The 72,089-nt window shown below is 41.3% G+C and overlaps 2 protein-coding genes and 1 long non-coding RNA gene across 8 annotated transcripts; 2 read left to right on the forward strand and 1 right to left on the reverse strand.

Annotated features, from left to right (window-relative positions):
• Positions 1-4,882: 4,882 nt before the first annotated feature.
• On the forward strand, positions 4,883-23,392 carry NT5C1B (5'-nucleotidase, cytosolic IB). 5 transcript variants are annotated; one of them, XM_019654021.1, is made up of 10 exons: positions 4,907-4,939; positions 7,123-7,212; positions 7,547-7,780; positions 8,326-8,463; positions 9,962-10,426; positions 10,720-10,887; positions 11,993-12,122; positions 14,481-14,603; positions 14,988-15,172; positions 23,060-23,392. In XM_019654021.1, the coding sequence occupies exons 1-10, from the start codon at positions 4,907-4,909 to the stop codon at positions 23,390-23,392; spliced, it is 1,899 nt and encodes a 632-aa protein (XP_019509566.1). The 5 variants fall into 5 exon arrangements, with proteins under 5 accessions (XP_019509861.1, XP_019509566.1, XP_019509643.1 ...); XM_019654098.1 differs by having other exon boundaries at positions 7,547-7,729; positions 8,326-8,475; XM_019654169.1 differs by having other exon boundaries at positions 7,547-7,729.
• Positions 23,286-49,683, reverse strand: LOC109389180 (uncharacterized). 2 transcript variants are annotated; one of them, XR_002125363.1, is made up of 4 exons: positions 49,443-49,683; positions 46,672-46,779; positions 44,477-44,588; positions 42,576-42,615 (listed from the first exon to the last, which is right to left on the reverse strand). It is a non-coding gene; the product is annotated as an uncharacterized LOC109389180 (long non-coding RNA). The 2 variants fall into 2 exon arrangements; XR_002125359.1 differs by lacking the exons at positions 42,576-42,615; positions 44,477-44,588 and adding an exon at positions 23,286-23,360.
• On the forward strand, positions 26,281-31,094 carry RDH14 (retinol dehydrogenase 14). The gene is made up of 2 exons (XM_019654431.1): positions 26,281-26,772; positions 30,055-31,094. Exons 1-2 carry the CDS (start codon positions 26,380-26,382, stop codon positions 30,670-30,672), a joined length of 1,011 nt encoding a protein of 336 aa, XP_019509976.1. The 5' UTR covers positions 26,281-26,379; the 3' UTR covers positions 30,673-31,094.
• Positions 49,684-72,089: the final 22,406 nt, after the last annotated feature.

Here is a 72,089-nt window from a genome sequence, read left to right on the forward strand (position 1 = left end):
AAATGGGTGAATATGGTATGTGAATTATATCTCAATAAAGAAGTTTTCTAAAAAGGGCAGCAAGAAGGGGTTTGTAAGAAGTTGAGTTATCTAGGGCTAGGGCAGCAGGTGAGGAATGGGGGATGGGGGTGAGGCTAAGTCATGGAAAGCCTTTCATAGCAGGCTAATATGTTTGAGATTTCATCCTTCAAAAATAGTGGTTCCCCACAAAGTGTTTTAAATAGGGAGTGAAAGATCCTATTGGTGCTTTTGAAAGATGTTTTTAGAGGCTATTTAAGGATGAATTTGAGAAGAAGAATGCAGTACTGTAGCCTCAACTGTTAGTGAGGAGAATTGCTTAGCTCACAGGAAAGATGAAGACTTTACCTAAAGCTAATAGAATGGAAGAAAGCCTAGTGTTTGAAAAATACTGCTAAGAGAAAAGAGGTGCGACATCGTAAGAACTTGAGAAAAGAGAGGGAGGAGTCAAAAAAGCCTGGGGTTTCTTGCTTAGGAGCCCAGCTTCATAAGGATGATGTTACCTGGCCCTTCACAGTGTCTGCAGAACTGAACTCAAGGCAATGGGGCTGAGGTGGGTGGGGTGGCTAGGGAATTAGGCACCTTTACAATTATACTTGGAGCCCTCTAGCCAAACACAAATAATGCTGACATGTGGCTTCTAACACCCAGAGATTCTCCTTAAACCTGCCAGGGATTGTGGTCTGGGTAGTGAGATTTGTAAAGCTCCTAGGTCATGTGCGGCTGCTTGCCAACTGCTTGTTACCCAGCCAACCGGATTTGGTCCTGCTGAACAGAGGGGAGGCTCCGTCATGCGCACTTGGGGTCTGATGGGCCCGCCCAACCGCATGTTTGAAGGTTCTAGTCATGTCGGAAAGAAAGATTTTGTACTAAGGAACTTTTACTTAGCTAAAGAAAGAAGATACTCAGGAAAATAGTATCTATAAAAGCAAAAACAAAAAAAGATACCCCAAATATTAGAAAAAAACTTATGCAAATTGTAGTGTACCCACTCTAAAACATCAGGGAGTCACTAAATTTTTAATTACTCAAACCAGGTAATAATATGGAAAACACTTGTGCTTAATATTGTATAGGAAAAATCAGGATGCTGAATTACATATACTATATAATTCTAACAATATATTACAAAGGAGGGAATGTTAAACATTAGGCAAGTGGATGCAAAAATTTTTGAACAATCCAATTTTAATTATGACTATCTTAGAATAGTGAGTTCACAGATGGCTTCTTTTTTCTAACTCTCCAATTTTCACTAAATTTTATTACCTTTGAACCTATCTGTCTACATATATTAATACTTCAAAATAGTAAAAAAACTGTTCACATTTTGACATTAGTGACGTTCATATCTTTAAACTCAGAGAAGAAAAGCTATGAGGGCAATAGAGCTGCTTTCCACAGCATTTATTTCTACAGTTGAGGGAGGGGCAGGGTGGCCATGATTAAGACAAAAGATTCTTTGGAGTGTTCCCTAGTTGTAATACCCAATCTATGTCCTGCATTATGAAAATCTCCCAACCAAAGAGGAGTCTGCTAATGTCCTGAGAAATTTTGAATAATATCACAACTCCCCAAGAAAATAAGAAATAGCAGGAGGATAGCCGGTGGGATCCATGTCCCACAAATCACGCACAGCAATATCCTTTTAGCATTGCCTAGGGAATGGGTATATTCCTGTCTGTAACCATGGTGACAGTCAAATAAGATTTGCCAAAAATAAATGGACAACGCCCACTTAGACTTGTCCATGTTTGCAGTGTTCCAAAATGTCTCTTAAGTCCTTTTATGGAGCGCCTTTTAAAAAAAAATTATCCACAACTAGAACTGAGAATGATAATTTCATTCTCAGAACCAATTTGGGGAGATCTGGAAAGGCTGTATGACAATGTCATAATATCAAAGCATCTCGGCTTTATTACCAAGGTTGAGCTCATGGAAAGAGGAACCTAAGCCAAACAAAAGATATGCTGCTGCCATGGTTAATTTTGTATCAACTGGATGGGGCCAAGGGATGCCCAAATATCTGGTAAAGCTTTATTTCTCTGTGTGTCTGTGAGGGTGTTTCTGGAAAAAAATAGCATTTGAATATGTAGACTGAGTAAAGAATATCACCCTAATCAATGTGGGTGGGCACTATCCAATCTGTTGTGAGTCTAAATAGAACAAAAACATTGCAGGGAGGGCAAATTCTCTCTCTACTTGAACTGCAACATCCATCTTCTCCTGCCCTTGAACATCAGAGCTCCTAGGGCTGGAGTCTTTAGACCCCAGGACTTAAACCAGCAACCCCTCAAGTTCTCAGGCTTTTGCCCAGACTGGGACTTACACCATTGTCTCCCCTGTTTTTCGGGCCTTCAGACTCAGACTGAATTGCATCATTAACTTGCCTGGTTCTCCAGCTTACAGGTGGCATATTGTAAAACTTCTTGGTGTCCATAAACACATGAACCAATTCCCATAATAAAGCACCTCTTATACATCTATATCATCTGTATCTATATCTCTATATCTAGATACAGATGATATAGTTGATAGATAAAGATATAGATATAGATAGATACAGATATAGATATAGATATATAGGTACATAGGTATATGTCCTACTGGTTCTGCTTCTCTGGAGATCCCTGACTAATACAGCCACCTACATGTATGTGTAGTTTTACATGCTCAATAACAAAGTTGAGAATTAGAAGATAATAAAGAAAAACAAATTAGAAAATCTGAAAAAAAACGTACACATAATTCTTTAATTTCATCCTCAGCACTCAGAGCAAAACAAGTAGTTACGTATTTATGTCTCAATACATAAAATAATTCAAAATATTCATTAGGATAATATTCTATCCTGGGCTGTGTTTGATGAGAAAAGACCAATAATCAAATAACTTACTGAATATATAAAGGCTGAATTACATGGAAGAGTCATGGAAAGGACCAGAACCAAAAGTTGAGCTTGGGTGTTGGCTAGAAGAACTGGTCAGAAACCAAAGATTCTTTGAAGCCCTCATCCCTGCAAAATCTTCCTCCTCTGTTTTGTAGAACCCAAGCGTCAGAGCTCTCCAGCTTTGGTTCCTAACTGCTGCTCTAATGTCTGGTCCTTCTCTGCCTGCCTTCCTTGCTCTCTGCACCACTTAAAACTATGGGGGGCCAGCCGAGTGGCGCGATGGTTAAGAACTCGCTTGGGATGCCAGAGGGCCCTGGTTCGGATCCCACATAGGAGGGCCAGTGACACTGCTCTCTACAGCTAAGATGCTGAACAACAGCTCAACCTGGAACTGGGCTGCCGTGAGTCGCTGGCGACGGCGTAGGCTGTAGTCCCTGTGGCAGTGGGTTGCCATGGGCTACCATGTGTAGCCAGCAGCCAGCGTGAGCGGCCAGCAGCCGCAGTGAGCGGCCGTCCAGAAGCCGGTGACTGATCTGCCTCGCCAGGGAAGAGCGCAATGATGGTGCCAACTTGGGCCAGTGAAGCAACATCCTCCACAACTAGACTGAAGAACAAAAAACGACAGCAACTTGTCTGACCCCCTTCCCCCAATTCCCCAGCACTGTTCCCATCCCCCCAATTCACCAATAAAAAATCTTTAAAAAAAAAAAAAAAACTATGGGAAGATTCACAAAACTGGCATTTGACTGGTTTAGGAGGTGTATCTGAACAGTAAGTATTTTCAAAATTCTGTTCTTACATTTTAGATTGTAGTGGGGGTTAAATTAGTTAAAGATTTTTCCATTTGAACTCTGTAGTATAACTGTAGCAAAATTATGAACAAAAGTAATAGCTAACATTTATTAATTAGTTATGATTGCCAATCATTGTCTTAAGCACTTCATATTATTGCAACTATCACAATTATCATTTGATGTTGATACAATTATTGTCTCTTTACAGATGAGGAAGTTGAGATTTAGGAAAATTATACCACCTGCCCAGTATCACAGTGAGGTACGGTGGGTAAACATAATGCCTTACCTACAGCCTGCGCATTTTACTATCTAGAAGACCCCTTGGAGGACTTTGATAGAAGCTGCCAGAAACGTCTCCTGATAGTCAAACTAAGTTATGAACTCCCATGAAGAGAGGCCAGAAATCTATCTCAGTTCATGAAGTTTGACCAACTCAGGTTGGTGTAGCACGTGTCTCTTACCTAAACCCTGGGTGAAGATAACCTCAGAACTGTAAAATGCAGAGCATTATTGGAACCTGTGAACCAGAGTTGGGAGCTGGATTTTATTCACATAGTCTGTGTACACAAGAGGAACAGATGTGTGTTTAAATTTTTAAGGATGGGGTAAACAGCAGGAAAGACAATGCAAGTATCATTCTATCATACTGTGCCTAGAAATAAGGAAAAAGCTTTGACCTTGTGAAATGGAAATGGCCTTGCTGTGAAAGAAATGCCAAACAGTAAAATCTAAACTCCATATCTAGAGCAAAATCTCAGATGTCTCCAGAGGAAGTTCTCCAAAATCAGTCAGTATGAACAATAATAAATGATCAGGTCCACAAACAAGTTTTCCATTAATTTTGGCAAGAAAATCAGCAGCCAAAAATGAGACTGATATGGTAAGTGACATAGCAATGCTAAAAGAAACTTTAAACAAAAAATAATATTGCTACATATTAAACATTTGAACATTGTTTAGACATCAGTTCCTAAAAACCCAGACAATAATTATGAGTAGATGTACTCAAATATGAATAAATAATACTGCTATTTTTATAGTCATGTATTCACAGAGTCATTTTGTTACTATGGAATCTCAGATGATGTCATGAATTTGACATTCTACATGCCAGTGTAGACTCAGCAACAGAAACAACAAGAAATGGAGCTGGGGAGATGAAACCCTGCATAACAGCAAAAGAATTTCAATAATTAAAGAAATGAGTCAAACATCTCTGAAACATAAAAAGAAGGTGAGTGAATTAAACATCTTAGAATCTTGCCTACGAGCCAGGGAAAGTAGATATCAGTCCATCACTTACCTCTGGAATGTCTCTGAAATAATCCAATAATTTCAGATGATGACTACATGTAGAGAAAATGGAAAGAGAAGTAAAGGAAAAGAAGAGGGCAGAGAAAAAGGAGATTAAAGCATATATTACAACTCAATCTAATAAGTCAGCATTTATTGAGCATATGCTCATATATTCATGATAAGAGGTGAAAACACAGTTGCTATCATTAAAGAATGGAGAGCCTAGTAGTAAAGAGAATACACAAAGTGCAGTCAGTGATCAGTTAAAGTATGTACAAAAGACACAGGAGACACAGGGGGATGATTAACTCGGGGAAGATCTCCCCGGTCACTCTGGGCTGGGCTTGAAGAATATTAGGGGGAAGAGGAGATTACAAGTAAACGGGGTGGTAGATAGACAAACACAAGTCATTTGGCATAAGAAGGTAGAGATAAAGGGTAGAGCAGAGATATGCAAGTTAGAAGACAGGATACATCAAGGAGGCTCCTGGTTTGTCTAACCAAGTGAAGGAAGAGTGTATTCAGAAATGAAGAATAATTAAATGTATGTTTTATAAATATCACCCTAAATAAATGGGATGGATGGATGTAGAAGTTGAGAGGATTTGAGGCCATGAAATTGAGCCAAAAGCTAAATTCTAAGAATGTGGGCCCATGATGATCGGAGACCTGGTACAAGGCAATGATAACAGAGATGCGAAAGAGGGATTGGATTTAAAATACCTTTGGGAGTTACGACAGGATTTCATGGTGGTAGTATAAGGGTGTTAGGGGGTGGATGGGAAAATTGTAGGGTTAGCTCTAGGACCGCACAGCTATGCCATTCTCTGTTGTCACAGGCTCAATCATCGAACTACCATTGGACAGATTTTTCCTGGGTATAAGGTGCAGAGTACAGAGAGATGAACAGACTGCCCCTGAGTACCTTGGTCTAAGCTAGAAGTTGAGCTCCTTAAACAAATAAATAGCATTAATCTTGATCACATTATGGCTACCAAATTAGCATGAAATGATATAAATAGTGATCCAATATAACAGTATTTCTCACAATTGAAAACAAAAACAAATATCTGAATAAGTGTCCATGAAGTGAGTTCTTGTGCTCTCCTACGCAGCCTCTCTATTAGTTTGTTAATAAGAAATAGTGCCATTTGCGACAACATGGATGGATCTTGAGATTGTTATGCTAAGTGAAGTAAATCAGACAGAAAAAGTAAAAAACCATATGATTTCACCAAAACATAGGTTATAAAACTGAAGGCAACAAAGGAACACAACAAAGACATAAAAACTAATAGACACAGACAACAGTTTAGTGGTTACCAGAGGGTAAGGGGGGAGGGGGATGGTAGATGAGGGTAAAAGGGATAAAATATATGGTGATGGAAGGAGAACTGACTCTGGGTGGTGAACACACAATGTGATATATAGGTGATGTGTTACAGAATTGTACACTTGAGACCTGTGTAACTTTACTAACCATTGTCACCCCAATAAATTTTAATTAAGAAAAAAAAAGAAAGAAACCTCTTTTCACTCTAAGTTCTGTGAGTAATTAGATCATATGAACAGAAGGCATGCCTGTCAATAGATCCATCCAGGATCTGTACAGAATTAAGTTCCTTAATTTTAAAACTTAGATTATCATTGGTGAGGCTTAGATCCACAGAAAATTGGACTTATGATTTATTAAGAAAACAAGAAAAGTTTCAATTTTGCATGGTAAAATAAAAGTTCCATAAGTAGCAGTCCTCAGAGTAACAGAGGAAAAAAAATGTATTCTGTGTAAGCAACCTCATACTTAAACCTCATACAACACTGACCCCTGGAAAATTCTCCCATAGCATTTCCCAGGTTATCATTTTATAAAGGATAAATGCCTCATGCCTCGAATCTATAAACCAACAAATTTCTACATTAACAATTATTTGTATAGTTCTCTGATGTGTCATTTTTACTCATGCTTATTAGAACAGGGCAGAAAACATGCCTCAGCTTTATATAGCTTTTGATATTGGCAAAGAGACAAATGCTAATGTTGATTTATCTTTTCAAATCCAAACCCCAGGTTTCAAATGCCTGAGATGAAAATTAATAAACTGTCTTTGTTTCCATATTAAGAATGAGTCTGGAACAAAACACTCAAGAGACAGTCTAGAAGCAGAGAAAAAAAGGGAGTCTGAGAGATCAGGAGTTCGTCTGACCACTAAGGTGAGCTGACCTCTAGAGTTGGTGAGAGAATTAAAAAGCGAAAAGCATCCTAGAAGGTAGGAGGGGGCAGAGCGGCCTGCAAGAGAAGACTGCGCTGTCGAGATTTGTATGAAGGTATACCTAATATCCCTCATGGAGAGGTTAAGACAGGGCTAGAGGGAGCTGGTCCCTGCCCTCCGTCCGGTACACACCCCCACGTTCATATAGGATATATGGTGGAAAAACCCTGCTGTCTCCTCTGCTCAGCCTGTGGGAGGATGCTGGTTTTTGTTCAGATCAGGGAGGGCAGGGGAGTCTGGCCATCGCATTGACCATTTTCTGCACCATCTTTCAGATGAGGCGTGCAGTCAAACCGAATCACTGGCTGAGATGTTGCCCTATGCGTGGTCACCTGCCGTGTAGAAACTGCCTTAGTGCAGCTGAGGGAACAGTCCTTCTTGGCCCCTGCCGCATAATACATATTTATATGCACATGTGCCTGTTGTGGGAGCAGGGCCGGCAGATCAGCATGATCAGGGTGAGCAGAGATCAAACGACCCATTTTGGAGGGGAGCTACAGTCAATCTGGGTGAGGGGAAGGGTGTGGGGAAAGGAAACTTCCACTCGCCTCTCCATGGTCACCTTCACCGTGGTTCCCCCTGAAGGGAATGCTAGAGGATTCTAGTCCTACTGACACAGCTCCTGCTGCCCTTGTGTAGGTACCAGCTGCCCTCATCTTTGAAGTCTGCTCAAAAATGGTGGCTATTTCCTTTTAGCATCTGTTAATGGGCTTATCCTTAGGGAAGAAGAGGAAAGGGAGAAATAATGGTCAACTCAGTACTAAGTACCATATAGGAGGAGGCACAGGTGAGAAACTATGAGACGTCAGATCTGTTCTTGGTTTTGAATGCTCTTCCAGATGGATCCTCATTTTGTTGCTCCTCACAGAAGTTAGGGTTGGGCCAGAGCTAGATGAGTACACAAGAGCCAAGGTTGAATTAAGGATCATAGAGGCCAGGGATCTTCTCATTGGGCGCTGCTGTGTTTAGTGTGACGTGGCTGTTCTGTAGGCACATGCATGGGAGGACTGGGTGGTGCGGTATTACATTCCTGGGTCTCTTCTCTCCTCAAAAGGAATCACAAGAATTATCATTGCCGAAGACAGATTCTCGTGGGTACCTCGTGCGAAGTGAGTGGTCCCGAACTTCACGGAGCCCATCCACCAGAGCCCCATCAGTAGAAGAGAACAGAAGCAAGACTGCCAGTCTTAAGGTAAAGATGGACGTGAAAGAATGGAGTACATGATTGCATCATCATTATCATCCTCATATCATCAGTATTATGATGGTCAATAAACATTCACCATCATCATCATCAGTATTATGATGATTACATCATCATTATCATCATTGCCATCATCATAATACTGCATTATGCCGATGATGATGATGATAATGATGATGTAATCATAATACTGATGATGATGATGGTTAATGTTTATTGATGCTTTCTAAATGCCAGGACCTGCTCTATGTACTTTATATGTTTTAGCTAATTTAGCACCCCCCCCAAAAAAATAATGCTGTAAGCTCTATTTTATAGGTGAGAAAACTGAAACACAGAATAACTTGCCTAAGAGTTCACATGAATAACCCTAATAGAGCTAGTTTAAAACCCAGGGTCTCTAGGTCTATAAGCTGTACACTTAATGATTAAATGATATGGTTTCTCATTCCTTCCTTCATTCAACAACTATGTACCCAAGACCAAGGAGACGGGGTAGAACGGTCAACAAAGACAATAATTTGTTGAAGGGCATTACATTGTGTGGCTAAGCCTGGGTGCCTAACTTAGCCTGGCCACATAAGACAAAAAAGTTAGTTTCAAGATTAAATTTTTGGATGCAGAGAGATGACACAGACCCAGCCACTGGGGAAACATGTATTCCTACCAGTCCATCTATCTCCGCGAGGACTGGTTCAGTCATCTAACCGAGAAAATGCCTTTTGAAACAGGTGGAACAATCGTAAAATCTGCAATACTGTGTGAATGCGTCATAATTGATTGCACACCTTAGTAAGAGTCCTTCCTCATGACCGTTCCTTCCTGTTCCAGAAGATGCTTCCCTCCAATGGAGCTCCACAGATGCACAGACCTCCAAAGGCAACGGGGAGATACTAAATTCTCCCACCTACCAAACTTCTAGTCATCAGTACATTAATAACAGGGTCAATGTGGGGACAGGCCACCCCAAGTGGCTTTGTAGAGTCTTCTGGTGGGAACATCTGGTCAAGTTGCTCATCAGGTTAACCGGAGGTCACAGATGGAGGCAGTGGCCAGTAAGGTCCCTTACGGAAGCCCTCTGCCTACCCAGAGGCCTCTGTCTGGGCAGGTATACATGCCGGAGGCAAGTGACAGAACTTTGCAAACCATGTGTCATCTGCCTAAGGGCAAGAAGAGGGCCTGTACACTATCTACTCAACAAAATAAATAAAATAAAAAAGGAAGAAAGTGTGAGGTGCCACTGGGGGAGCTAAGGGGAAATGAAAGCAGATTGTGCCCATTTAACAGAAATATCTAATATCTGGAGCCTTGGGATGTCTAAGCCTCTTTAAGCCCCCACCTAAAGGGGCCGAGACGAACCAGGATCCACTTAAGGGCTAGGAATGGAGCGGAGACAAGGGGACAGCTCCTTGACTCCAGCTGGGCAGAGACCGGGACAGGGACCTCAGGCCAGCATGGAACGAAGACGCCCCTTTTCTTGCTCCAGGTCCCCACCAGCTCCACAACCTCCCGGACTTCATCCACCTCCCCCAGCCAGCAAGAGTCTCAGCAAGAACTGTCCACGCAGGCCTCTGTGCCCATTCCGACCGCGCCGCACACGCCACCAGCGCCTACAGACTCCTGTCCTCCCACGCCCCCGGAGCCCCAGCCGCAGTCCACGCTCCGGCGCAGCAGCAAGATGCATGAGAACACTGACAACTGGGCCCATGGCATAGGGCGGGACCCGCGGGACCCCCGGGATACTCAGCAGCGGGAATACCCCCGCACGCCCCCCAATGAATGGAAGCCCTATGCCCAGCGCAAGGCGCACTACTCCTCCCAGCTGGACCGCGACTGTATATCCGACCTTCCCCGGCAGCAGCGGGAGGAAGAGGACGATGACGAAGAAGCCTACTGGTCATCCGTGAGGACACTGTATGAGAAGAACCCAAACTGCTCTCGACCCCGGCCGGTGAGCAGGGCCCACCGCCCCTGGGACCGCGGGTGCCCTTCTGCACAGGGGGCCAAGCCTCTCCCAGCCTCCCTCCTCTGTCTGTACTGCTGGGACGTCCATCTCAGCCCCCTGCTGCTCCTCCCTAAACCTCCCTGCTGCAGCCTCGGGACCTAAGTCTTGGCTATCTCCAGCATCCCAGGGCTCCAAGCAAGGGCCCAGCTGTTTTCTTCCCACCGTGCCCTGGGATGAGGCCCGTTTCTGAGCCCTCTGGGTCTTTGCGACTGTACCCCCATTCGCACCCCTCTCTGCAGGTCAAACCCAAGCATGCCATCACCGTCGCTGTGTCATCCCAGGCTCTCTTCAACATGACGGATGGCAGGAAAGTCTACGAGGAAGAGGGTCTGGAAAAGTACATGGAGTATCAGATCAGCAACGAGAATGTCATCCTGACTCCAGGGCCTGCTTTCCGCTTTGTCAAGGTACTCTGCAGAGTGTCTGCCAGGACCCTAGATGGTCAGGAGAGGGATTCAGGCCGACCCTCGGGATCTCCGCCATGTTCTCTTCTACTCTCTAGCCCATGTCTGTCATTCTTGCCCTTCTAACGTTGACCCCGGGTCAGTTTGTATTTTCACAGAGGCTTCCCGGCTGTTGAGGAAGGGACTCCATCCCTGGATTTGGGAGGTTGGGCTTCCCTAAGCAGAGTCCTCATCCTGAGACCTGTGATAGAAAACTCGGTTCCCTCCCTAGGAAGAGCAGTGGCCAGAAGCAATAATGAGTTTACAGTTCCAAGCACTAGTGGAAATAAAATGCCTCATTAAAATGAAATGAAATCACCTTTGCTGCTCTTGCCGCAGGCACAGCATATACAGAAAATCAAGATGCTCTTGGCACTTAAGGGCATGATATTAATAGAGAAAGTAGGGTTCTCTGAACGTATACACATGTGTATAGTACTTACAACTGTGATCCTCTTCGTAACTTAAACAAACATTACACGATAACATCATAACCAGGCAGAAACAAATGACACCTCCACCAGTTGTATAGAAAGTACTTATGGGCTACGGTAGAGGCAGGGAGGAAGCCATGCACCTATTCTACGGACTCCTGTTTCAAAATAGACAACGTGTTCCCTTCGGCAGCACATACACTAAAATTGGAACAATAGAGACCATTAGCATGGCCCCTGTGCAAGGTTAACATGCAAATTCATCTAAATTTTTCACAATAAGAAATCATCATCAGATGATCAAAAAAGGCAGGTTTTACAATATCCTCCCCCCACCAAAAAAAAAATGACAAAGCAGAAAAGGGCTATTAGCCTGATCCTTCTCTCTACCTACCCAACAAGAGCTATTTCTAGTGAACCAAATGTTGTAGCAATTTTCAACAAACGCCTCCTATCTATTCAGTAAACATTATCTGAAGTTCTGTGTAGGCGAGGCAGAAAATACAGAAATCAGTGGCCGAGCCCTGCCTTCACGGAGCCCCGTCTTCAAAGCTTGAACAGATCACTGTGCTGCAGGTCCCCAACGCCCACCTCGCCTGGCCCTCTTTACCCACATTCGTGTTTGTGACCGGCAGGCTCTGCAGCATGTCAATGCTCGACTCCGAGATCTGTATCCTGACGAACAGGACTTATTTGATATTGTACTGATGACTAATAACCATGCCCAAGTGGGAGTGCGGCTTATAAACAGCGTCAATCACTATGGTAAGTAAAATAAATACCATGTGCAAGTACAGTCGCGGCTCGGGAGGAGAGAAGCCATGTTATTTTGCTAACTGCGGCCTAACGAACGCAGTGTCTTTGATACTGACACCCCCTTCTGCGTGAGGAATGTTTATTTGCCTATGTCAGAACAAGAGAGGCCATGTTCATTTTTAACTTCAGCACAGAGTTGGGCCCAAAGCTCTGGCCTTAACTTGTCAAGTGTGAATTTCAAAGTCTTAATCCCAGGTCCTGTAATATATTTCTGTTTTATGTTTTACACTTCTGAACTTGACTTCAAGGAGCCGTCAACCCGGAGGCTTTCTCGGTGAGATCAAGCTTCTTGCTCACCACAGATACATGTGAAAGGTTTAAAGGTTTTCACCTTTCCTTTCCACTCTGAAAATCTGATTCTCCCTGGCTGCTTTCCCCACACATCCAATCCACACTCAGGCCTGCAAAGTTGTCTTTATCCCTTTACATGGAAAGTTGGATGGACTCGAGTCCCTTCATCACATTCCCCTCACTGTGTCATGGAATTACCTGACTGCTTATTTGGGGACTTTTAGCCAATTTACTAAGTGACAGATCCAGTCATGTGGGTATGCCAAGCCAAAATAAGGTTTAAATTTGGCATATTTAAAGTCTAGGTTTAAATTGGGCATACTCATAAATAATAAAGATATATTAACAAGTTATGAGTTTTATATTATGGTAGCCTAACTATAAGGCTGGTGTCTTACTGAGACATAGTTTAAAAAATGCTTGTCTTTCTATAATGTGGCCTTCAAAGTGTTATGACATGAAAAGAGAGAACGTACATAAAAGGTTTAGCATAGACGACTGGCACAGAATGATCACTCAACAAACTGCAGCCATTATTTTTACAACACATGCTCTTATTTGATTTAATAAGTGATTTAGGTCTATCTACCCCCCCACCCTGAGCCCATGGAGGGTAGTAGCATGAAAAAAAATATGTTATTTATCAATTAATTCTGCTAATAACTGACTGAGCACAATCTTCTCATGCAGCCTATTCATGGGATAACAACCTTTTACTTGGAAGAGTTAGTTACTCCCATTCTCTGGGAGCTGAAGGCAATTTGTACATCTCTCTGCTATCATCTTTGTTAGGCCCAATGTTGGCGTAAGTGAAAAAGTGAGAGTAATTTGTCATTACCACAGCAACCACATCCACCTCACTGCTGAGGGGCCCTATCTACTCTCTTGGTCCACAGAGATGTTAAACAACTGACTAGACTCAAAATTCTGCTTTCTATCATGTACAGCTACCCAGCTTATCACATATCTAAAAACACTTGAAATGGGTACACGAGATTTTATTTGCATAGTGTTACATTTAACTATGAAGTGTTAACAAGGGTGAACAGTGTTTGCATTTATTAATAGTCCTGCACTGAGGCTGAGACCTTTCTACATAAGTCTCTATTAGAGTTTCAGATTATTCCCTAAAAAAAATAAAATAAAATAAAAAGGGAATCCTAGGTAAAAAGGTATAATCCTGTTAAAAGCTCTTGATACATATTGTCAAATTACTTTCCAGATGGCTTGTAGCAATTTATACTTCATCCACAGTGTATTTAGGTACCTACTTTACAAACCTCTCACCAATACCTAGTGTTTTTGTTTTCACTGGTGCTGATTTGAAAGGCATTTGATGGTATAGTAGTAGTGTTTAGTCTGCTAATAATTCCATTTAAAACTTCAAGGCAGGGGCCGGCTGACTGGCTCAGTTGGTTAAGAGCTCGCTCAAGAGTTTGAGCTCTGAGCAACAGCAGTTCAAGTCCTGGCCCGAGCTGAGCAGCCGCTGAGCTACCAACAGGTGGCAGGATGGCTCAGCTAAAAAAAAAAAAGACAAAATTTCAAGGCAGGAGAGGCACTTTCCTGTTGTTCTTTTTAAAAAGGAGTTTATTCCTAGCACTACCTGTTATTACTATTGCATTTTTACTGAAGAAATACAGAAATGGTACTTGAAATAGAGCCACACTAACTGGCCCCTTCAACGTGTGAGGAGGCTATAGTTGAAAGACAAGAGTCAGTGTGAACCTGTGGGCTGAGGCAAGTCTTTAAGCCTCAGTTTCCTTTTCTGTAATGAGGAGGATAGTGCTTGCCATCCAGTTGTGAGATTGAATCAGCATGACCTATGTGGGTGGACATTCTAAACTATCACACACCAAACACATCCACTATTACCTAAAATAGCTGAGATATTTGTCAATATTGGCACTAAGAAGGTAATTCTAAAACCTCAGTAGGCACTCAATTATTCCTAAGGTAGTTCATCTGCATTTGTCTTTAGTCTCTAGACATAACAAAGTCTTCCCTGTCCGACCACAGGCCTACTAATTGATCGCTTCTGTATGACTGGTGGGAAAAGCCCCATTGGCTACTTGAAGACCTATCTTACCAACTTGTATCTTTCTGCGGATTCTGAAAAAGTCCATGAAGCAATTCAACAAGGTATCAGCTTGGTGTTATCCCTCTAGTTAATAAAGAGCTTTGCACTAGCAGTTACTTACAATGGGCTTCCCATGTGACTGTGTGGCTTATGCTCTTGTTGGGTTTTCTGCTAAGGTGTTTCCGCCTTAGCAGCACTCAAGTTTGGCCTTTACAGCTTTGACCTTTCTAGAGGTGGACATCCATACATTACACATTTCCATCCCTTATAAAAGTGGAGCCAGTGCATAAACAACTGTTTTGAAATGTGTGGTTGTGAAGAGGATTTGAGTCATCAGGGAATAATAGCTAGAGAGAAAGTGCAAGGTCTGGGAGGGATTTTTAATATTTTTTTAATGATAGAAACTAAAACCTGTGGCCCTGAGATGAGTTTTAATCAATCCCCAGGGATCGCCTCTGCAACGATGTTTGATGGAGGCAAAGACATGGCTTACTGTGACACACAGCTCCGTGTGGCTTTTGATGGGGATGCCGCCATCTTCTCAGAAGAGATTGAACATCCTACCAAGGACCATGGGGTGGACAAATTCTTTCAACATGAAACACAGCATGAGAATAAATTTCCTGCTCAGGTAGGTTCAAGGAACTCTCATGAATTTTGATCTACTTATTTTCCAACATACAGATATAAATATTTGTTCACTGTGATGGCTTTTAAATTATTTTAGGCAGACTACTCCTCACTTCTCACTTGCAGTTTTCTGCCTTTCTTTCTTTCATGACTCATTTGAAGCATCTGCGGCTGACTTTATTATTTTTTTTGGAATTATTTTTATGTTCAATTTAGGGCTCTATAAAATAAGAAAACATAACATTCAAGCATTTATAACAGAATCCTGGGGACACTGCCCAAATCTAGGAGCTATGTAACAGGATGTCACCTCACTTTTGACTTTTTCCCCTTTTCTGCTTTTAGCCATTTGAAGCAATAAAACAGAGCATGGCATCCAGGAGGGTAAAGAAAAATTTATAGTAGGTTATGCAAATTGACCTAAAACAATCTGTTTAATTTTTGAAAAGCTATTGGTTGGTAATCTTCAATAGCTAGAGGAAGAAAAAAAGCTGCAAGTTTTCACCACAACTTTGCTACAGGGTAGCATATTAAGAACAATTTCAGATTGAATGTATGAGGTATGATAAAAAAATATGGTGACTGTTTAAATTTTAAAAAATTATTACAGTAAAATACACATTGCCATGAACCCCCCCTCATTGAAAAATTCATTCAATACAAGAAAAAAAATTTTTTTTTCAATATGGGATACATTTGACTTTATTTTTTAATGTTAACATTCTTTTACCTAGCCTTTTGGAAATGTTTCTATGATCTCAAGATAATGAGTTCACCTCTTGCAAATTATGAGTAACAAAGGTATAACGGCTTACCCACAAGCCATTTCTACATAATAGGCTCTCAAAATAGTAAGGCCATTTCCAATGGGTCAGTAAACATCTGTTGAACTTCTCTGTCCATAACCTCAAGCTCAACAAAGGCATCACTTAATTGAGAAAATCTGCAGAACTGAGAGATTGAATACAATCAAATAATGAGCCTCAAAACAGTGCAAACTATGAAAACCTAATCAAACTGAAACTGAATATTTAAGTTTTTTTGAAATCAATCCATGAACTGAAGTGTTAGACTCAGGGTCAGAAATTTATAAAACCTACAACTTCTGAACCAAAGGAAATATGAAACATCAAAATATTCACCAAACTGAGTCTTCACTGATTATTCAATTTTAATCTATGAATTTTACAAAGGAATTTAATTGGCCTTTTTTGTCTCAGCTCTTCTTGAACTTAAGATAGACTTAAATGTTATTTTTATTACATTTATAAAAGTATTAAGAGACTAACTGAAAGCTGGAAAGTTTTACTAACTCACCTCACATTACAGCAAGTGATATTTAAACTCTGTGTGTGTGTGTGTGTGTGTGTGTGTGTGTTAGTCAGAGTTGTTGAGGTATAATTTATGCATACATACAGTAAAATTCATAACTTTTAGTGGATGGTTCTAAGAGCTTTGACAAATGGTTACAGTTGTCAAAACACAACCAAACTCAAAATACTTAATATTCCAAATTCCCTTGGGCCTCTTTGTCGTCACCCCTAGCCTCCTATCTCCAGGATCTGTCAACCACTATTCTGATTTCTACCCCTACAGTTTTGCCTCTTGCAGATGCCATATAAATGGAACCACACAGGATGCAATCTTTTTCATCTGACTTTTTAATTTGGCATAATGCATTTCAGATTTGTCCCTACCATTCCACGGATCAGTAGATGGTTCCTTTTTACTGCTGAGTAGTATTCTGTTCTGTGGATCTTTTGGAGGTCATTTTCAGTTTGGGGCATTTATAATGAAACCATTTTAAGCATTTACATACAGGATTCTGTGTAAACATAAAATCTCATTTTTCATGGGTAAATACCTAGGAGTAGGATTGCTAGGTCACATGATAAGTATATGTTAAACTTTGTAGAAAACTGCCAAATAAGTTTCCAAAGTTACCACACCACTTTGCATTCCCAGTAGCTCTGCCTGAGAGATTTTGTGGCTCTGCATCTTTGCCAGTATTTGGTACTGTCAGCTGTTTTTCCTTGCTTGTGTTAAGCTATTCTTGTCATTATATAATGGTATCTCATTGTATTTTTAATTTGCATGTCCCTATCTCCTATCAGGTGCTAACTTGCCATCGTATGTATTCATTGACAAAAATATCTGTTCAAATCTTGTGCTCATTTGTATTGGCTTGTTTGATTTTTTTCTTTATTACTGAGGTTTGAGAGTTTACACATTCTGTATACAAGTTCTTTATCGGTTATGTGTGTTTTGCAAATATTTTCTCTCAGTCTGTGCTTGCCTTTTCATTCTCTGAACATCTTTCAGTGTCTTTCGTGAACAGAAGCTTATCATTTTGACGAAGCTCAATTTACCAAATTGTTCTTTTATGAATTATGTTTTTAATGTCATAGCTAAGAAATCTTTGCCTAGCCCAATGTCACAAAAATTTCCTCCTATGTTTTCTTATAGAAGTTTTATAATTTTAGGGGGTTTTTTTGGGGGGGGAATGGCTTATTGTGGGTTAATTTTTGTATTTGTGCAAAATATTTGTTAAGGTTAATTTTTGCCTTATAGGCATCCTACTTATCCCAACACAATTTGTGAAAAGGGCTGGCTTTCTGTTCCTTTAACATAGGTATCTATCTTTTACCAATATCACACTGTCTTAATTTTCATAGCTTGATAGTAAGCCTTGAGATCAGGTGGTGCAAGCTCTCCAAATCTGTTATTCTTCAATTATCTTTTGAATGTTCTGACTCCTTTGCATTTTCATGTAGATTTAAGAATTGGCTAGTCCATTCCTAGGGAAAAATAAATCCTGCTGTGATTGTGTTGAATTTATACCTTAGTCTTGGAAGAGTAGATATCGTGACAATATCAAGTCTTGCAGCCCACTGGCATGGCATATCTCTTCATTTATTTAGGTGATCTTTAATTTCTTTCATCAGTTTTTTTTTATAGGTTTCATATAGCTATCACCCATATTTTGTTAGATTTATAACTGAGTACTTCATTACTTTTGGTGCTATGATAAATGATACTTTTCAATTTTTAATTTCCAATTTGATTGTTGAAAATATAAAGAAACACAATTGGTTTTGGCATATTATCTTTGCATCCTGCAACTTTCTTAAAGTTAATCATGACTAACTGGTTAGTCATAGTAACACTTTTGTAGATTTGAGGTTTTCTTTGAACACAATGTTGACTGGGAATAAAAACACTTTTATTTCTGTTTCCATTCTGTATGTCTTATTTATCTGTCTTGTCGTATTGCCCTTGCTAGGTATTCACAATCTACGACTATAAGTCATCCCAATCCTTCCTATTAACATTATGTCACATCATATCCAGTGTAAGACCTTACAACAGTGCTATTATAAAACATTTTACTTTCACCTATACTAGAAACTCACAAATCTTTGGGTAATCAATTATCTTTATAATGAATAAGAATAAGACAAAAATATGTCTTTTGTATTCATCTTCATTTTCAACATGTCCAGGAATCTTGGTTTCTTTGTGTAGATCTAGGTTTCTCCCAGGTAGCATATCCTTTTGCCAGGAGATCGTCTTTTAACATTCCATGTAATAAAACTCATATGCTGTTACCAAAAGTTTTTAGTGTTTCTTTATCTGAAAAAGTCTTTAGTTGACTTCATTTTTGAAAAATATTTTATTTTGACTTAATACAACTTTCTGCATTGACCATGTTTTTTTTTCTCTCAGCACTTTAAAGATACCCATCCATTGTCTTCTCGCTTGCATAGATTCTGACAACAAATTGTTTTGAGATTCTTATCTTTGGTCCTGTATATGTAATGTGTCTAATTTTCTCTGGATGCCTTCAAGGTTTTCTATATTTGTGTTTCAGAAGTTTGAATGTGGTGTGAGGTGTGTGTGTGTGTGTGTGTGTGTGTGTGTGTGTGTATACAATTCCCTCTCTCATTCTTATGAGATCTAAATTATCAATTAGTCTTCTTCTGTTAATTACTTTCTCTTGAGACTTGTTTATTGTTTGTTTTGTTTTATTGTAGTTTCATAAATCTTTGATTAATTTCCAATCATAGTGTTTATATACTAGAGGCTTTGGTAAATAGTATATATTTTGGTAAATACTAAAAAAAATTAAAAATTGGTAAAATTTTTTGCCTGGTTATAGGCATGCCCCCTCCTCTGCTAAGAATTAGTGTGATGGGTTGAATGAAACAAATCAGGAGTTTGACTAGCTATGCATTTTGTCGTTGCTATTGTTACCTTCATTTCTCCCCAGGCGTCAAATTCCTCAGGTAGGGTGGGGAAGCGTTTTTTCACAATATTCCTGTTCCATGTTCAGCTTTAGATCTTCCCTTTGTGCATGTGCCTCAGAGATGGTCTCCATGTTGCTACTCCACTCCCAATGGTTGCTTGTTTGTCTCTTCCAGCTAGCTTGATGATGACAGGTTGAGGGGCATTCTCTGTTGTCCTAGTTCAGCCTAAATCTAGTGCAGAACCTGTATCTCCCTACATCTTAGGGGTGAAGTTTTATCATTCATCTTGCCTTTCCCCCAGTGACAGAAACTACCTAATGGCCTGGGTCCATAAGAGTCTCCTGTGCCTCTCCCAGGAGTGGAGGGTTTTCCTTTCCCCTCCCCCCATAGTAGAGCATCTTTACCTGTGCTCTGGGTGGGGAACAGTGTTTGACTTCCTTCTTCCAGCAGTCTTTTGTTCCTTAGGAGATATGGGACAATGTGGAGTTTTAGTCTTCTCACAGCGGCAGGTGGTCCTCTCTTCCAAGCCTGCGCTACCAAGGGCTGCATTCTTTCATCTCCCACCCTACCTGCAATCTTTCTCATAAGCAACTAGCCAAGTCCATGGAAAAAAGCCCACAAGGGAGTATTTCTTGTATCTGCAGCTTCCAGGATTTCCATGCTCTCTCATTAGCCTACACTTTGCCTTTATTAATTTTTAAAAAGTGCCTGAATTTTTCATACTTGCTTGTACAGTGTCTTGTATGTCTTCCTTCAGTGCTCTGCCAAAGATGTGCCAGTTCTGGAATTCCATCTGTCCTTGAAGATACCTTAGGTGTCTCCTTAGATTTTTTTCCCTTAGATTTCATGTTAGTTGGTTGCCCTATTACCTCAGCTCTCTAATAGACTCAAGAAAAGTTATGACTTTTTAGATTATCTGGGTTTTTCTTGTTGTTGGGAGTTACAGTCTTTTCAGCTTTCTACATCTTAGGTAGATTCCAAATGTTTTAAATCCCACGTTCCTCAAAAAGATATTTTTGAGTAGCTCTCCTTCATAGTTCTGTATTTTCATTGATAAATTATATGCTTATACTACTGTACAAATATATAAACTATAAAACACATCCAAAAATAGAGGAAAGAATGATACCTGGTTTTAATATGGTGACATAAACAGACCAGTCCCTATTTCTTCCCTTTGGGAGGTACTCAAAAACTGTGTTCCTCTGTGTTTCAAAACCAAACTGTGAGCAAGGTGGCTTCTATCAATGGTCCCCACACCCTGTTTGCTGTTGTATCTCAAAAAAAAAAGTTACAGTTTTTTACTTATGTATTTGTGTTTCACCTTTATGAAGTGAATTTTTACTTGTTGTTTTCTGATATATGCAGCCTCAGAGAAAGCAAAATAAGTAAATGATCACATCAATAGTCATGCTTGCAGAAAAGTTTGTTTCTATGACAGCAGAGAAGAGAGCTTTTGAATTGTGAAAACAAGTCAGTGTTCAAATACTATGCCTCACCTTCCCAGAAGTCACCTAACAGTTCTGATGAAAACCAATCTACTTCAGTAATGAGTAATAAAAAGGGGACCAGCACAGAACATAAGCAAAGATTCCATGAGAAAAAGGCAGACAAAGAAGAGCAAAATCAAGTACAGATGAAAAACTCTCACTACAAATATATGCCAAAGTACACGTGAAAGTTATGACTAAGCATTTGCCATGACTTAAAAACGTAATAAAGTAGGGTCATGAAGTGGAAATGCAAGAATCAGGGAAGAGATGATAAATTGTTAAATGATAGAACTCTGGAAATTAGTACAATTGAAAAGTAAGATTTTGGAGAGAAAAATGACAGAAATAGATCACAGGTAAAGAAAATCCAACATATGCATAACTGGAATCCTTGAAGAAAAACACTGAATTTATGTTCTGGGGAGAGGAGAAGAGGGTTGTGTGTGGTCAACATAAAGATGCATGTGTGTATAAAAATATAAATCAAGAAAAAATCCTGAGTCACCAGAAGATTTTCATACATACACTAAACAATTAAAAGACGAAAGGCCACAGTATGTAATAGGGAAATAGAGCAGAATGATTATGAGACATGCCGTAGTAAAATTATTTGAGGTCAAAGATGAAGAAATATTTCTTTGGGCAACCTGCACATACAAGTTGCACGGGGGAGGTCTAGCTGTACTCAGCCTTCTTCTCTACAAGAGCACTCAATAGTAAAACACAGTGGACCACTACTTATCACACGGAGAGAAAATACAAATCACAGATTCTATATCCAGCCAAAAGCTGATTCAGGTTGAAAGGAAACAGGTCAACAGTTGAGAACCTACTATATTCTAGGAATTATTATTTCTATAAGATTTTCTTGAGGAAACTAGTACAGTTGGACACATTTTGGCCAATACGTAGATGACTAGAAACAAAGAGGCATAAATGGGCCTACGATACATATATTTAACCATAGAACCAAAACTAAAACAATTGTAGGGATTAGGGAGCAGAAATATGACATGCTCTAACAATGTAGAAATTAGGTAACTAATGAAAACTGGAAAAATGTGAAGGAAAAGGCCTAAGGAAGATTGAGTATGCTGATATGTTCATTTACAATAGCTAATCAAAGGATAAAATGTAAAGCTGATAAATAGAAATATGAGAATCTTTACTAATGCAAATGTAAACCCCGAAAAAGATGAAACAAGTATAACTGGATGGCTAAAGAAGAAATAGAGAGCAAGAGAGAGGTAAAAGAGTACCCTAATTTCATCATTTCTCATTGTAAAAAATAATAGATCCAGGATTTTGAAAAACAGAGTACTGATGGTAGTATAAAAAGTTATAGTTATAAAGGTAACCAACAGAAGGAAATAATACAAACCTTCCTAAATGTTAGAAGAAACACACACATACACATGCATAAAGAGAAAAGACACTTGGTGAACAATCCTTTAAAAGCTTTAAACATGAAAAATACAATAAAAATCATAAGACAGGACCATTATCATGTGTATTTGTAATACCAATAAATATAAATGTCCTAAAACTCAACTTTTGTTTTAAAAATTAAGACTTTCAGATTGGATCACATAGCAAATCCTATTCTATGCTTTATACCAGAGCTACAGCAAAAACTAAGTGTTCGGGAAGGTTGAAAATAAAAGTAAGTGTGACGATAAACCAAATATTTGTAAATACAAGACAAAGCTAGATCCAAACCAACCGGGCATTAAACAAGATGAAGGAATATACTTCCTAATGTTAAAATGTGCAATTCACAAAAAGCAAATTAAAAGAGTGCTTTTGGTAATTAACTGAACTTTATTTGGAGTATCCCACTTTGCCACTGATGGCTTATATTCTTGCTATGGTTTAACTTTTTAATAGAAATTTCTTTCAATTGTAAACTATCTGTGTTTGGACAATAAATTATATGATCATCCTACGTTTATTCCAGGAATGCAAGGATGGTTCCATATAAGGAAATATATTTACATAAATGCAAGGGGTTTCAGCATTGTGTCATAGGCTTTATAATACTGCATACGGTATTGTATCTGTTTATAAGCTCTTATAAACCTCTGCTTTTTCAGCCTTCATTTGCATTGACCCACTGGATCACAGCTATGACATATGTTCCTTTGACAGGGTCCCTTGAAAGGCTTCCTGGAAGAATTAGGCAGACTGCAAAAGAAGTTTTATGCCAAAGATGAACGGCTTTGTTGCCCCATCAGGACCTACCTGGTCACAGCCAGGAGTGCATCCAGTTCAGGTGCCAAAGTGCTGAAAACTCTTCGCCGCTGGGGTCTAGAGATAGACGAAGCTCTTTTCCTTGCTGGAGCCCCCAAAGGTCCCATCTTAGTGAAAATACGACCCCACATCTTCTTTGATGACCGTATGTTCCACAGTGAAGGGGCACAGAAATTTGGCGCCACCGCAGCTCACGCACCTTATGGCATTAATCAAAAAATGAACAATTAGAGATCGGGAGGAGAAAGCAAGCAGTGAGTCTGGTATTACAGATGCCACTTCCTGTGGATCTCTAGGGTAATTAGGAAGATATTTCAGATGATTAGACCTCAGAACTTAGTTCATTGGAAAGATTTTCTCTTAATTTTTCAAAAACATTTCGAACCCTCAAGTTACCTTCAAGCTACTCTGAGCCGTCAATGCTGTTGAATACAATTGCACCTACCTTTGTGTGTAAGTCATACTGATGACTCTGCAGCATAAGTTTAGAACGTGAATGCTTAAAGGGCTATGTCAGAAGCCTATTTAGCCTGACAAAGCATTGCTCTTTTTTGGATGTTGGTAAATAGAATAAATTGTTACCCATCATCATTATAGAACAGTGGTCTTCAAAGGTGGAAAGAGTAAAGGACATTCTTGAAAATTAGAGGCTTTTTAGTTTATTGACTCTATGATCAGCCTTTAAATCAATGCAAAATGAAAATGTGACTCCACCTGCATGTGTATACCAATTTTGATACTAGTCATTCAGGAATAAATCAGCTGATTATTCATACAGGGCATTTTCCATCTAAGATGAGCTCCAAACAGAACCTCCTAGGAAAGATACTTTGATACTTATTTGGTGGGTTCATTGTCTCTGGACCACAGGGCTTCATACTTGAAGTCTCCGGTTTTAGGCCGGGCAGGTAGGCCCAATGTTTGCATGTCAAAATAAGCCTTGGTCACTGCTTCAAAATGGGACACGAAATGTAGCATCCTGACCTTTCATTGTTGTCATTCTGTTGTGTGATTTTGTTTCCTTTTCAAAAAACTGTGGTTCTGAACCATAATCTACACGTTAAGGTACAGTGAGCTGGTTATTTTCACGTTACCTCATTTTCTCATCAAACCAAACATTTGTGACATAACATTGTAACCTTCCTTTTTAATCAATAAAGAACCTAAGATGCAAAAAAAAAAAAAAAAAGATGAAGTAGCTTGTCTAAGAATAGCACCTAATAAATAGTAGGACTAAGGTTCAAATTCAGGTCTTATTTACTTCAAAAGCTATGTCTATTTTTTGTTCTGTGTTATACAGCCTTCCAAAATGAGTTGCTCTTATTGATTCCATGGGTATAGGAACCACCCTGAACACATCAGTCATTCCATTAAGCTCTATGCTTAAGGTACACAGCAGTTACATAGCAGGTCTGAGGCTCCCTGTCCTGTCTTCTCCATGCACCCTGTTGGTCCTCCATCTTTACCCCACCTACATATGCAAATTCTACCCTGGCTCTAGTTGAAAAAGGCTGTTGCTGAAATACATCTTGTGACCTGCTTCCCAGTTTGATATAAGCCCGTCCAAAGTATATCAGTCGTGACACTCATTGAGTATCTAGTGTTTTTTATGCACTCCCCGATGTGAAGACCACAAGAGTCTCAGACATAATCCCACTCTTGAGGAAATGTAAAACCTTAACGATCCCAAAGAGGAAGTCAAATGTGCAAACTCAAATAGCCAACTCTGGAGGGCTGTTTGTCCTCAGTGCCAAGTGAGGGTCACCCATGAGGTTGCAGGAGATATCTGTATGGGCTGGAAGTGGTCAGGAAATGAAAGGACCTCAGCTGGTCTTTGAAGGACAGAAAATGGATAAAACTGAAGAGAAGAAACAGAGGTGTCCTGGGCTCAGTGAGTTTGAAAGGCAGCTTCAAATGACAGAAGTGAGGAGTAAAGCCCCACCTTATAGGGAGTATATTTCAAGCGATACACATTTTGTGTGTCTTCTCTTGTTCTGAAGATTCTAGAATGGGGTTGGGGCAGTGAAATTTTCTGCACCAGGCCATAGGCACCCAATTTCCCCGTGGCTCTCACAGGGCACAGGGCCTGGCACTTGTTGGATGGGAGAGTAGATGAATGGCCACTTAAGAGTAGTTTGGTCTAAAGCCATGAATTCTGCAGCTTGAAGATGGATGGATCCTTGTGGCAATAACCCCTGACATTTCTGAAGTATTTTTCAGTGAATAAAACACTTTCCCTTGATTTTTACACTTAATATTCTCATGGAGGGTGTGGGAAAGAACTTGTGATGTGGCCTGCTCCAGAAGTCTATGTTTACAGTAAGTGCAAGCTTTTCCTACCGAATCTGTGCCAGTATCAAATAAGACCATTTAAGGATTCCTTTTCTATAGGGATCAATACCATAATGGTCTTCGGTTCTCAAACTGTGGTCCCCAGATCAGCAGCATCAGAAACACCTGGGTACTTGTTAGAAATGCTAATTCTCAGAGCCCATCTTGGACCAATGAAATTCGAAACTCTGGTACCAGAGCCCTGCAACTTGTTTTTTATTGTTTCTGCAAGCACTTCAGGTGGTTCTGATGCGACGCTAACGTTTGACAATCACCGGCCCATTCTACCCCCAACTAATTCATGTTGCTAAATTCTTAGCCTTATCTGTGGGAAAAAAGAAAAAGTCCTTCCTCAGACTTGGGCAGCTTCAAATTACAGAAGTGTGGAATAAATGGTCCCTGTGGACAGGGACAGTTCTCCAGAGGGTGAAAGTAAAGTGAATTGAGGGTTCACAAGTCCCAGGAGCTTAACGGAAATCACACTAAGCCATCCATCCCTGAAGTGTGGGATTTGTAAGCCAGCCTATAAAGTGATTTGTAAATTCGAAGTATTCATTAGCCATTCACCCGGAGAAGCACCACCACTCTGGGATTTCCATGGGCAGGAGCCCCAGAAACCAGAGAACGGGGCACTGTGCTCATCCTCCGCTCTCACGATGGGAACTGGCTCCAAGGAGTCACCACGGCCTACACCGTGGAACTCTCATAACCGAGCAGATGCCCTCGGAAGGGAAACTACAAGTCCCAGCATGCCACACGCCGCTCCGCGAGGGGTCGACAGGCCGCGCCCCAGAGTTCCTCGCGTGCAGGTGGCAGCCTCCGCCCGCAGCGCGCGGCGACTCCGGAAGTCCCGTGCAGGGCCCGGTGGGCCCTGAGCCTGGGCGGCTATGGCAGTGGCTACCGTGGCGGCACTACTGGCCGCACTGGGTGGGACCCTGTGGCTGGCGGCCCGGCGGTTCGTGGGGGCCGGCGTCCAGCGGCTGCACGGAGGCGGGAACGCCGGCCTCATGCACGGGAAGACCGTACTGATCACGGGGGCCAACAGCGGCCTGGGCCGCGCCACGGCCGCCGAGCTGCTGCGCATGGGGGCGCGGGTGATCATGGGCTGCCGGGACCGCGCGCGCGCCGAGGAGGCGGCGGGTCAGCTCCGCCGCGACCTCCGCCAGGCCGGGGGCCCCGAGCCGGGCCCTGACGCCTGCGGGGCGGGCGAGCTCGTCATCAAGGAGCTGGACCTCGCCTCGCTGCGCTCGGTGCGCGCCTTCTGTCAGGAGATGCTCCAGGTGTGGGCTCGGGGAGCCGGCTGGAGACCGGGGGCGAGCGCGGGGCCTCGGGGGGCGGGGCGAGGCGGGGCGGGTCCGCCCAGGGTCGAGGGGGTGTGACCTTGGAATGACGGACACCCAGAGTAGAAACAATTGCATAATTTTGAGGCGGCGTGGGATTCGCAGACGGAAAAAAATGAGTAGGGCAGCCTTACGGCTTACAAGCATGTCGAGAAAAAAATAGGCCCCAGAGGAGAATCAGCCAGAGTCAGGACATTGTGACCTTGTGTTTAGTTACGTGCGGACGGCCCGGGAGGTGGGTCGGCCAGCCCTCTGGGCTGCCTTTCCTGTGTTCCCTGTAAGGGAGTGGGCACCAAGCCTGAGAGCCAGTGGGGCGAGTGGCCGGCCGAGGACCCTGGAGCGAGTTCAGGTCTGCGCCACCAGCAGAATCGGCACCATCCTTAACCACACGCAGGCCGGATTTCCAAATGGACTGGAGCTTGGAGTCCCGGGGGTCCTGTGCTCTACACAGGGACAGAAATAACCATTTATTGGCGATTTCCTGTATGCCAGGAGCTGTTGCAAGCATTTCAGATACTTAAAAAAAAAAATTAATGAAATTAAAGAGCCCTTGGCTGTTCCAGTCATGGAAGCCTCACGGTAACCCTGTGCGGTCGGCCTTGTTATCCCCACTTGACAGCGTGAGGGAACCGAGGCATCAGCGGGCGAAGGCCTTTGCCCGGGGTGTCTCCGGAGCCCTGGCTTTTAACTCCTGTTCCTCACTCCTGGGCCTGCCAGTGAGATGGAGGATTGCCTTGGTTCAATTATGGATATTCCCCAGAAGTGGATGTCCTCTGTTGAAACTGACATGGAGGAGTTTCCTACCTAGGTGACTTGCAAGAGGGCATTCAGAAAAGTAGAGGTTTACAGTTAGCTGGCACAGGAAAGGTGCTCACATGAAACACTGGAGAAAGTTGGGTGATTCCAAAACGTACTCATTTGTTCAGAATGTCCTTAGGCCAATAGAAATACCTTACCAGGTCATTTATATTCAGTAATTATGTTCAAACAACCTAACAAGTATTGATGTCATAACAACTTAGTAGCTGTTTGAAAAACAATAGTAGCATAATGAAAGAAAAGAAAGATGTATTGATTTCATTCTTCAGTAACCGCAATCACCAACGGGAAACGGGTACCGCTTGTTCACTGCATCAGCTGCTCCGGCTTTGGAATCAGACTGGACAGCGACCCCCTCATTTCTTGTTCTACATCGAGTTTTAACCTTGCCCATTCATCTTATTGCAGCAACTGCTAAAAACAGCTTTGCAAAGATGTGACATCATCAAAAAGAAGTTAATACAATATAATGTTGAAGCCATGAACCCCCTGGAAATAGTTTTTGAGATGTTGAGCAGAGTAGCACTTTGTTTCCCTTGATTTAATACTCCATAGCACCCTGGGAGTTCCTTGTGACTCTAAGTTCCTTGTGGCACTTTTTGGGAGCTGTTGCAGATCTAGAGAGGTTTTTCTGTTGTTTTTTTTTTTGGGGGGGGGGGGGGGGGGTTTCTTTCTATGGCTACTTCATTTTCAGGTAAAGCAGATTAAAATTAAGAACTGATGTATAAGAGAGGTTGGAAGCAGTGAAATTGGATATTCCTATTCTTCATTAAAATGTAAATGTGGCTGGATCTACTTCTCATCCCTGATACCAACCTATGGTATTTTACTACTTTGGCCACTGGGGATAGAACAAGTAAAAAAGTTAAGGAGATAAAGAGATAAGTCAGTTGTCCTTGCTTCTAAGTATTAAGTTCCTTGCTGGCTCTGAAGTTCAGTGACTATAACCAGAATTTATTTAAAAAATGGACATGTAAATTTCCCACAGGTTGGTATTCGTGGTATTTATGTCATTTATCTCCTAGAATTTAAAAAATAGTAGATGATAAAGTCTTAAAATAACACAAGCCCAGCAAAGAATGATGGCTCAGAAATGATTAATACAGGAAACTCTTCCAAAGGATTAGTGAAAAAGAACACTCCTTTCTTTCCCCCACGGGTGAACTTTTGCCTTCTTTTTGAAGCAGACTCTTCGAAAAGCTAAAGGTGCTTAGACAGACAGAATGAGAAATAGTTAATCCTCCGACGGGTAGGCTTTGATAACAGTTGTGAAATTTAACCCATTTTTCTTCTCACTTACGCTTGGCAGAAGGGCCAGTGAAATTTGAAATTTGACCTCAAATTAATTTAATCGTGGGTCATCACTCTGTCTTTACACCTGGAGCATGTTGTACATTTATTTTCTCTGCCCATCATAAGAGACAGAGAGGAGCCAGGAAAGACGAGGGAAACCCAACTTATATGGTTTAAGGAATGAGAAGACTTCCCTTTGAAACAGTCTAAATTTTAGGCCTTTAACCTGGAAAGCTGCAGCAGGATCTGGTCAAACAGAAGAATTTTGACAATACAGATCTCCTATGGTGGGGGCTCCTCAAATGAGGGAGGTAGGTTTCATGTAGTGAAAAAAAACCACTGAATTCTAGAGCCATAATAGAGGTTAAAGGTGTTTGTTGGGCCTGCCTCCTCTGTTAATCTTTGCTGTTGCTGTGAGCCTTAGGATTCATGATTCATTATGTTGTTTCTGATATTGTAGTATTACCTGCATGATTTTTTTTTTAGTATTACTTTGATTTACTCATGATGTTCTCTCCTCTTAAGTTGCATCACTGACCCACTCAGTTGCTTGTCCCAGTTTTAAGGAAACGACTTGAAATTGCTCCATCTCCATGGTACCATTTACCCTTAGAAAACTACTAAATGAAGCAATCCTACGCTGCTCCGGGCGTTGACACCTGTAGCTCTGGGAATATACAGTGCTGACCTGTCTTCTGCTGCATGTCCTCTCTCTAGCTCACAATGACTCTCTGGTTTGAAAAGGCCAATTAGAAAAGCAAGCTGGCTTATTATTTAAGAGCCCAGACATTGGTGTGAGATGTCACCTTCAGATTTTTGTTTGCCACTTGGGAGCCCTGTGATACTGGACAAATCACCTAACTTGGGTGCTTCTCTTTCTGTATAGAATTGTTGAGAGTAGATGACGTGTGAAAAGCACAAGGCCATCTAAGCATACAAGCGTTTTTTGTTTTTGTTTTTGTTTGTTTTTTTCTTTCTCTCTCAATTGTTGAAAACTCATAGAGGGATTTTATAGAATTTTAGTAGTTTGCTGACTTCTAAAAGTTTTTATTTTGGGTACATTTAAGGTCTGTGGTCATAATTCTGCCGTTCTCTTTTTGATATTTAAAGGAAGAGCCCAGGCTGGACGTCCTGATCAATAACGCAGGGATCTTCCAGTGCCCTTATACAAAGACAGAAGATGGCTTTGAGATGCAGTTTGGAGTGAACCATCTGGGGCACTTCCTACTCACCAATCTTCTCCTTGGACTCCTCAAAAGTTCAGCGCCCAGCAGAGTTGTGGTAGTGTCTTCCAAACTTTATAAATACGGAGACATCAACTTCGAAGATTTGAACAGTGAGCAAAGCTACAATAAAAGCTTTTGTTACAGTCGGAGCAAACTGGCTAACATTCTTTTTACCAGAGAACTAGCCCGCCGCTTAGAAGGCACAAATGTTACTGTCAATGTTTTACACCCTGGCATTGTGCGGACTAATCTAGGGAGACACATACACATTCCACTGTTAGTCAAACCACTTTTCAATTTGCTGTCGTGGGCTTTCTTCAAAAGCCCAGTGGAAGGTGCCCAGACGTCGGTCTATTTGGCCTCTTCACCGGAGGTCGAAGGTGTGTCAGGAAAGTACTTCGGGGATTGCAAAGAGGAAGAGCTACTGCCGAAAGCCATGGATGAGTCTGTTGCAAGGAAGCTCTGGGATATCAGTGAAGTAATGGTTGGCATATTAAAATAGACACAAGTTGTGTAAGAGCTATTTATAAAACTGGTCATCAGTTACATCTGTGATCAGGAATGGGGTGTGGCCTGAGCACTTGTTACTTGAAAACAATTTTGGTTTCACATAGTACTGCTAGAAAGTACATAAGGATATGTGAAGTTATGAAAAAGTTATGTTTTGAAAAACTAAATTTCAGAAAAGATGTTATAAATAATAAACATAAGTATAATGAACAACACAATTATATATTTTTTAAAATTGTAATTGAAAAAGCATGGATTACAAACGTTACTTAAAAGAGACACCTTGAGAAGCTTTAAAAATATCTTTGAGTTTCATGGCCAAACTGTTAAATATTTCTATTATAATGCTGGTATGGAAATAATATGCCTGGTGTGTGTACACAGTTCTTACTTGAAATAAATTGATGAAAATTCTTAATTGTCTGTTTCTTTAGAAGTTTCACTGTAATTAGCTCTTTATCATCTCATTAGTCTCTACTGATCTTGGTATGCCAAGTGTCTTTCCTTCCCACATACCTTGTTTGCTGCTTTAAGAAGTAATGTTTCTAAAGCCCAAATTTGTGTCAGGTTGTCAGGTCCCTGCTTAAAAACCTGTGGTGGTTTCCAATTACCCATACCGTGGGTCTCCAGTCTTCTTTTTTTTTTTTTTTAAAGTTGCAGAATTCTTTCTTTAAAATAAGCCTCCCTCAAATGTAGAAGCTGGGTTGGTGAAACAGGTCACAAATGCTACAAGGATGGAGCCCTCCCGCACCCCCCCCCACCACCGGAAGGGACTTGGTAGAACATATTTATAAACCATTAGACTCTCCGTGAACTGCCAAAGGCTTACCTTGTGTTCTTATACTCAGTTCTGTCCAGTAGAACTTTCTACAATGAAGGAAGTAATTCTCTGCACTGCCTACCATGGTAGATTTGACATAATGTTACTGAGTACTAAAAATGTGACTGAGAACTGAATTTCTAATCTTAAATAGGCCCATGTCGCTAGCGACTAATGTCAGCACATCTCTATTATACAATAGTTACTCTATTGTATAACCCAGTCCTCAGTATAGACCAGTTATCTACTCCCTTTCCTCTTGGCCTTTCCTTTTATTGTCCCTTCAATCTGGAACACCCTCCTCCTTTTCACTGGGAACACTACTTACCCTTCAACATTTCAACAATCCCCTGAACCGTATCCCATCTCCCGTTCCTGGAGGCAGAACCAATTCTTCTACTTTGTTGCCATTGATCTTGGCAGCTTTACTAGGAATTGAGTGCACTGATGATTTTTTCACAAGTCCAGCTAGACAATTGGAATTTTCCAAGGGAAGGTTTTATTATTATACTCTCATTAGTTTTTCTTCCTCAAGCATCAAGTATGCCTGACATACAGGAAACACTGAACGATGATGTTCTAATGAATACTAAGGAATGGGTGGTGTGCATAAAAATAAAGTCTAGATAGGAATGTGGGAGGCATCTGTATGATAGCATCAAAAATGATTATTTGTTCTAACTATCAATTTTGGAAAAAAGGAATTATGACAGTAAAGGACAGACTGAACTATACTGAATTTAATGACCGTTTTGGTCAGAGGTAATCTTTGATAGGTTATTATTCTTCAGGCTTTTGATATCTGGTTACCAGTATCAGTTCTTTTTGAGAATGGCGGGATCTTGGCAGAGCACACAGAGGTCTGTTTTCTGTTAGAGCATTGGGTTGTGAATATGAGGAACACTTCATGTTTGTACGTATCATCACAGGTGTGTCTTTGCAGGTGTAGTGGGTATAGCTGCATCGAGTTCTTTGAAACATATTTTTTTTTAATCCTACAAAGAGACCTGCTGAACTTAGAAATATGGGCAGGAAATACACCAGAATGCAACTTGGAAAAATGGAAGCTAATAAATCTGTCCTACACCTCAACTTCATTAAAAAGGAGCCCTTTTTATTTTTTTCATTTAATACCATCTTTTCTGGCTGCATTTTGATACCTGATGCTTTTCAGGGGATTTGGACCTTTTGTAAGAGTTGAGCCTTTCAGAGTTCTTGTTTGTGGCACCATAATAAAATAGGATATATTAATTTATCATGATGGAAAACTAGAAACTCATCTGGAAACACCAACTATTAAGGTAAAATGAGCGGCCATTTGGAAGATGTCCTTACCACCCGGTGTTTGATGAAATTGAGAACTAATAGCTCTAGTATGACTTGTTAGATTTTGAAGATTATTTAAACCTTTTGCTGCTCTCTTCTTTCTCCTTTCTACTAACTTCTAACCATTTCACTGTTACTTTGATACTTCCTCTGACCCCTAGAGAATATTGTTAGAAGTGTGTGACGTGCCAGCTAATGGAATAATTGAATTGGAAACCCATTTCCATGTTGGCTATTGGCTCCATCTTTTGACCTACTGACTTCTATTTCAATCAGCTGATTCTGAAAAGGGGTGAGGTTGCTGGGATTTCTGCCTCCATTTTACTCAGCGTAACTATTTTATATAGTGATATTCTAAGTAGTATTTAATTGGAAAAGCAATTTCACTGCTGAAACACACAACCATGTCGGGTTTAACAGCTCCACTACTTAATTCCATCTGTGATGTTGGCAAGTTACTTAACCTCTCTGAGCTTCTGTTTTTCCCGTCTCTATCATTGAAATCATGCCAACTTGAAAGGATTGCCTAGTGAATACATGGCAGAATACGTAAAGCGTTTAGCAAAGTGCCTGACACATATGAGCCATGGTCAATTTCCCCTTCCCTAATGCACCTAATCATCACTATTAAGAGTAATTATTAATAGTAATATTTATAGTAGTACATATGATGGAAACAAAACTAAAGCAAGGGTCAGCAAGCTTTTTATAAAAGGCCAGGTTGTACATATTTTAGGTTATTAGGCCATATACAGTCTGTTACTTTTTTTTTTAACAATCTTTTAAAAAATGTGAAAACCATTCTTAGCTCGCGGGGCCATACTGTTGTACTTACGCCACAGCCCAAGGTATTCACTTATTTGTCTTTAAGACGCTGTGTATGGTAGCACTTCTTGTGCATGCTGTAACTCCCACTTCTTAATAAGGCTCCTGCTGTTTCTCCTTATGAATAAGCTTGTATGACTATTTGCTTGCAGACCCAGGAAGTCTAGAGAGTATATTTTTTGTTTCCAGCTATAGATTTTTGGTGTGAGGAATAGCAGTTATCTGCCTTCAACTCCCTCCCCTCACAAACTTGCTGGATCTGGCTAGAGATCTGAGAGAACCTATATTTGAATATTTAATTGATTCCAAATGTCCTAAGAACACTGAAGAGGGAACATGTTACTAATCACCCTTCAGGAACTTGGCCCCCACAGACAGCTTCAGATGTTTCACAAACCTTCTCTAGACAATGGGGAGTTAAATTAGTTTCAGGTTAACACGGAGGAAGGTGGTTTATTCCTCGAGGAAAGTTAGATGGAGTGCTCAGTTTTATGCAGACCATAAGAAACAGCTTTTGCTGAGTTAGATATCTGATCAAAATATAGTAGAAGCACTCTTAACCAACCACCATGTAACCGACTTGCTGTAATAACTGGTTCTCTATTTCTTTTGTCTTTTTCTTTTCTTTTTTCTTCTAAAACATCCTGACTGATGCCATAGCATACAGATGCTCTAGGCTAACAGTCCCCCTCTAGCCCACCCCTGGGACTTCAGCTCCCACCTGTTCTATTATACACTTAAGAAGAGTGGGTCATGTACCATCCATTTGTCATTTTGCAAATATTTATCGAATGCCTATTACATGTCAGGCATTATCCTAGGCTCTGGGGATGCAGGAAGTGACAGAGAAAACCCAACCAAACTTCTGTGTCTGTGTTAGCTGTGCTTGTTATAATTTATAATAGAAGTTATTAATCGTAATACAAACCAATGACTTATGAGTACAGAGAAAAAGAGAATTTCTATGAAAAGTAAGCTCAGTGCTTCGTAAAAACTAAATAAGGCAAATTACTACAAACTGTTGAACAACTTTCAAAACAACTGTCAAATATTAAAAATAGATATAAAAATCTAAAAGGTTCTATATTTAGTGCTTTGCAAGTGACTTTAAACTTTGACTCCCTTTTAAAGACACAAAAGCTGGAAATCATAGACTGTCCCATTTGAGTGTAATGTACAAATGTGGAATTCCAAATGAACTCACACTCAGAAAAACAAGTGACAAGCCCTTAACTTTACATCAGAAGACAGGCAAATGAATGAACGTGTTATATGTTTTAAATCCAAATAGTAATTTTGAGGTGCATGTGATACATCTTTATGATTTCCTTCTTTAATCAACTTTTTCACGTAACCAACTGATTCCAAATAAGAGGGCCTCCATTTTAAAAAACAGAGTTATCACTAACATACTAAAAAAGTTTCATCTTGGAGGAATTGGTAATAACTGTTTTCTGCGTAGTGTTAATCATATTGCCCCTAAGACTTCTAATCTAAATTTGGATTTTTATTTTTTAATATATCCCAGTACACTGGATTATTTGTTGATGTATTTATTCCTGAGGGTCTTTGCAGCCTAAAATTTATTTTTATCATCAACACTCTGTTTTCTTCTCTCTCTCATTTAAGGCATCTACTAATTGTGTTAAATAGCTACATTCCTGAATATTTAATAGTTATTTTTCAGTGCGTTATTTTATCTTTAAAAGTTGCCATGCTCCATACGAGGTATTACAGCTTGATCTGTCCTAAACTGCAGGTTTTAAAGTCTATTAAAAACAACAACAACAACCAAAGTTCCTAACTTCTTTTATAAATTCTGACTTTAGAAAATAATTACACCTTTTTTTTTTTTTTTGCATACCCCCATATATCTAAAGAGTGATCCAGTTATTAGCAGCATGGTTCTAAATCCTAATGGCTCACAGTAAGGTGAGCGGTAGGGGTGAAAGAGTAACTAGAGGTTTACGTTATAAATACATTTAAAAGATTTTTATCTGTGAAGCCCAACATACAAATGCTGGCACTTTAGGTATATTTTGAAGTTGTACACATGGTTTGAGGAAATGCTGAGCACAGAGAAATTTATAATCATTATGAGTTTGTGCCTAAAGCAAAGCCCGTTTCTGCCACCAACCCATGAAAGCACAGGAAATGGCTCCATGTAGTAGGTGTTCCAGTCTAAGCATTCTGTTGACAGAAGCGGGTTCTACCCAGGGGTTTTGTGTTAATGTAATCAAACACTTCAGAGCTGCAGCCTCGCAAGCTCAAGTCCACCCACCTCAGAGTTTATCTTTAGCTCATCTGGAAGAGTTTATTTTAAACACTGAACATTGTTTGCTGCTGTTGAAATGAAAGTGAGAGAGTTACAAGCTTTCTTCCACTGCCATCTGGCAGATTTACTGATGGATCGGGTTCTTTAATCCATGTAGCCCCGTGTGTGGGAGCTATATTGTCTTTGTGTTCATCATGCAGCTGGCTTGGCTGAACTTTCAAAAGCTCACACAAAGCTATCAAGAGCCATCCTATAGATAAATGAAGGTGCGCGGGGTGGTTTGCAAAAGTCACTGGAGCCTTCTGTAGGAGGGTGGAGGAAGGCTTAGATGTGTATTTTCCCTATTTCTCTGAATGCACATTTTTTATTCTATAGTTCTCTGTGAACTAGACAATAAAGTAACTATTTGAATATTTGGAAAGGAATCATTGAAGCTGCAAACGAGTGACTATACTTAAATGAGAAAAGGACAGAGCAGGATAGAAAGGAAAGAAACAGCAGACCTGGGGGTTTATAGCTCATTCCAGAAAATGGGGATTTCAGAAGTCAAATGAGTATGCTCTTGTTTTCAGTGGGGATGTGTCTTGCTATTTCTTCACACTGTACAAGATAGGAGGACGCTCAATGATACACACATTGCACACTTAATCATAGTTGTAGCCTCCTTGGGTATGAAACGATCCAGGATCTCATGCGGTACATTAAGTACAGCTTACAACTGATTCCAGTGCACAATTTTGATCACATCCTCATATGCACACATATGCATTAAAAGGGTATGTGTGAGCAGCAGGCTATGGGCAAGATAGGATGCCATCAATATAACTTACATTAAGTGTATTAGGAACAGAAGACAAATAGAACCTGAATGATATGGTCCACTGGCTTTCAGTTTTCTTTTCCTACCTACCTCTAGAGTGCCCTTTTCATCTTTCATAGGCGAGAGAGTTTTGAAACAATAAACAAAAGCCACATTGCATACGTTCCGGATGAAAACCAGTTTCCAACAAACAGATGCCCCTACAGTGAGATTTTTGAAGGGAGACTTGAAAAAGGGGCCTCCTTCCTACTGTTTTTGGCTATTTTCTGTGGGTACTGAGATGTCTCTTGGTTTTCTTTTGTGTTTTTGTTTAATAACAAGAGGCAACTGGGATAGAACCCGCACTTCTTAATGGATGTTGGGAGGAGGTTACAGTGTGGTGGCATACTGCTTCCAGTTTTCAGACCCCTGAATTGTAGCTGTGGTGCTGCTGTGTGCTGTAACCCAGTGTTCCCATTGGCACCTTCCTGATCCTGGCTGAAATAGTAGCTTCCCCTCGTAGGTCAGTTTTGTAGTATTTTTGGAGTCATCCCTGTTACTCTAACTTATCCCACTTTTCTGGCCCTACCGATTATTCTACAGGCTCCTATTTTACTGTACTCGATCTTTTCCTCCTTAAAATATCTGGGATGGATTCTGTTTCCTGTAAAGAAATTAGACCAGCAGGACTATGGACCAGAGAGAAAAAAAAATAAGTTTGCAAATAAAAACCACCTTGCAAATGAGCAAGTGAAAGCATATATAGAAGGCACAAAGAAATTGAGCTTGAAAGGGAGGGGGCTGATGAAAGAGGCGCAGTCAACACGGCATTTCTTTGGTGAAATCACAGTAGTACAATGCTTGTGCCTTAGCTTAGCAGCCTCAGATATTTGAATGTATCAAAATGTTAGTTCACAAGGAGAAACCACCAAAGGAACTGGAAACCTCTTTCCTTTGGGTAGCACACTATATCCCAGTGAGGAAATCCATCGGAGGAGCCAAAGGACAATCTGAACCTTGATTCGTTATAGGATCAGAAGAGAGGAAGTTAATTCTGAGGTGGAGTGTTTGGTGACATTCACAGTGATACCGGTATTAGGTGAATCCATAAGCAGCGGATTTATGCTCTGGACACACCTGGCTCTTAAAGTGAACCTTGTAAGGATGCATTCTGCTGTTGCTGACAATGCCACCTTCTTAAGAGACATTTCCTTGTTTACTTTTTTAAGTATGTGTTTATCATCTAAATATTGCCAGTCTGGCCCAGGCAACATTTCGTCTTCAGCGTATCCCACAGAGAAGTGGAAGGGGCCAAGCGAATTAGTCGCAGGTTAGGATACAGGACTATATTATTCATAGTTGGAAAGAACGACAGTTGAGAGACTATCTGAGAATCTTTTCCTAATACGAGATTTCTGGTGAACATTAATTTATCACAGCTGTTTTCCATTTAGGAAAAACGTGATAAACACTGGGCTCCCTTCAGCAGGCAATTTGATTAAGATTGTAGAGTGACTTGTGACGGATAATCCGTGTAAGTGTTTTGGGTGGTGTGAATGGATTAGAAGGACATTCATAACTGAAACCCTGGCTACCCTAGGAATATTTATTTCTACTTATCTGCTGCAAATTCAAGTCAGAGAAGGAAAGGTAAGAGGAGATTCAAAGGCTGGATGTGCGTTTTCAAGACCCAGACTATCGTGTATGGAAGGCAGGGACATATTTAAACATTTTCTGCCTCCTGCTAACATCTGGGATGGGGCTGTAATAAATCAATTACTCACAAGATATTAGGTTATTTAATTAGTTAATTAAGGATCTAAAAGCTAAGATGTCTGTCACCCTACTGATGGTCAGGGTAGATGGAGCTGATAGAACTGATCCTTTCCTGCACTCTAGACAATGCGTTCAACCTTCACAGAGAGGAGAGGGCCCTCTGGCTTGAGAAAGTAATGCTGGCTTTCCCTGCACACTCTTATTCAAAACACACAGTGATAAGTGTGAAAAAGCTTTGAGGAAGTGTGTCATCATTTTTTACAACGATAGTCAGTGGTGATTTGGTATTAGTATCAGGGAAGCTAAAAAGAAAGCTCACAGATGAAAAAAAATTAACCAGGCCACTGATTCCCCTGGAAGCTTCTACACCGTTCAAATGATTGACTATTGCCTTCCAGTTTTTTTCTGCAGACACGTGCATTTTAGTCAACAGCCTGCCTTCAGTTGACTAGATATGATTTGCTAAAGCTAACTATTTAGTCTACCATTATCAGGGTGCATTCACTTTGTCCCATAATTAATTTTCAAATAAGTATATATGTATGAAAAAATTAAATTAAAAATAAAAGGGCTTATTTTCTTTTTAAAATAATGTCCCATTATTGCAAATCCCTGACATCAGAGATCATCAGTAATAGGACAAATTAGGAGATTTGATTAAACTCACCAGAGAAAGTTCTTTCTAGAAAAACAACTACTATGTATGTGAGATCTTTAACTTACATTATCTCTAATTCTCGTAAAAACACTGCAAGGTTTCCTTACTCCTAATTTACAGATAAGGGACCTTACCTTTAGAAAGCTAAATGACTTGCCTGAAGCCAGTGAGCACAGGGTTTGAACCCAAATTTTTCAGATTTCAGAGCCTTTAGCTTCTCCCACTGTACCAGTCAGTGTACACTTCTTTTAGTGAATTAAAATAATATACATATAAAAACATCAACATTTCTCTAAAATGAAAATAGTAGATATTTAATTCTCCTATTTAGAATCATTATCATTTCCAATCTTTCCCTTTATTTTGTAGAGTAGATAATATTTTAAATAAGTTTTTTTTCCTGCCCAATAGGTCAAGAATGTGTTAATTTTTTTTTTCAGTGACTACTATATTTAGTTTCTCTGTCAACACAAGTTAATTGAAAAGGTTTCTGCATAATATCCCCAAGTGTAAATTATTTAGCAGGGTGGTTAAATAATCCAGTGCCCAATCCAGAGTGTTGGTCTCATGCCAGAGGGATATATATCACCTTTCATGGGTTTGGAGAAATTGCACAAACAATAAAGATGTCTGAGTTAAATCACAATACAATGATCAAAAGAACCATATTACTGTACTTTATAGCAAATTCATCCATTTCTTTTGAAATATAACAGTTTTAACTCTTCAACATCTGCTGAGAATTCAGACATTATACATATCCTATTTGTGAAAAACCAGTAATTAAAGATTTCAGATACTTAGAATAGTTTTCCTACTATGCAACTGATAACACATTTCACATATCAATATTATTTCATGTAAAATTTTCTGAATTATGTGAGTGGTGACAGAGAAATATATTTTGTGTGTGTTCCTTTTTCAAATAATTGTTTCAGGGACTTTGGCTACTGGAAATTACAGGCTAAGTTATTTAGACCAATCCTTATTTAAAACAACTAACAATTCTGATGAAAATAGAAAAAAAGCATATATTTTTTAAAAAAGAAAAAAACATCAAAGTGCTGACAAGATTGTGAGAAATTCCTAAATCAAAACCAGGTAAACATGAAGGTAAAAATCTTAAAAATCAAGAGAAAAGGCAAAATTACTTTTTCCCAGAGGACATTTGTCACCCTGGAAAAGACAATAATGAATAAGAAGTTTTGTTTCGACTGCCTAGAGCCTGAAGGAGGATAGAAGTGAAAGCCTACACAAAATCTGGGGCCTGATAGACACCCCCACAAATTAACATTAAGCTATCATTCTAAACTACTACACACTCAAGGTCAGGGTGAGCAAGGATTAACCATGTATTATACTCCCAATTGTCCCATAGAACAGGGGAGTTGTCCCAACACTGAGCAGAAAAATGGTACATACGAAAGGAGGAAACCTGTCCCTGGAAGGCTATAAACCAAGTCCTACCCCCATGCAGAGGTGCAAACTGATTTCACTAGAGCAAAACAAGAAAGCTCAAACCATCAATTTGGTTTAAAATTGTTAGGGACTGGTAATACTTTACATGACCAGCAGGAAAGAAAAAAAAAGTCCTCTTCAGAGGAAGGTACATTTATAACAGGGCTTGGACAACCTCTGTAAATTATTGTATCAAGGGCAATGACAAGCAACAAGGTACAAGTACAGGCACCATAAGTGAGAAACAACAGCACTGACCCCAAAATTTCAGATATGAGAATCATCAGATACAGATGATAGAATAACCATGCTTACTATGTTTAAAGAAATAAAAACGAGCTTGAAAATTTCAGAAGGGAGAAAAGAAATCTATAAAAGTGACAACTTTTAGAACAATTTATAACTTAACTTCTGGAAATTAAAAGTACTATAACAAATGAAAACCTCTGAAGATGGATTTGGCTCTAGTTTTAACACAACAAAACAGAAGTAATGAACTAAAGAGACAGATCAGAAAAAATGATCCAGAATGCTACAAAGAGAGACATAAGGACAGAAATTTTAGGAGAGGGATTAAGAAATGTGGCAGATAGAATGAACATATGTAATACACTTTTATAGGCGTTATAGAGAGAAGACAAAGAGAATAGGGACAGAGGCAATATTTGAAGCGATGATGAGAGAGAATTTTCCAGAACTTATAAAAAATAATAATCCATAGCTTCAACAAGCCTAATTCTAAACAGGAACATTAAAAAGGTATACACAAAACTCACACAGATATTTATAGCAGCTTCATTTGTGTCAAAACTTTGAAGCAACCAAGATGTACTTTAGTAGGTACGTGAATAAGTAAACTGTGGTACATCCACACAATGAAATATTATTCTGCACTAAAAAGAAATGAGCTATCAAGCCATAAGAAGGCATGGAGGAAACTTAAAAGCATATTGTTAAGTGAAAGAAGCCAATATAAAATACATACATATGTGAAAGGTAATAATGGACTGAATGAAAATAACTGCCAACCTAGAATTCTATACTCAATCAAAATATATATCCAGAATGGACGTGAAATAAAAATGTTAAGAAACATACCAAAATAGAGAGAACTGGCCACAAATGACCTCATCAGGGGACATTCTAAACAATTCACTTCAGGCATAAGGAAAGTAATTCCAGATGGAAGTCCTGAGATACAGGAAAGAACGAAGGCCAAGGAAAATACTATTGAGTAAGTATAAAACTGATAATTATATTAGAAAGTAAGAATTATATAAACATTATATAAAAGCAATACAGTATATAAAATAAGAATGAAAAATAATAGACTTAATATACCTGATAATATTTAGAGAAATCAGGAAGGATTAAGTTTAGTTAAAGTGTTCTAAAGGTCTTCCATTATCCAGGAGAAAGATAAAAATTGATTGGTATTCAAATTTATTAAGCCTAGGATGAATATGTAATACAGAGTGACCACTGAAATGATTTTCAAAATGTGTACTCTCTAAAATAATACAACAGAAAAAAAACGTTGGCATCCAGGCATGAATTTGCACCTAAGCATCCCCAGTTGCTAGCCCATAAATTCAGATTTAATTGGTCTTGGGTGGGGTCCAGACATTTGCATTTTTTTAAAGAACCAAGTGTTGGGCCGGCCGAGTGGCACAATGGTTAAGAGCTGGCTTGGGATGCCAGAGGGCCCCAGTTCGGATCCCACATATGAGGGCCAGTGATACTGCCCTCTACAGCTAATATGCTGAACAACAGCTCAACCTGGAGCTGGGCTGCCGTGAGTCGCCGGCAACTGCGTAGGCTGCAGCCCCTGTGGCAGTGGGTTGCCATGGGCTACTGTGTGTAGCCAGCAGCTGAGGTGAGCGTCCAGCAGCTGCTGTGAGTGGCCGTCCAGAAGCCGGCGACTGATCTGCCTCGCCTGGGAAGAGCGCAATGATGGTGCCAACTTGGGCCAGTGAAGTGACGTCCTCCACAACTAGACTGAAGAACAAAAGGACAGCAGCTTGTCTGTTCCCCTTCCCCCAATTCCCCAGCACTGTTCCCATCCCCCAATTCCCCAATACAAATCTTAAAAAAAAAAAAAAGAACCAAGTGTTTTGGATATGTAGCCCAGATTGAGAATACTGAGTTACAGAATCTACCGTGAATGACATAGAGAAAAATGAGCTCTCAGGGAGAAAGCAGGCCAGCTTTATCCTGCATCTGAGCTGGCTCTCAGGTATCTCATGGTATCTGGGAACGACTTTATGTCCATTCATGCTTTGTTTTCTTCTCTCATCTCACCCTGGCTTCACCCTCTGATGTCTATTCCTAACATTCCCTTAGATTTGGATGCTGCCCTAACCAAAACATTTTTTTGATTTAATATTGGTGTTTTTAAATGGTTTTGCTATCTATATTTTACATTGACACCCTTAAACATATCCCCACGTTGAATTCAGATTTCTACCATCACTCATGGTAGAAGACATTTGACCTATCCCTAAGGTATTGCTGTCCGCCAGTTGTTCTGTTCAGCAGTGTCATGTTCTGCAGTATTTGGGAACTTATTTGCTTGTTGATTGCATTTTATCAACATTTTAAAATTTTTTTAAAAGAGGGTGTGATAAATCAACATATGTCTCATAACCCTAACACATTCGAGACTAATGTGCCAAGTAATGGATACTCACTCCTTTGTTTTTGTCAAACGAATGAATGAAATAATTGTACTGGAAGCCAACAATCTATAACCTCAATGATATGTTCTTTGTATACATACATATATATAAAAGAACATAAAATGCTAGAAATATTATTTCTAAGATTGTATCAAAACAGTAAGGCCCAATGAGGGATTTTGTAGTTTACAATGATCGGAACCAACCTTTTCTTATAAAATAGCTACGTTGCTTCTTCAACTGAACTATGTCTGACTTTCACACATCTAAGAAACATGTCGTGTATAGAAAGAGGAGCCTGGACTTGACCTTCACAATACGTTATGAGGTAGGTATTATTGGCCCCTTTCTAGAGATGAGGAAATTGAGGATCAGAGACGGGACGTGGCAGCTGATTAATGACATGGAAGGTGTCAGTCTCAGGCCTGGGTTACTTGTTATCCTTCCACCTCACAAATGTTTAAGAGCTTCCCTCAGCAGATTCCTGGCCATGAAGCTCTGTCAAGGTGATCCAATAAATCCTTAGGTGTGACTCACCTCCATCTCAGTTATTTTGTTTTAAAAGGTTCTCAAAGACCCAACTGAATGATTATCTACAGGTAGAACTTCAAAAGCTATAAATTAAACTGGATGGGTGAAGGGCTGCTCCTAAACCCCATCTTTCTGTCCATGAATCCCAGTTACCAGGGACAAAATCTTGGTGGGGAAAAAAAGGCTCCAGTCTCTATTGAAACGTGGCAAACCTTTTCCAACTGATCACCATCATCTTGAAGAGCTCCCAGAGCTGCATAATATCCCCTGAATTAAATAAATTACACGTGTGGTTATGAGAAAGTTAAGTACTTATTTATCCACATCATTAGTCATAGAAATTCTTGTAGGGAGTAACAGCCCAGCCCCACAGGTCAGCCACTTCGTGTTTCCTTAACACTTCCACTGTTTTTTAAACACCCGCGTCTTGATTTATGACTGTACTGTGGCCTCAGCCTGGGCCTAATAATGCAGCACGTACCACCCCCGATCAGAGTGACACACACATTCCCTCGCACCAATTTAAGTCATCCCATATGTGGGCTCTCGCCTTTTATTCTGCTATCTGGAAGTTCATGGAAACAGGTGACCTACGTTGCAAGCCAAGGACCTTCACTTCAACATGAAGGCTTTCAGCAAATGATGCTTACCTCTCAGTGAATTTCAGCCACTCACTATTTTGTGAAGCTTTTTTGGCTGTGCCTTCTTTTCCTCATATCAGGCCACTTACTTCCACTGGGAATACTTCCCCTTGTTTTTACCCTGCGTGGGCAAGGAATTGTTTTTCACTTCCTTCATAAAATCGCTACCCATGTGATGAGCTCACAGGCCACCTCTACCAGAAGCCTTCCCCATCCCTTCCTCCAGTCAAGCCTCATGTCTGTCTCTAAGCCAGATCCACGTGCATCGCTAAGCCTGGCACCTATTAGGCATCAGAAAAATTCTAGTAACTGTTTTTGAGTATCGATTATATTCTAGGCACTGTGCTGGGTATTGGCGATGCATTGATGAATAAGACCAATCTTTTCCCATTGAGGCACTCCCAGTCCAGCAGGTGTAGATAAACATATGCATAAAAAGCAGCTATACTACAAAACGATTGAGTTTAAGATAAAGAGCTCAAAGAACAACTTTGGGTGGATGGGAAAACGTGTGGATTTTAATTGGCCTGGGAAGCCTGGGCTCCTCAGGGAACAAGGGAGGGAAGAGTATCATGGGCAGTGGGAGAAGCACAGACTGAGACCCGGGGACTTAGCCTTGATGTGGCAGGAGAGTGAAACGAAAGAAGGCACTGGACAGGTGGCTGAGACAAGAGCCATGAACGGTATGAAGGTCATGTAAGGGATGGAAAGGTGACCTAGATTTTAGACAGTGGGGTGTCTTTGGAGTTCTTTAGCAGATGAACAGCATGATTAGCTCTGGACAAGGGTCATGTTAAAGTGGGGACAGTGGTGGCAAACAAGCCAGTTAGGAGGTTGGTGCTCTAGTCTAAGAAGCAGCTAGTCAGAGGGATAGTTAGGTCCATGAGTTAATGGCCCTGCCCTCCCTCATCCCCTCATCCCCTGGCCAGAGTATTTCCTAACCAGTAGTTTACACCTGGGGGATGTTTAAAAGGTCTCCTTGCCCAGTCCAGTCCAGCACAGCCCTGCCTGGTGTCTGAGACAATGATGGGGTTTTATGGGCTCTTTTGAGAACCCTATTTGCTTTTTTCATAGACTTTTTCTTTTCTTAGTTTCCTTTATACTTGAATGATGTTTCACAATTTGTTTCATTGAAAAGAGTGTTATGAAGATCACTTAGACAAATCAGACATTCAAAGGTTCTTAACCTTCTCCTTCAATGTTGAGTTCTTTGTGGGAAAATGAAGGCTGCTTCTGAATGACATTTCTAGGTCCATGTTGGCATAATTATTATTGTCAAAAAATTACATTCCTTTTCCTCAGGCCCAGGCCTCTACCCTCAGTGTGCTAGATGCTCATGGGGGGCTTGAGCAGCCCCTGCAGAGGGGCCGGGTCCAAGGGGAAGGGAGGTGGCCAAGTGGGAGGTGAGGGGCCAGAATGGGGACATCCCTTCTCTCTGAAGACTGGCCACAAGTGTCACCTTAGCCTAGAGGGCCTGAGGTAAGGTGTCCTCCTGCCTTCTGCTGCCTCATCACCTTTAGATTTGGAAGCTGCACAGTGTGTGGGTAAAAGCAGTGACACTAGAACAAGAGACCCGGGTTTCCGTGTCAGCTCTGCTCTCACTAGCTTGCCATGAGTCTGGGCCAAGTCACGTCGTCTCTTTAAGCTTATCTCACTGGCTTACAAAATGAGTATAAATGGGATACCATGTGTAAAAGAACTCAATGTAGGGCATGGCCCACAGAAAGGACTCTGAATATTAACAGTCTCAATAATCAGTTCAGATTTAAAAGCCCTCAGTTCGAGCCCAGTCCTGTTCCTTCTCAGATTTATGAACGTGTTGAGGTTATTCTCCTCTTTGAGTCACCTATGGAATGGAGTTAATGATCCCTGACTATCTCCCAGACTATTCTTTTGGAGACTCTGTGACATCATGGATATGCAAGTACCTTGCACATTGTAAAGTGCTATACAAATACATGGCATTCTTATGGTTATGAAGCAAATCCTCTAAATGGGGGCTTTGGACTTTTAGAAGCTTCTGCTCTGGGTAAAATGACAAGAGAAAAATATGCTTCACAGACTTGGCACAGTTAGAGCAGCAGCCAAGAGCCAAGTTATTCATAGAGGGGGTCCCCCCTAAGCTAGAAAGGGTTTCATATGAGGGCAGCCTGCAGTGGGACCGCTCATCCCGATTTTACTATGAAATGGTTTCCAAGCGTTACCTGAGTCCTGTAGGCACCACCTTTAAACATGCTCCCGATCTGCTCCGACTGCACTGTCCAAACCTTAGGACGCACTTTCTCACCACCACGTACTCCAGGGACGAGGGTCTGAGGAGCAAAAAAAGCAAGTGGGCAGGAGGTAATGGACAGAACGTGAACGTCGGCACATAAGAAGCCTCCATGGGAGTCAAAGCCAGCCTAGCGTGTGTGAAATCGCCTTCAGGCACCGTGTGCTGCACAAGGGTGGAGGGAAACACAAAGTCATGATTGTTATGGAAATGGCTATGATTTTTTGAATGGCTATTAGGTCAGGCATTCTGATGAAAGTGTAAAGGCATTAATCTTTCAGAATATTTCTATGAGGCTCGTATTGCTATCTTTGCAGATGAGGAAATTGGTGCAGAGGGGCTGTGTGGCTTGTTCAAGATCACAGGCTAATAATAAAGGTAGAGCCCATATGTCCGACCTGTCTACTTCCATGCCCTGTAGCATTCCACTGCCCCGGCCGCAAGGGGCTTTGAGTAGATCTACGGGAACAGGAGAAGACAGAATACAGCTCTAGACTGTGCCATGGGCAGCAGACACTGAAAATAGTGGGTGAAGGTCTTCAGAGGAAGGAGTACTCTTTGAGGATGAGGTCTATGTGAAAAGTCTTCCTGGGGTAGGTCAGAAGTGAGCTTGGCTGGAGTTTGGAGCAGAGAGAATAGGAGAGCAGCAGGAAGTAGCTAAAACCTGAAGGGCTCCCACCTCTTTACTCGCTTAGGATGAAGGAATGAGAGCACACCTGGGTTTTCCACACAGACTGTTGGAAGATGTCACCTTTGAGATTTGTAACTGCACAGGCCGCTGGTGTGAGTCAGACCTGTGGTTCAATGGGCTTGAAAGCCCAACTGAAAAGTAGGCCAGCGATGTGAATAGGCACGTTCAGAAGGGGAACACTGAAATGCAATGAACTTGATGACTCCACTAATAATCAAAATAAGAAGGTACAAATCCATTTCCATTTGATGGGCTAAAATTAAATAGCCTCACAATCAAACATTACCAAAGACAGTGGTAAACATGGACACTTGTACATTGCTGGGGAAAATGTCAAGTGGTTCACTGACTTTGGAAAGCGAATTGGCAATAAGCAATGAAATTAAGAACGGGCATTGTGTCTGGCTCTGCAATTCTATTTTCAGCTGCCTAGTCTAGAGGGATTCTCAAAGGTGTGTATAAAACAACATGGCAAGAATATTCATTGCAGCATTGTTTTTAGCTGAAAGAACTGGAAAACCCCCAAACACCATCTATAAATAAATACAATGTACTATATATACAAATTCTATTCATCTGTTAAAAAGAATGACCCAGGTCTATATATGCAAATCTCAAAAACATATGCTGATTTCCACTTCTGGTTAGGAGGCAGTAGCTGTAGGAAACCAGTGGTCTAGCTGTGAACAGTAAGAAAAGTAGATAAAGTAAAAACAGCAGAGAGCTACAGAAGCAGCCAAGACTTGTGGGGCTAAGCTCTGCGCACAGTGTTTTGAACACTGCTCGATATAGTGCACTTGCAGATTCTTGGTGTAGGTAGATAGGCTGAGAAGGCTGGAAGAGGGTAGTTGCGAAGATGCAGCCGTAAGGGGCTGGGCAGGTGAACATTGGAGCTCAGAACTGCCAAAGCACCCAGGACTCACGGGGCCACAACTCTGGAGAGAGGAGAGATGCTCAAGGAAGTGACACAAGTACTCTATGGACACTTCATATAAAGAAACTGGTGTCAAGGTATTGTCATGAGAACAGAATAAAATGAGTATGTCTAATCCAATGCGTTCTCAGCAGTGATTTTCCCGGAAAGAGGCAATGGATGATCTGTATGCGTTGAGACTGTAAGAATGGCACATTATTAGAGGATACGTTGCTGAGATCATCTTATATGCAATTATCCAGGAGCAAAAGGTGTGGGTTTTAATCCTAATTCTAATTTTTTTTCCCTACCACTTTCTCTGAATTTCCACATTATGTTGTATATTGTACAGTATGGGAGGAAGTTAGATTCATTTAAAACTAGTATACAAGATGATCAAAATTTGAAATAGCACAAATCTCCAAAATTTATAAAAATTGAGAATTGCATAGTGATCAATAGTGCTGAATTAGTTGTAAACTCCATTTTCACTATTGTCTCCCAGGGATGCCGTATTTGGTCAATACACACAAATCCCTCACCTGTCCAGTCTGTTGTTTACCCAGAAAGGTGGGGGAAGAGAACTCCTGCTGCCATTTCTTTCACTACTCTTTGTTCTTATAATTTAAACTTTTTCTATATCTTACAGCAATGCCATCCAAGGGTGTCTTAAGTAGGCAGGAACAGTATTTTTGCTGAGAAACATTCCTGACAATAAAAACATTAGGAAACAGATTTAGATGTGATAAAATACTATGACGATGACTAAATATCTGCCAGGATAACTCCAGCAGTTGATTTAGAGTTGATTTAGGAAAATATGAGAGCTCACCTCAAGAAAATAAAAAGCAGCCTTTAACAAATATCTCTAAGTTTCCTGAAAGCTTTACTTTATAATTATGTATTTATTGTTTTAAAAGTAAACTCAGAAACAAACAAAACAGGTTATCATTTGCTATGGTTTTTATATATTTATAAGTCTCAAAATGCATTCTTCCTATGTCTATAAGACATTTAGCTTTGAATTATTCAAATTTGCGATTATGGGAAGTCTCCAGTAATAAATCACTTGCATAGAAAGGGGTCACCCTGCACTGACCTCCGCGTTCGTTCTTGTAACCCAGGCCCACAGCTCTGTGTTGGTGGCCTGTCTTCTGATCCAGGCTATCCCTGTGTGTGTCCCTCCCAGTGCCCAGCTTCAGGCCCAGGCTGGCACTTGATCCAGGGAGTTTTCCCAGAATCCCTCTTCCTGGTCAGTTGTTGGAGGGCTGTAGAGCCAGCAGGGCTCCCACACCTCCCAGAATCCTCACCCCAGGCCTGAGGGACAAGCCTAAGATTGCAGGGCTTCCGAGGAGGCAAATAAAACTGACTGGCTAAACCTTGAGAAGTTCAAGTTTAGGAACTCGATAAGGCGGTGAAAGCTCAGTGCAAACGAAGGCCCTGTTCCAAGTCTTGATAATTTCAATATGTTTCTCCAACTCTTCAGATAAGTCCGGCCTCCAGCCAGGCTCTCATGATGACCTTGAGGAAAGGCAGCATTACCCTTGGATGTGCCTTTGCCCAGAGAATTGGCCCACAGAGCATGTGAAACAGTTTAGGCAAGGACAGCAGGACAAAAATGTAACTAGGCGTTGGGGGTGGGGTCAGCTTGTACCCTCACAGCCTGTTTAACAAGTTCCCTCTTTTGACCTCCATTTCCTCATATGCAAAATGAAGGCTGCATGAGATTATTTCTGAAGCCCGATCTTTCTTTATGGGAATATGAAAATAAAAAGGAACTCTCCACTCCTCCCCCGCCCCCAACATTACACATAAATTTTACAGCACACCAAACCCACACTAAGTCTTCCTTCTCCCAGCGCTGCTCCCTGCTACTTCGGGTTTAAAAAGGCTCAGAGCTGTTCCCTGTGCTTTCTGTTTTATGATTTGAATTTGACAGAGTCCAGAGAGAAGGAAGAAAATGTCTCCCTCTTTTTCAGGACCATCCCTCTGTCTGCACGTGCTCAGCTGTAAAATGAGCATCACAATCATTACCATAAGGAAATACTTATCTCCAAGGGATATGGGGAAAGTTCATGAGATAATGGGACCTGTAGCTGCCAGAAGGGGAGGATGGGGAGCAGGCCCCCATCCCCACCCCAAGGTGTAGTAACTCTTTCGGGATCAGAGGGAATTGCTCCAGGAGTCCAGGTCAGACCCAGATGGGAGCATCAGGAGTGTGGAGTCACACATCAGTCTCTTTTAAACCTTCAGAGCTTTGGTTCCCTGTCCTTTCCCCTGCCTGCTGGAAGGTGTCAAGAGTCAGAGACCCCAGGACCTCCTGCCTGGACAGCCCCTCTCTCAGCGCTTCTGTACCGCCATTTCTTTGGAATTATGAACAACCTTCTACAAGACACAATGCATGAACATTTCCCCCAGCGAAGTGGCTTCTGAGTGTGTGTTAAAAGAACTGATGTTTTTAAAATTAGAATTGCATCTTACCAGCCCTCCAGGATTCCAGGGCACCCCATCCAGTGCTGGGAGGGGCATGTTTTATTTTTAGGCATGTAAATTGCCTTGCCTTTCACCCACAGAGAAAAGAATCCTTCTGGCCTGTGGCCACACAGATGTCCGCAAGGCCTCACCATGGCTGGGCTTGCTGAGCTCACACCTAATTCTTGGATATTAGCCACTCTCCAGCACCCTCCAATCCTTGATGCTTGTTCTCCTCTGTGCTCCCTGCTGGCCTCGAACACTTCCATATGCAACCTGCAGCACCTCCCAATTCAGAGAGTCAGCTCACCTCTGCCGATGTTTCCCCATGGATACAAAGGAAATGTGTTCACTCTGAGCATGTGTTATGCTGGGGCTTTCAAACACTGCATTTTGCTTTTTCTCATCTAAGGACTTCTTGAGGCAGGTAGGCAGTCCTATTATTGCTCACATCTTAAAAATGAGCAAATTAAGGTTTGCCCCAACTCAGATCATGATACATGTCAAGATCAGAACTCAAATCCAGGTCTCGCAAATCTAAACCTGAGGCTCTGTGTCTGCTTCATGGCCTATCTTCCTTTCTCAGTGATTTTTAGTCTTTATTTAGCATCAGAGTCATCTGTGAAGGATATAATAATAATAATAATAATAATAATAATAATAATAATAATAATTGCTCCAAAGCATATCCAGAGATTCTGGTTCACTAGGGCTGAGGACTAGAGTTTTGAATTTTCAAAATGGTGATACTACGGTTCATTCTAAGTTGAAAACCACTATTCATCCTGCCAAGTAAAGATGCAATCAATTGTCCTTTCTAACTCTACCTCTCATTTCACCAAAAGCAACCTTGGGTCAGGCCAGGCTGAATTCACTGTGTTCCGAATGTCCCTTGTGCTATCCAGCCTTTGCTCCTTTGCTACTAGGGGACCTCGTGCCTAGAAGACCCCTCCCAGTCTTCTGCGCCTGCTCAAGAAGCCTTCCTGGGCTCAACTCAACCCTGATCTTTCCCTCAGGCCTGCCATGAGTGTACAAGGCCACAGGGGTTAGTCTTGCAACATTCGTCTCCTGGATCATTCGTTTTGGCCTTTATCATTTATTGTCTATGTCACCTATACAACATATCTCTATGTTTTACAGCTCTACCCTTGTTACTAGAGAAGGACTGCCAGAGGGCACAGAGAGAGTACGTATGATGAGGCCCAAGGGACACAGCATTCAATGTCAAGACCCCTTGGGTCTGAGCCCTGGCTCCACTAACTATTAAGGACGTGACCCTAAGCAGAGCAAAGTCTCTTTATTGTTGTTTATTTGTTTGTTTTTACCTTTGAGCTCCAGTTATCTTCATTATAAAAAAGGGTATAATGTTACTCAACTATATCAAGATTATATCTCAAAAAGCACCTAGCTTGCACCCAACAGGCTCTCAGTGTCTTATAAGCCCCAATCTGAGACCGAACTCCAGGCCCTCTGTCCAATTTTGTTGTCATTATGCCACACGAATGTCAAGAATTGGATTTTCAGAGGAAATCATAATTTGACATGTGACTTTTCATCACATCTAAATTCAGGAGAGTCCCAGCTCTGCCAAGACCTGTGAATATGCGTTGAAGAGAAGGATGAACAAGTGAAGTACAACTGAAATTCGACAGGAGACAAGCCAAGAGGAAAGGGGAGGGGATGTGGACCGCTAGTGATGGAAGCCAGGGAAGGCTCCTTGGAAGACATGATATTTGGGCATTGAGGTTTGAGGATATAATTAATGACTTCTCTCTTTCCCCTCAGGATTCAGAACCAATTAGGCAAGAGAGGGGGAATGAGAATGAAGGAGCTAAAACCATCAGCATCCCTGCCGCTACCTCGGGGTGACAGAGCATGGTGCCCTCCCCCTGCCACTGCAGTCTACAGCTTGGGAGACCCCTGTGAGGGCAGGGCTGGGTCTGCAGAGCAGATGCATTTACCTGCCTACCACAGGGCCATCCTGTGACAGTAGAGGAACATGCACAGAGAGCAGGGCCTCTTGACTGCTTCTGGAAGGGAGCCCTACGCCCTGCCCAGAGGGAGCTCGTAGAAGCCAGACAAGAAGCCACTGATCCGCAGGCAGATGTAGCCCTGCAAAGACTGAGGGAGGGAGGGCGGGGCTGAGCCCAGCGGGCTGATTTCCTGGTTCCAGTTACTCCTCTTCCTTTAGGAAGAAAGAGTGAAAGATGGAAAGGCGGCCTGGCAATGTTCCTCTATCTTTTTGTTTCCTAGAGATGGTGGTGAAACTCTCCACCTTTCCCCTCCTGCTCTATGGAAACATGAGGGGCGTATAAGCATTTCTCCTACAAAATGCTCATGATTGTAGTGGGCAGATCTTCCAGGAAAAAAAAAAATCCAGGCAGAAGAAGCTGTATGTATAAAGTTTGATGTGAGAAAATGTGGGACATGTATGTGAAAGGGTGCCTGAAACCCGGGGTGTTAATAAGGAATGGTGGGGGTGGGTAAAGCAACAAGGGTATTGCCAGATTGGGAGAGCCTCGAATTCCAGGCTTAGGAGCTTGACTTTGATCATCAGGCTGCGCAAATCTGTGCTTCTTATTGGAAACATAACTCTAAGCATCTGCCTCCACCGGAGTAGGGAGCAGTGCTGGTTCTGGCAGAAAGTTCTGGCCTCCACTTTACCTGCTTATGACTAATCTAGGTGCATTCCCTTAGGCTCCAGGATGAAATCAAGATACACATGTACTTAAAATATAATGTAGGAAATCTGCAACCAAATATCCTTGAGGCAGATACAAGAACAACAGAAATGCAAATAGCAGATGACTGAGAAGGGGACCCCACTCTGGGGGTTTTGCAGGAAGCAGAGCCAGAGAGCCGCCTATGGGGTGTCCACACCACCCACCCTGCTCATCACCCTACATCCATTTTAAGGATGGGGCAGAGCTGAGGGTGAGCACTGAGTAAAGGTCAGACAGAGGTCACACGCAAACGTGAGCTTTGGACTCATTAACTCAAGTAAGAAACAATATTAGGGAAAAATCAAGGTTGACCCCATAAGTAGAGGACTTTTATTCAACTATAGAGAAAAGCATGCCAGTAGTTCAAGCAATTTAAGAGATGTAATGAACCAGTATGAGGACTATCCCTCCAGTCTCACCCCCAAATTGATGGTATTAACTTTTCATATTCATTAAGCACATTGCAATTTACAAAACCCTTTCACGTGACATTATCTCATGAGTCCCCACAAACAGCCTTGTGTAAAGACAACTAGGGGAGTAGAATCCCCATTTTAGGAAACTGAAACCCAGTTCCATGACACGTCTAAAACCAGGCCAGCTGTTCCCCTGGTTCCACTATAACCGCACAGACTGGTTGGTGGGGGCTTTCTTCGAGGAAGTTGAGGCAGGGAGAATCATTAGCTCATCAGTCTGTCCACTGTATATAGGTTTGGAACACAGCCTGTTGCTAGGGTCCTTCATTCTATATCGTACCATCCATACACACTATTTCCAAAGTGACAGGGTTTGCCTGAGCCAAAGTGGGGAAGACAAACAGAACTGTATTTATGAGCAAAGATGGGATATTAAAATCAGGCTCAACCGGGCCGATTTGAGACTTCCCATGCTACCAAATTTATTTCCCTTGTTTTTTGGTCTTTAAGTAAGGCTAAAACACACAAAAAATGATGTGGATGTAGAGATATAAATCAGTAGCCCTTAGACCACAAGATATTTGAAGTACTCTTTTAAAGAACAATAATTTGAATGTCAAAGACAGGGTATATACCTTAACATCGTCCCCACCATTCCCTCATGCCTCATACCAGACCCACTCTTGGTCACTCGACAACAAATATTCACAGTGTGCCTCCCTGTCCCAGGCACGCCCTCATCATTCCGTTCGCGTCACCTGCCTGGACCCTGCAGCTATTCGAATAAGTGACCCCCACCCTATAACAAGACCAAGGCGGGCTCATGTTTGACCATCGTAACCTGAAGACTGAGTCACTTTGTGGCTGAGACATTATAACTAATGTCCACAGACTGGCTTTTGCGAAGACATGCTGTTTTCTTTCTATAGCCCCATGGCCAGTGGCAAATGGTAGGTGCTCCTTTCCCCAGGGCTTTACCCAGGTGACCGAAGCCAGGAAACATTCAGGGACTTACTTGTCCAAGGCCCCAGAGGTAGCAGGGAGGCCAACCTGGACAATCGGTCATCTTGATTCCAAGCTCTGGATTGATCTGTCCTTGAGGGGCTTTGGTTTCAGAGCCTGCCTGGGAGAACAAAAGAGATTTCAGTTGTCACATCTCCGCAGCCCAGAGCTGCTCTCTTTGCTGACTTGGCTGGCTTTCCCTGCGTGCTGTTTCACATCAAATACCTCCTCACTCCTCCCCTCAGATGATGGGTTGAAATTAAATATCCTGAAATTACAGTGAAAGGGGGGAAAAGCTAATACGAAATTTTAATCAAAATACAAGCTTAACAGTTCCCAGTGTTTGAAATGCGAAGCAGACACTGGGTCCGTAGGGACGGACGCCCAGACCTGTTCTCAGGTGTGAAGCTCACCAAGGAAGGGGCCGTCCCTGACGAACAGAATTACAAGGAAGCCAGCACGTCACAAACTGGGGGTTTCTGAACACCTGCTTTCCCTTTCCAGTATGCCAGGGCAGACTAGCCAACCCAGAGCAAAGCTCTCGCTGTGGATATTGGAGGAGACCCTCCGGAGGGGCCTGGGTTTTCTTCCCCAGCTTTGATCCAGCTTCCAGTATCCAGGGCCTGAAGGTCACACAGGAGGGAAAGGACAGGGCAAAGGGCTTCCAGGGGAGCTGAAATCCCTCATCAATTAGCGGCAGCCTGGACTGAATGAGGTGGGTATCGGGCGCCCTCTGGTGGAAGAATCTCCCCCACACAACCCGAAAGATTTCTCCCTGGATTAACTCTATAAATAGATGATTTATTAAACAGATTTGAGGCTCATTTGAGGCGCTGGGCCATGTTTGCTCCAGGGCTCGAATAAGGGAGTGCTTAGGACCCTGCCTCTTATGTAAGCACCTGGACTTACTTAGCGAGTCGCTAGCATGATCTACATTACAAGTGCATCGGACTGTTGGCTCAGGCGCTCCCGGCCAGGAGATGCCAAATTCTTCATATATAAAAGGAGCTTTAGTAGCTCAAGCAAAATAAGCACACTTTTCCCTGCACCGCCTTCCCAGAGACTGAGGCTGCAGGGTTTCTGGGAGGATACACAATACCTTGTTACAAACCATGTAATGTTTTAAAAAGTATCTATCTGACAGCCTTGGCTAAAGCCAGATCTTCTATCTCGATTACTTCAATATGTCACATCCATATCGCACCACGGAGTCCAGGCTTTCAGAGCCAAGGCCTCTCTGTCTTGTCCAACCTTCCCATCTGGAAGCAATGAGCTTAATATTCTGGCTCTCCCCCCATAAAAGCTATGTCACAAAAAAGTAGCAGCCTGTGAACTGCTTTATCCCCCCAAGACACTCCAGAGCTCACTCGATTCAGTTACATTTAAAGACAGTCCCCTTCTCCCCCTCCCCTGCTGCCCCCCATCCCCAAACCGCCTGTAAGGCTCAGCATAGTACCAGGAGGACAGAAGTGAACTGACAATCATTTACGCTTTAATCCCACTTTTGACATTTTGAGGGATGCAGCTTAAAATATAGTGGAGGCTTAGGGACTCCCGCCGGACAGATGTGTTTGTTAGAGAAGAGACATCCCTTTGCAAGCAGCCTACTGTTTCTGGGGGCCCCACCAAGACCCATTTTTGGAGCCCGTGTTGTAGCCCCTTCTCCCACTCACCTGAGCTTCTCAAGCATTGCCTGAGGAGTTCTACGTGAGTGACCTCAGTCTTTGGTAGTTAACGGTGATAATGACCTTCCCTATCATATGTTCCTAATTCAGTCATTGATTCACTTCCTTACTGAATGTGATTACATACCTTTTTGCTATGCTCTCTGTTAGGTTGCAAGGTGAGGTGGGTGCGTGCCTGGCCCCCAGGAGACTAACCCTGCAAGGGAGATGGGCCCCACATTCAGAATAGTTAGAACAGCGTCCTGGGAATCTGGGGTGTGCTTGGTAAGCATGTCAGTCCCTGGCCCCAGCCCAGGTCTACTCAGTGAGAATTGTTGGAAGCAAGGCCCTGGGAGGTGCACGTTTAACAAAATGCCCAGGTAACTTCCACGCACATGAAAATCAGGAGACTCACTGAGGTAGGTCAGATGAGGCAGCAGATGAAGTATAACATTTGAAGAGAAATCATGTGACCTGAAAAGAGAACTTAGGTCTTTGCCTGGAATGGTACAACACTGCTGCTTGTCCTCCGGTCCCAGCATCCTGAAAGATGACCACAACTGGAAACTGTCCTGCAGCTGAGCTCCGAGGACTTTGGCTACCTCCCTGCTCTCATCAGCTGGAAGCTTCTGGAGGGCAGAGGCCAGCCTTCCTGTGTTGAGTCCTTGGGGAGGAGCTTCCATGTGCTGGGAGGGGTTTGCAAGATCAGTTCCTCCAAGCTCCTTGTTTTATACGGAGGACACCTAGCAGAGGAAGGGAAGTAGGCTGCCCAAGGTCACACGGCCTCTCTAAACAAATGTATTTAGGCTAATTCTTTGATTTGGAGACATCAACATTTGGGGATAAGCCAAGCCCTTGTTTGTTAAGGCCCATATTCTCCAACTTCCGAAAGTATTCCCGGTTCATTCACTCACACTAAAGAGTTTTCAACAGTGCTCATCCGAGAGCCATTTCCCTGGCCGGGCCTCGCCGTGGCCCCACCTCCACAGGCCACAAGCCCGAAGCCTGTTTCCTGAGATGCCGCCATGCTGCACCGGCGGTAACCTCTTTTTTTGCCAATTAGTTCGTGACCTGGGACCAGGGGAACGAAACTGTAGGCCCATCAAGAGACGGTTATTTGTGTTCTGTCTTTTTTTAGACCAAGCCCTCTGATGTGTTTATTTGGAAGCTTGGCTCTTGCTCCCGATCTCACTTCTCACAGTTAATCCTGTGTTTTCTTTGAGCTACCTTTCAGTCCATGTCGAGTGAAAAACACTGCCTGATTTTGAAGCATGTGGTATTAGAAAAAGAATCCCAAGCTTTATGATCTCAAATTTATTGTCAAATGTATTTACTTCTCATTTTCCTTTCTTTTCTCCCCCCCCCCCCCCCAGCTCAATCCAGCTTGGACGTTTTAGGATGACTCATGAAAGAGCAGGCATGGCAGAGGCTGGGCAGTGTTTCCCGGGGAACTCTTTGTCCCACAAAAGAGGTGCCCACAGCAAGCACTCCCAGGCTATAGCCTTTGAAGAGCAAGGTGGCTTCAAGGTGCAGCAATGATGTCTGTGTCACCTCTCTATCCTTCGTACCCGACACGGTATTTGGCACACAGAGGCGCTCAGGAAGTGTTGGCTGAATTAGCGGCCACTGAAATGGGCACGAAGCCAGGGTCTCCGCTCTTACCGGCGGTGCTTCTGTCGAAATGGGTTTTGAAAAAGCTGAGAGAGCTTTGGTATTTTCTTTTATGGCCATGAGACAAAGACACTTACTCTCAGAAAAAAAGAAACAAAAAATGTTCATCTTTTTAAAGCACTTCTATATTTAGTTAAATATTCTGGAAATGACTACAAATGTATAAATATACACATGCATCTAATGTTTGCTTTTGGCTAGTTATTATAAAGCAAGATCCAGAGAAAATTAAGGTTGCTTTTTATAACAACTTCTGTTAAAGTTAAAATAAACCTTTTTATCAGAACTGTTTTTTTTATTTTTCCCTTACCAGTTTTAGGGCTCTGGATTGGTGACTTTTGGGCACTGGAGTGTCCCAGCAAGACAGGGAAGGTTGACCTCGTCTTTACCAAGTTGCTAGGAAAGGGAGCTCATGGGTGTGTAAGTCGGAGTCGGAGAGCAGAAGTCACAGGAGAACCCCAGAGCTGTCCCTCTTGCCTCAGCTCTGTGGCTTCTGTCATGTCCAAAGGGTTGAAGGTAGCACGTGTGGAGAGGATGGAAAGAAAAAGAGGAACCACTTGCTCGCAGATACAGGGCGGAGAGAGACAGGGAGCCCACTACCTCTCCCCCTCTCTTTGTCCAGCCACTCCTGGCACCACACACACTAGCTCAAAATCATGTGTGAAGTGACACCATAGGCTTTCAAATACTGTAAGATGGCTCTCTCTATGTTCTCAAGGTGGCCCACCTTGGGCCCCTAACTTGAAGCTGCCAGGGCACCCTGTTTGGGGGGAGAACATCGGCAAATCTTACTAGGTCCATCAATGTCCAGCTTAATCTTCTACCCTAGTCCTAGACATCTGCTTCCATTTTTGTTACCTGTGAGTTGGTCTCCCCTCCCTATCAGACTATGTACAATCTCCAGAACCAAAACCTGCATTCCTGCCATTCATTGCCCAGCTCAGAGATGGGCACAGTGTGCATGTTCACTAAATGTTCAATAAATCCAAGAGATCACGCATCACCCTGGCGTGCCCATCACCTGCTGTGAGAATTCCCTCCAGGTTTCTCTAGGCAGCAGCTGAGCCAGTTAGCTCTGGCAGATTTAAACAGGCTTAAGGTACCTACAGAGCCCTGTCGCTCGTTGACCTCTGAGCTGACTACAGATTTTGAAATAATGGTTAAAAACCTCTAAAGCTTCCTAGAAATGCAGCTAGACCGCATTAGGCAGATTGCGAACCACAAGGTAAATATTTTGCACATTTCACTCTATTTATCGAGACTCTGCCTTCTGGGGCTGTGGTATTTAAGATGACTGACTCCTGCAGGGTTAAATCGACTCCATTTGGGTTCACTCTAAACAAGTTCACATTCCAGCCTTGCAGCCTCCGACTGACACATGCAGAGTCCTCAGCACGTCTCATGCACCTTTCACATCAGAACCGTCCATCAGACATTAATGTGACGGAGCCATCACCAGACAAGTTCATTTTACCATTAATATCCTGGAATAAGAACACTGAATATACACATCCTGAGATTTAATCTGTAAACAGAGCCCCAAGCGTCTGGAAGACGGAGGTGTGTTTAGGCTTCAGTAGTGCTACTTCCACAAAGCGAGATGGGACTATCTTTGGCACTAACCAGAGTCATTTTCTCAATGGTCGGACAGTAAAGTCAGAGATGACATTTTGACCTGCGACCCACCCATGTCCCGGTGGCTAGTTGGGAGCTCCAATGCTGTTCGAGTTTCCAACAGACCTCAGAGAGAGGCCACTGGCCATGTCAGCACAGTGGCATTTGCAGTGTTTATCTTTGGCCACCGCTGTAGGGGAGTCACAGGGATGATTCTTGTCCCTTCTTCCAGGAAATGACAAGAGCTCAAGTGGCCAAGCAGCCCTCTGTGGTCCCAGCATAACTGTCAGCAGCTATCTCTTCAGAGAGGAAGGTCCAAAAGCAAATTTGAAAAGAGTTTAATTACCGATCCCAAAGCATTGAAGTATATGAAAGACTTTGACACTGAGAGGCAACGAGAGAAAATCATTTCCAGCCTTATCCTTTCTGTTCTATGCTAAAAAGTAGCCTATCCCACCGCCTTTGAGAGTTGCAGCTTCTGTTTCTTCCTTCTACTCAGTTCAGAGTAGGCAATCCGAATCTGTGGCTATTAATTCAAGATTAGGAGACATGAGAAAGGAAGGAAAACTCATGTTTTCTTTGGAGGAGGAGGAAGAGAAGGAGGAGAAAGATGAAAAGAGAGAGGGAAAGAAAGGAAGCAAAATGACTGTTTGAAATAAGGGTGATCATTGCCTCAGATGCTGATTTTGAACAGATTTCCTTTCCTTAAGAAGATGAATGGGCAGTCACACATCACATCCAGTTCTCAGGAGTATTTTGTTTGGCCCTACCAGGGTTGGCCTGGGGAGTCTCTTTGAAACAGAGGCCTATGTTTGACTCTGAGAAACTTATTATTTCTACAAATGTGCCCTCTAACACCCAGAGGGAGATGCATTTAGGCCTGGAGAGGATATTAACTCTTGGTGGCACTGCAGTGACACTGTTCAGACAGAGGCCGCTCCCTGAAGGATCCAATGCATTCATGTGGATCCCTGATTATTCATCACTGCTGCTCCTGCTTCATTATTCCCATAGATGTGCTGATTGCCCAGCCCATCCCCACTGCTAAGAACTCCCCGCCGCACATGCACGCACACGCACGCACACGCACGCACATGCACACACACGCACGCACATGCATGCACACTTTCTCACTAGCCAATATGACTGCAAGGGGCAGCATCCAAGCAGTGGTCATTCTCCTTTGTACAATATGTGCTCTCCTGTTTGCCATACTCCCACACATTTATCGGCCTGGTTCTATAGGCATTGGACTTTCTAAGGGGCCCTGATATATGCTTCGTTTTACAGCTTCCAGGCTTGTCTGTTCTTCCCTTACCTCTGTGAAGACACTGGGAGTCACGGTGCAGGCCCCTAAATACAGGAGACCTGGTGCTGGACCCAAGGCTGGTGCAGCGGGTGACTCGCACATAAGCACACTCAGTTGTCTCCCAGATCAAGGCTTCTTGTCCCCTGCAAGGGGACAGAAACCCTCTCATTAGTGGACACTCCATGGTTAATTTCCTTTTCTGCTCTTTTGTGATCAAAAGAAATTCTGTTTCTTCAGAGATGCTGGAAGTTCCCTATGGAGAAAGAAATATTATCATTTCTCTCTCATCTTCTTGTACTCATGTGCTAACAGAGCTTCTCAAACCTCAAGGGCTCTGCTCACACTCACCAAACCAAGGAAAAAGCAGCTGGGAATACAGCCCAGAAACGTGTCCATCTGGCTTCCATGGACAGCACCTCACACGTGCACACCCTGTCCGGGTACACTTATAGCACATTCTCAGAGAGAAAGAGCCTGATTCTCACAACCACATGCAGCCACCAGGACAAGTGTTATACCCTCCCCCAGTACAGATGCCTGGATGAATGACTTGTCCAGAATCATCCAGCAGGTTGTGGTGGGGCTGGGACTAAGCACCCAGGTTGTCTGGAGTCTTCCGTCATTTTTTGCAATGTGCAATACAGCCTTTCATGTGTTAAGAATCCTAAACAAATCAAATGATGGTATTTAATTTTAAGCTAAAGATAGTGCTCTGAGCTATAGAAAAGGAGAACAATTTGCAAATGCATGATTTAAATAAATCATGTTAATATTTAAATGATTAGTGAGGGCGAGGGACCAATGAATGGTGGAGAGAAGGTTGGGAGGGCAAAGGGTGAGGCAAGAAAAGGGGCCGTTTGGACATTTGAAAATCTCGTCACTTTGGATTTACTTGATTACAACTGCATGACTGTGTTAGCGGGAGTTGATGAATAGCAATGCTAAGGATATACTTGGTACCTAGGAAGTGCCCGGCTTTGATGTAGGCTGTCACATTTAATTCTTATAGCCTCATGTCTGTGTGATGGAGGCATTATTATTCACATGTCATAAAAGATTACCATTTAGCTTTGGGATAAATGTAAATATTCCAGACTCTATCAAGAGCCTCCAAAATACCTAAAAACAATTTCTCAGTAATCCCGCTTGTAAAAATTTTTCAGGAGAAAATAATAAATGGGAGCAAAGATTTAGGCACTAAGATATTAATATAATGTTTTATTATTGTGAGAAATTTCAGAAAAAAGAAATAGGAGAAGGGTTAAATGTACTAGATTGATGGCATATAATACGCATGTCTAAATCAGGAAGACATAGATGTGGGGGCAAAATTAATGTCTACTTCCATAAATATAAACACACACATATGTATATACATATATGTATACAATTTACATATACACACATTCACACATATGTCTATACTCATGTGATATCAAAACCATAACAGTGGAACAGTGATCATCTCTACGTGTTTAACAGTTTTCTCATTTGTTTTATCTTGTTTCCTACACTTTTATAAAAAAAAATTCATACTGTTTTCATTATCAGAAAAAAATATTTAAAACTTATCTTACAAATCAAAAGAATAAATTACTTTCTGATCCTAATTGTGAGAAACTGGAATCCACATAAAACAGCCATCCTTTCCTCCCAGGCCCTTATCTGTCACTAGACCCACAACACTGAGTTTACGCCAACATATCTAAGATGTCAAGAAATAAGAACACTTCAGATTAAGTAGGAGGTTATTTGACTATCTAGGTTATTCTAAAATAACCTAAGTAGTAGTTTATCTGAAGGTATCTAAAGTGCTACATAAAATACATTTTTATATTACAAACACAAAAGAGCTTGTCATATAGGAAGAGATTATCGGGTCAAAATCTATGTAAAGACAGGAACCAGAGAGGTAAGGGGACCCCACAGCTGCTTTTTCCTTGAGGATATTAGGAAAACCCAAATAAAACACAGTGTGTGGAGGACAGAGGACATAGTCTAAGCTTTCACAAGAGGAGACCCAATAGGCAATGTGTGTCTGTAAAGCTGGGTTCCAACTAGAAATAAACTGGCTTTGCCCAATCCCCCCAAATAAACCTGGTCCTTCGTTCCCTGGAGAGGCCACCGAGAAAGCTGCCCTGGTACTGGGAAAGTGAGTCTCTGAGAACTTGGAACCACAATCTCTACCTAGCACATACCGGCAATCTGAATTCACATTTACTCAGTTCAAAAAATCTTCAAACCATGGAGGTTAAAGTTGCAGAAGCCAATGTCAACTCCCTGAGGAGAAGTGCACCGTCACCCCAGCCCTGAAGAAAGCCCCCCAGTAAACAGAACAGCTCACAGTCAAAAACAACGAGGACGCCATGACCCATGAATTAGAACCAGGAAAAAAGAAGCGATAAAAATAGTTTTACAAAGACCTAAGGTACTGAATAATCATCCCTGCTTTGTTTAAACACATGAAAAAAAATCTTGAAAATATCTATAGAATAGGAATATCTACAGACATAGCATATTCAGCTGTGGGTGAATCAGGAGACTTCCAACTTGAACTCGCATGACTCCAACAGGCTGTTTCCCGCCTAGCTTACCTGTCACCCCCTCTCTGCCTCCCTCTCCTCCCCCTACAGGAATGTACCTGAGTTATTTGATCGTGGGACAGAGCAATCTACTCACAGCAGCTGGGGTTTGTGGCAACATTCTTCCACCATTTAAGGCGTCAAGGACAATTCCACTTTGCACACTCTGAATGCCACTAAACCTGGGGTTATTCAAGGCAGGAACAAGGTGTCTCTCTCCGCCCACTTTTCATGAAGAACTGTGGGTTGAAAATGGCCTTATCAATCTTTCAGTCTCACTCTTTTGTTTTGCAGATAAGCAAATGGCCTGGGGGACTGACCTACCTGCCCCAAGGCCAAGGCATTGAACCTCTGCTGCCTCGGTTACTCCATCTCCTCCTATTTCTTCTACAGCCAACAAAGGGGAGAGCAACTCTTAGGAAGAGTGGAGATTAGCTCAACTCCAACCTCAGGTGAAAAATGAGGGTTTTGCAGAGTTTCAGGGTTTTTTTAGTTTTTGGGGGTTTTTTTTGTTTGTTTGTTTGTTTTTTTAAGTCCCCTGGGCACAAAAGAGTAAAAGAAAAAGACTGACCCTGTTGGAGTGAAGGACAGAGGTCTGAACTTCTGGGAAAGCCAATGAACATGGGTTCAACTAGCAAAGGGATAGGAGTCACAGCCCCCTCATCCCTACCTCATGAACTTTTTCATTTACTCTTCATGGAGGAGGACCCCCTATGTGATGGAAACTGTGCTCAGTGCTGCAATAAATAAAGATAAATATAAATCTCAGACTTCAAGTATCTTACAGACAGGAGAGACACAGAGCCCCACGATGCAAGTGTGTAGACACCTAGGGGACTAAGACATGAAGGGTCCCCAGCATTGTGACAGGGACCACTGGCAAATCATAGCCTGAAGCCAGCCACCTGGGCACTGCTCACTCTAGGTTTAGAGCAGTCACGTGCAACCATTTTGTGCCATGAATATTGCACCTTTTCCTATGAGTTTCTTTAGTTCTTTTTCTCCTGAGAATCTCAAGACTGGAATGAACCTTACAGATCATTGCGCTCAACTGTCTTCATTACATGGGTGGGTAAATGGGAAGGGGGTGGCGATGGCACTAAATGAATGCCCCATGTCGGGGTGGGGCCTGGGTTGAGACACTCCCCACAGTGAGCGTGTTAGCAACCCGAGGCACAGAACACGAGCAGGGCTGCTTCTCTTCCAGACCTTCCTGGATCAATGTCAAGAGCCAAGACCCAGTGCCAAGATGATTTTTAAGCAGAAACCTACTAAATGTGGACATGCTGGATGATTTCTATTTGGGGGTCATTAATAATGTATTGAACATTAATACCAGATTTATAAATGCATCCATAACCCTAGGGGTATTAGTCACTGTTACATGCTTCCTAGAGGTAACATTACCTGGCCCTCATGTCCTTGACTAACTCCTACCCTTGGGGACGGCTCCCCTGCAGAGCCCTATGCCCTTCCATTCTCTATTAGTCTGATGCTAAATAGCAGATGCCTGGGCTAGGAAATCATACTACAGAGCCCCAGTGTACTTTCAGCCCCTAGCTCTGGATATCAGCTGCTTTATTAAGCACCCAGCAGAGGTGATAGCGACCCCTGGATCCTCAGGCCCCCTTACTCCTCTCTGTCTCACCATTTTAGAGACTGCCTAGATGGACTCATTTCAGGCTGACAATTTACAGCAAATGCATTCTCTCCAGTCATCTTTTGGTACCCACCTCATTGCTCTATAAAGATAATCAGGGAATGTGTAGGTCATTGTTTGAAGGTCAGACATTGAATTGTATAAGGCAGTGATTTGGGGAGATGGAGTCTCTAACAGGTTGTTCCAAGACTAACTTCCTTCTGTGGAGAAGGAACTAAAATGGAAGATTCTGGTTCAAGAGATGGCAAAAGTTATCTAGTTTCGACTTGGTCCAGCCAGGAGAAGGGGTGGGGGTGTGGGGGGGAGGCAAAGTGGTTATTAACTATCTCTAAAGTGAAAATCACTTCTTTAGGTGTATAAATATTGAATAACTATGGTGTACACCTGAAACTAATATAATATTGTATGTTAGCTATATTTTTAATAAAAATCTTATTTAAAAAATTAAAAAATATTTGAAATTAACTCAGTGATCAGGTTTAACAACAAATTTGAAATTGCTGAGAAGATTAATAAATTGTTAAGACAGGTTCAGAAGAAATGACCCAGAATGGAACGTAGAGAGACAAAGTGACATGAAATGTGATAGAGACGTTATGAGACGTAAGTGGATTAAATTATATAGCCTTACCTATATCCCATCAGACTTCCAGAAGTAGAGTACATATAGGACACTTAAAGGAAAATATCTGAAGACATAAGGGCTTAGAACTTTCCAGAACTGACAAAAAAACATTGATTTATAGATTCAAGAAATTCAGTGAATCAAAAATAAGATACATTAAAGAAAATCCAACCTAAAAACATTATAAAAAACTGCCAAATACCACAAACAAAGCAATAAGAAGCTGAAAGGAGTGGGGAAACATTATATTTAAACAAATGGCAGACTGACCACTGACTTCTGAAGAGCAACAATAGAAACCCAAAGAACAGCACCTTCATTTTATGTGTTTGGGGCGGTGGGGGGTAGGGGTGTGAGAAAACACATCTCTCCGGAATGAGGGAAAAATGAAAACATTTTCAGGAAAATTAAAACATGGATTTCACACCAGGTGACCCTCACTAAAGGAAATTGTGGGGAAAAAAATGTTATTTTAGGGAAAAGGAAACCAAAGCTAGGTGGAAGGTCTGAGATATAAGATGGAATGAAAACAGAGAAAGTAGAAATATGTGAATATATTTAAACAAACACTGCCTGTATAAAAATTGCAATAATGTCTGTGGAGTTTACAGGACAAAAATAAGCACCTAACTTATGAAGCAGATAACAATGTGATCAAAAGCCCTTGCACTGTGCAGAAAGTGGGTACAAATACTGATTAATTTGAGATTTTTATAAGTTCAGTATTTTTGCATTGATTTTGATGGTAATCACTAAAATCATAGAAATTATACATACTTACTAGAAGTTAAAAATCACAAACCCTCCCATAAAAATTATGATAAGAGAACAATAAAAAGGCTAACATGAGATGAAAGATATAAATCTAAATATATACTATGATACATAAATGTAATGAATGTTCTCATTAAAAAAATAAAGATTACTAGACAGTATGAAAGTATCCACATGCAGGCTATTTACAAGACACATATACAAACTATAAGGATACAAATAACTTAAAGTAAGAAGAAAGAAGAAATACTGACCAAAAAGTTGGTATAGCTATGTTAATATTTGACAAAATAAACTATACAGCAAAGTGTATAAACTATGAATTGGGTCACTTCATAATGAGAAAAGTTTTCATGTACTGAAAAAAACATAACAATTCTAAATCTGTAAGTTTTCAATAATATACCCTCAAAAATATATTTTACTAAAGTTGACCAAATTACCAGAATAAGTAAATTCACAATTTTAGAGGGAAATTTGAACACACCTCTGTCAGTAATCAATAACACCAGAGCCACCTCAAAAACAAACAAACAAAACCCACAAACCAAACACTGGATATTTTTCATCAAGAAAATTTTATTATTAAAAAAATCTTAGTAATAGAAGTTGAAGAGGACATCATTAATTTTAATGAGGGTTTATGTTAATAAAACCCTGCTACAAATGTCATAATTAATGGTTGTTTCTTAGCATTATCTTCCCTGCATTTCTTACCAAGACAAGAGAGTCTGCTATTACCAGTATTTTTCAACATTGTACTAAATCTAATAAACAGTGTGATAAAGCAGTAGAAAGACATGCAAATGTTAAACATAAGACAATAAGAAACAAAATACCATTATTGGCTAGTGAAATAATTGTATATGTGGAAATCCAAAAGAATCTTCGGATAAATTAGAGCAAAAAAAAGTTACTGGGATCAAATGTAAATATTTTCCTGCAGTAAACTATTATATGATTTTTATCACATTCTATACATTACATATGTATATGTATTACCCACAATAAATCATTAGAAAATGGAAATGTTAAATTATATCATTTATAATTTAAACAGAAAATATGAAATGTCTGGAAATAAATTTTGGAAAAGTTGTGCAAGACTTCTATGAAAAAATTTATAAGACTAAGGTAACAGTTCCTGGGAAAGACTTAAGTAATTAGAAGTTTAGATTGTGTTTATGATATTTAGAAGACTTAATATTTTAAAGATGCTAATTCTTCCCAAACGGGTTTATATACTCAAAGCAATGTCAAACAAAATCCTAAAATAGGGGTGTGTATTTGTTGGTGTGTGTAAATTGACAAACTGTTTCTAAAACGTATGTGGAAAAGCACAGGGATAAGAGTAACAAAGACATTCTAGAAGAATAACTGATTGGGAGTATTTGCTAAAAAGAAAAAACAATATCTTTTGTGAAGTTATAGTACTTAAGGCAATGTGGCATTGATGTAGGATAAAACAATAAGCCTACAGCAAATGATACAACTCAGAAAAAGAAACATGTACATATCAACTCTTGAACTACTATAGAAGTATAACTTTATTTCATTTAGGTAAGTATGGTCTTTTCAATACATGATGCCTAAATAATTGACTAAACATATTAATAAATGAAATCACCTTGCTTTATATACAAAAAATATTGCATGTTGTTTTAAATATCAACATAAGAGAGACAAAACTATATAAATACTTTAGATTGTAATATAAGAGAATATATTCAGGGTCTTGGAATAAAGAAGACAAAAATTTATATCAGTAATAATAATAAAGAAAAGACTAGTAACTGAGCTATATTAAAATGAGAATTTCTATGTATCAAAGATATGATCATTTAAAAGACAACATAAAAAGAGTGAAAATTCATGTCATAGAATAGAAAAAGTGTCTATAGCACATACAACTCACAACTATCAAACAGAATATGTAATAAATTACATAAATTTGCAAGAACAGGCGGCCTAATACAAAAATGGTCAAAAGATCCAAACTGATCCAAACTGGTGATAAGCTTATGAAAAGGTGTCCAACGTTTGGTGGTAATAATAAATATTGTTAATGTATTAATGATTAATATAATAATGAATATTCAGAAAAATGAATATTGAAACTATGATACAAATCGGAATGTCAAAAATTTTAAAAGTTGGACACTATCAACTTTGGTAAGCTGTGAAATAATAGGAATTTTCACTCGTTGTTGGTTGGAGTGTAAACTGGTACATCACTTGGGCAAACAGTTTGACATTATGTCCTAAAATAGAAGATTCATGGACCCTACGATCCAATCTTTGGGCTGCTCATTGCATATACTAGAGAAACTCTAGTACATGTACTGCATAAGACATGTATAAGCATACCCACACAGTCTATACTGGACACATCCTACTGCCCACCATGAGTAGAATGGCTAAATGAACTGTGGTATATTCGTAATTGGGGATTCTACACAAAAACTAAAATAAATGAACATCAGCTACATGCGATAACATAGATACATCTCTAAACATAATGTTGAAAAATGAATAAGTCCTCAAAGCTCCTCAGGTAAACAAAGGAATACTTACGACTCTAGTTGACATAGTGGTTACCCCTGGCAGATGAGAAGGTCATGATTGGGCAAATGCAGGGTGTCTGGGGTTCTATAAATGCTCTAACCCTTGACCTGATTGTTGTTTTCACACAATTTTATTTTTGTAGTCATCCATTACACTTTGCATATCTATTTTATGCACCTTTACATATACATCTTCCAGCATGAATATGTTATGAGCAAGGAAGGAAGGGAGGGAGAGAAGGAAGGAGAGAGGGAGGGAGGAAAGAAGGGAGAAGGGAGCTGGACAGATCTGACAGAAGCAAATGTCAGATTCCAACCTCCCCTAGAGTTGTTATTCAAGCTGTTGGGATTTGCTTATTGTTTGGACGATTGGATATGCTATAATCATTCTGGATACCTTCCTCTGGAACCTTAAAGGACACATCACTCCAAGTTGCTAATGCAATGAAAACTCCAAATACCAGATTCCATACTAACCTCAACCTTTCACCTCTGATCTAGATAAACTCCGAGCCATCATGGCCTTGGATTTCAAGAACCTGAGCCTGCACTCCGCTTCCACAAGGAGCTGCCAATGTTTTGCCCTCAGGCAAAGAGGAAACCTGATTTCTTTTCCCTGACCACGTCTCAGAATGTCCAGTTCCAGCAGTTAAAATCTCTCCCCTGCTGCACTGCTAATTAAGAACATATTCCGTCACCTCTTCGCGCTCTCTCTCTCTCTCTCTCTCTCTCTCTCTCTCTCTCTCTCTTTCATTTGCTCCCTCTCTCTCTTCCTTTTACAACATTGAATTATTTCTGATTGTCTTCCTTTGTGATGCCGTTCAGTGAGGCTTGCCATTTTTCTCAGATATGAGGTGTCACAGCCTTTGTACAGCTTCAACCACCTCTTTATTGTCAGGATGAGGAGAGAAATACCATTATCTTCCAGAATTTCAAACTGCGTGGGAATTTGTTTTTTTAGTGGCCCCAAGAGAAGTGAAATAATTTTATATGCACGTCAACATAATTGTAATAGCAGCCACTTTCTCAGTAACATAATTTGGAAATGAGCGGATGCCATATGGATGCGTGGAATAAGTGTAAAGGTCTTTGTTTTTCTGGAAAGTCCAGCATCGGGGCATAACAATTAGTGGACCAACCACTTAGACCCAACTCTCAACTGGCCATATGAACGAAGTGAGTAGGTGAGTGTCCATGTTCCTAACACATAGGTGTGGACAATAAGGACTTTCTTTTCAGAGATAAGAGAGCTCTGAGGGCCAGCAGGGCCAGAGCAGTCTCCTGGACTTTACATCAATCTTGCCTCACAACACCTCTTATTGTTTTATTGTCATTCACATGGCTATTTACCTGGATTCCCCGACCTGACTGAGTAAGAGACCATACAGGCACATTTCTAGCTTTTGTTTCTTCTCATAATTGAACTCAAAGACACTCACAAAGTAGAGAAGCAGGAGACATCTGATGAAAAATGGAATGTATGTGTAAATAAACAAAAGCAATTATGAAAGGAATATGACTGAAAGCACGAGATATTTTCGTAAGCATCCAATGGCAATGTGAAGGAAGATGGGGAGGTATTGGGGATATTTCCATATAGTTCAACCTGCATCTAATTTATACATGGTTGCTTAGCAACTGTCACAAGGCCACTCTGAACCATCTTCCATGAAATGAACATTAGAAGGTTCTTTTCCCTCAAATAAGAAATTTTATAATTGTGCCTTGCAGGTTTAACCAAGTCTGGAATATTATTGTGAACAAAAATCAAAATGTAAAAAAGAGATAGAGTTATTTAAGTTGCAAGGGCATTGAAGAGGATAGGGTGGTGGTAGTGGAGAGCTTGGAGATACAATTCCTAACATCATTTCATGTCACCTAGGAAATGACCAGCAGTAACTTCCAGACCCAATAACTCCCTTCACTTGTCCACTTAAACATGGAACGGATCTATCACTTATAGTCCATATTAGCAAGGATGAGTGTCAATGGTTCTCATTTGCTTTAAAATTCCGTCATTTCTTCCCAAATCCCTCCAGAGAATCTCCCACACCAAAAATTAAACTCAGGGAAAGTTTTGCTTTTTGCAATTTAGCAGTTTAGAGTTTTTTCATGCATGGGCACAACTCCACCCTGCCCCACTCCGTCCTAAATTGAGTTTGAGGCTTTTTTGTTTTTACTCTTGCATAACATGAAAATGAGTGAACACACTTTACTCAAAATTTCCATCTCCAAATCTTCTAAGTGGTGTGAAAAATCCTGGAAGATCTCAGAGCACAAGAGGACGCTAGGAAAAATCAGGACAAGTGGAAACAGCAGTGAGGATGTAACCTAATGTCTGTGTCAACACAACCAACATTTCCCAAAGATGTTCTCTCTCCAGTGAGCTGGGCTGCTGGGGGGAAACCACGAGTGATTGTTATGAATCACTGCTGCACCCATCTGGCACGTGACAAACATCAACTTTGTCCCTTAGGTACTCCAGGTCCAGGGCCTACAGCATAAGATATGGTCAAGAGCCCATGAAAAGAATGCCCCCAAATAATTATTGGCTCTAAAATTAAGAAGAAAACTGGAAAAGTGAAATCAATATGGTCAATTAAATATCTGTAGAACAGAACATTATGTTACCTAGTGAGACAGAACTCAATTCATACATACATACATATC

The sequence above is a fragment of the Hipposideros armiger genome, unplaced genomic scaffold (genome assembly GCF_001890085.2).
Source record: "Hipposideros armiger isolate ML-2016 unplaced genomic scaffold, ASM189008v1 scaffold_0, whole genome shotgun sequence".
Classification (NCBI taxonomy): domain Eukaryota; kingdom Metazoa; phylum Chordata; class Mammalia; order Chiroptera; family Hipposideridae; genus Hipposideros; species Hipposideros armiger.

What these genes read in the sequence shown, in the direction of transcription:
- RDH14 (XM_019654431.1), top strand. Translation starts at nt 26,380, where the DNA reads ATGGCAGTGGCTACCGTGGCGGCACTACTGGCCGCACTGGGTGGGACC. An exon ending in TCTGTCAGGAGATGCTCCAG is followed by an intron (nt 26,773 to 30,054) that starts GTGTGGGCTCGG and finishes TGATATTTAAAG; the next exon opens with GAAGAGCCCAGGCTGGACGT.
- NT5C1B (XM_019654021.1), top strand. Translation starts at nt 4,907, where the DNA reads ATGAGTCAAACATCTCTGAAACATAAAAAGAAG. An exon ending in ACTGCTCTCGACCCCGGCCG is followed by an intron (nt 10,427 to 10,719) that starts GTGAGCAGGGCC and finishes CCCTCTCTGCAG; the next exon opens with GTCAAACCCAAGCATGCCAT. An exon ending in CCATGAAGCAATTCAACAAG is followed by an intron (nt 14,604 to 14,987) that starts GTATCAGCTTGG and finishes ATCAATCCCCAG; the next exon opens with GGATCGCCTCTGCAACGATG.